A 64,076-nucleotide genomic window follows, 5' to 3' on the forward strand; every position below is an offset into this window, starting at 1 on the left:
ACCAGCCCCAAGCATCCTGTATCCTGCATCGAACCTAGACTGGCGATTCATTTCTTATATGATATTATGCATGTTTCAATGCCATTCTCCCAAATCATCCCACCCTCTCCCTCTCCCACGGAGTCCAAAAGACTGTTCTGTACATCTGTGTCTCTTTTGCTGTCTCGCATACAGTGTTATCATTACCATCTTTCTAAATTCCATATATATGCGTTAGTATACTGCATTGGTGTTTTTCTTTCTGGCTTACTTCCTCCGTATAATCGGCTCCAGTTTCATCCACCTCATTAGAACTGATTCAAATGTATCCTTTTTGATGGCTGAGTAATACTCTATTGTGTATATGTACCACTGCTTTCTTATCCATTCATCTGCTGATGGACATCTAGGTTGCTTCCATGTCCTGGGTATTATAAACAGTGCTGCAATGAACATTGGGGTACATGTGTCTCTTTCAATTCTAGTTTCCTTGGTGTGTATGCCCAGCAGTGGGATTGCTAGGTCATAAGGCAGTTCTATTTCCAGTTTTTTAAGGAATCTCCACACTGTTCTCTGTAGTGGCTGTACTAGTTTGCATTCCCACCAACAGTGTAAGAGGGTTCCCTTTTCTCCACACCCTCTCCAGCATTTATTGCTTGTAGACTTTTGGATTGCAGCCATTCTGACTGGTGTGAAATGGTACCTCATTGTGGTCTTGATTTGCATTTCTCTGATAATGAGGGATGTTGAGCATCTTTTCATGTGTTTGTTAGCTATCTGTATGTCTTCTTTGGAGAATTGTCTGTTTAGTTCTTTGGCCCATTTTTTGATTGGGTTGTTTATTTTTCTGGAATTGAGCGGCATAAGTTGCTGGTATATTTTTAAGATTAGTTGTTTGTCAGTTGCTTCATTTGCTATTATTTTCTCCCATTCTGAAGGCTGTCTTTTCACCTTGCTTATAGTTTCCTTTGTTGTGCAGAAGCTTCTAATTTTAATTAGATCCCATTTGTTTATTTTTGCTGTTATTTCCAGTATTCTGGGAGGTGGATCATAGAGGACCCTGCTGTGATTTATGTCGGAGAGTGTTTTGCCTGTGTTCTCCTCTAGGAGTTTTATAGTTTCTGGTCTTACATTTAGATCTTTAATCCATTTTGAGTTTATTTTTGTGTGCGGTGTTAGAAAGTGATCTAGTTTCATTCTTTTACAAGTGGTTGACCAGTTTTCCCAGCACCACTTGTTAAAGAGACTGTCTTTAATCCATTGTATATTCTTGCCTCCTTTGTCAAAGATAAGGTGTCCATAGGTGTGTGGATTTATCTCTGGGCTTTCTATTTTGTTCCATTGATCTATATGTCTGTCTTTGTGCCAGTACCATACTGTTTTGATGACTGTGGCTTTGTAGTAGAGCCTGAAGTCAGGCAGGTTGATTCCTCCAGTTCCATTCTTCTTTCTCAAGATTGCTTTGGCTATTCAAGGTTTTTCGTATTTCCATACAAATCTTGAAATTATTTGTTCTAGCTCTGTGAAAAATTCCGCTGGTAGCTTGATAGGGATTGCATTGAATCTGTAGATTGCTTTGGGTAGTATACTTATTTTCACTATATTGATTCTTCCAATCTATGAACATGGTATATTTCTCCATCTATTAGTGTCCTCTTTGATTTCTTTCACCAGTACAGGAAAGCCTTTTAATGTTGCAACACAGGGTGTCTTAGGCCATAAATCTGTCAAGAAGCCACTGGCAATTTTATAGAAGTCTTTGGAAAAGTAGGATATAAGTCTTAGAGTTTTGACAGCATTCTAGGACACAACTATTCCCATATCAAGGAGTACCTACACTCAAGTACCTCACCATTTCAACCGGGATTGTGCTCAGTCGTATACAACCAGGACAGCTCCCGACTTTGTTTACAGGGAAGTCCTGGGTCTGTGTTAAGTTCTTCAATTTCATCTCCTTCAGAAATGATCCTTCACCCTTCAGTCCTGTTTATTTACTCAGTCACATTTGCTGTGTGGGGTGTGAATGTGGGTAGGCACAGCTTTAAAGCAGTTGCAGACATCATGGGCTTCCCTCCCCATCTCTGTGTGTGCAGCATTCAGGTGTGTCCCCTGAAAACAAGGGCCCCACAAACACCAACGTGCTCACAATATCACAATCACATCCAAGACGATAGTAATTCCACAGTATCTGATATCTAGTTTGTAGTCAGATTTCTTCAATTACCTCCAGTGTCTTTTACAGCTGTTTTTCCCTCAAACCAGGATTCAAATCAATGTTCTTACCGTGCATTAGGTTCTGGGTTGTCCTCAATTTCTTTTGACCTAGGGCTTCCCTTGTGGCTCAGCTGGTAAAGAATCTGCCTGCAATGCAGGAGACCTGGGTTGATCCCTGGGTTGGGAATATCCCCTGGAGAAGGGAAAGGCTCCCCACTCCAGTATTCTGGCCTAGAGGACCCTTTTAACCTAGAAAATCCCCTCAACCTTCCATTTGGTAGGGACACTGACTGTTTGGAGGCCAGGCCAGCTGTCTAGCAGATGTCCTACAGGCTCTTTGGCCGGACTGGTTCCCCGTGATGTGCTTTATTTCACTCTCCCCTGAATTTCCTGTAACCAGCAGTCAGGTCTATGGTTTGGCTGGGTTCAGATTACACACTTCCGGTGGGAACAATTCCTGAGTGTGTTTGGTGTTGCGCCCATCGCTTGGAGAGAACCTGAGACTTGGAGAGAGGTATCCACTGTCCCAGACATGCTCCCAGCTCCAGCCACTGGCCCCAGCCATGCAAGAGGCTCCTGATCAGAGCTGCTCAGCCAAGCTCCCCCGGGCTCTTGACCCACCGAGAGAGAAAGTCGTGTTTCAAGCCATGAGGTTTTGGAATGCCTAATGCAGTAATAGAGAACTGAAGTCATTTGGGGGGGTTATTACCGTATCTGCTTATTGTATTATATCCTGATTTGTTGACCTTAGACATCATTGTTTCCTGTTTTGATAGATGTTTTAGCTCACTTACATTAACCTTTCTCTTCTCCCTCCCAATTTTTCATAGTAAATATCACCATTTAGAATTCTTGTTGGTTACATTTGAAACTCTCACCATTGTAAAAATCTCTATTTCTTGTTCCATCAATTTTTGAAACCTGGCATTACTACCCATTTTGTAAGATTAAGCTTATATAACACCTGTATCCCTTTAAGGATTTTTATTTTTTGAATAGTTTATTATTTTGTGGGGGCCACATCACGTTGTGGGATCTTGGCTCCCTGACCAAGGATTGAACCTGTGCCCTTGGCAGTGAAAGCACCAATCTTGACCACTGGACCACCAAGGAACATGCGTTTGTACTCTTTTTAACACACCTCTTTCAATTCTCAACCATCTCAGATACATCTTAATGATACATTAGGCAAGCAGAAGAGCATGTAAGCAGGTAGGCCCTGATGTTCTATAAAGCTTGCTCCTTTTCTGCACTGTCCACCCTGAGGAGTTAAATGGGCCCCGCTGGACACCACCACACCAGCTGGCTTCCTGTCCTGAACGGTGGCACGAATTTGTGGGATTTCTCCTAGGGCTGTAAATACTACTCTGCTGTTTTCTCAGGAGGGTGGAGCGCCAGGGGCCTTTCTTTTTCCAGTAACCTTCACTCCCTGGACCAGCGAACGGCCAAGATGACCCTGACCACGGCTGACTTGTTCAGAGTCCCCCTGGGCCTGCTATGGCGCAGCGTCCGGTCAAAACTCCACTGCACTTATCACTTTCTCCCCATAAGTTCTCTCTTGAACAGTGGACCACAAGGGCTTCCTGATTCTCCAGTAAAGAATATTAGCTTTGAAGAAGGAAATGGCAACCCACTCCAGTACTCTTGCCTTGAAAATCCCATGGACAGAGGAGCTTGGTGCAGGCTACTGTCCAGGGGGTCGTAAAGGGTCGGGAACGACTGAGCAACTTCACAAGACAAGGAAGGGAAAAACCCACGAAAATAGAACAAAGGAAGGCCCGAGGACTGGAGTGAGGACCTCGGGTAAAACAACACTCCCGCTGGCCCAATTTACATAGGACAGGCTCGGGGTGGGGGGTGGGGGAACATATAAAGAGAGGAGCCAAAGCTAGCTCGCTCTCTCCCTCTCCCACGTGTTGGGGCGCTCTCCTCTTCGCACCTTTGGATCGACCTGCCCTCATGCCTTGAAGATGGATTTTCCTGCTATCTTCTAAATAAAATAGAGCTGTAACACTAAAAAAAAAAAAAAAGAATATTAGCTCGGAGTCACGGTCCAATAACCCAAGTATTCCTTCTTTATTTCACAGCAGCCGGAAGCAGCCCCACACCCTTTGGGGAAGGCTGAAGGCAAAGCTCCCACTGAACCTGAGATGTTCTGGCAGAAGACTCAGAAGACACAGTCTCCACTTCTTTCAAGTGGCACATATTCTATGACCTGATTCAGGTCTGGAAATTACGACGGCCAGACCTCTGCTCAACCAGGCTAGGAGTTTTTTGTTTATACTATTGCTGCAGCACCTTAGTGATGGTCTTAAGGACCCTGCCATCACTGAATCACACTGGTCATGATCTCTGCAGGAAAGTCCAGTCTGATTATCACTCCAGCCCTTCTGCTTAATGTGGTGACCAAGTCCCCCCAGCTTGTGCTAACTGCTACTACTTGACTTCTGCAACCGAGAGACTGCTCCAGCCCCGATGAAAGTGAAGGCCCTGCCCACACTCTGGAATGCACGCCTCTCACCTGTCAGTGGCCCACGTGAGGGGCTGGGTTCTGGCTCTCTTCCAGGAACATGTGGTTTTGTGAGTGGCTCTCGCATGATGAATCTACTCCAGCACTCCTGTCTCCTAGATATGGGATTTTTTCTTTTACATTTTTTTTTTTGAAAGTTGCTCAGTTGTGATACTGGAGTGGGTAGCCTTTCCCTTCTTCAGGGGATCTTCCCAACTCAGGGATCACCTTACTGGAGTTCAGAGCAGCTGACGGTCAAGTTCAGTTTCTTCAACGAGGCTAGCAAACAACTGAAATCACTCTCAGCTGCTCAAACCAAAATCCTAAATCCTGAGTGTGTTAACTGAACCCATACTGATAAATTCAGTCATTAGCTACAAGCTCCCCATCCAGACTCTTGGCTCGTCACCAACATCATCCATTCCCACACAGCCCTCCACATGTTGCCTGATACTCAGGATCTTCCAAAGCCTCACAAATCTAAGTATTTCAATAGTATGGCTCCTACTCAACTAAATTTCCTTCAGTTCAGTTCAGTTCAGTCGCTCAGTTGTGTCCGACTCTGCGACCCCGTGAATCGCAGCATACCAGGCCTCCCTGTCCACCACCAACTCCCGGAGTTCACTCAGACTCACGTCCATCGAGTCAATTTCCTTACCGTCACATAAAAAATCTTGATGAAATTTGTGTATTCCAGCATATCATTTGGCAGCCTGCAGGATCAAATGCTGACTTTTGCTTTTGATAACTTCAGTACTGTGGCTACGGCTGTCTCTTTCAGCACAGCCATGGAGGGCCCCGGTCTCCAGTTAGCAGCCTTCAAAGCTCTTATGCCTTCACTTTGTTTAGTACTGTCGTTGTTTAGATGCTGTCGTGTCCGACTCTCTGTGACCCCATGGACTGTAGCCCCGCCGGGCTCCTGTCTGTGGGATTCTCCAGGCAAGAGGACTTGAGCAGGGAGCCACTGCCTCCTCTAGAGGGTCTTCTTGATCCAGGGATGGAACCCCCGTCTCCTGCAGTTTCTCAATGTCTTCCCCTCACTGGGCACTTCATTCCGTAAGGTCACAGACAATAATTAGCTACCAGAGTCCCATCCACTTACTTAGATGCTGTTGACGCCGCTGTGACCTTGTTTTTAAAGTCCTGTCATCTCTGCGGTGCTCAAGACTCGGACTGCGCAGCAGAGACTGAAAAGCCAAAGCCGGTCAGGGGCCCGGGCGGGGTCCACCACCTGAGGAGAGGAGGACCTCCTCACTGTGCCCCCTGGATTGGGGCCGGGCAGGGTCCGCCACCCAAGGAGGATCTCCTCACCGTGCTCCCTGGATCGGGGCCCGGGCGGGGTCCGCCACCCAAGGAGGATCTCCTCACCGTGCTCCCTGGATCAGGGGCCCAGGCGGGGTCCACCACCTGAGGAGAGGAGGACCTCTTCACGGTGCTCCCTGGATCGGGGGCCCAGGCAGGGTCCACCACCTGAGGAGAGGACCTCCTCACCGTGCTCCCTGGATCAGGGGCCCAGGTGGGGTCTGCCACCTGAGGAGAGGAGGACCTCCTCACAGTGCCCCCTGGATTGGGGCCGGGCAGGGTCCGCCACCCAAGGAGGATCTCCTCACCGTGCTCCCTGGATCGGGGCCCGGGCGGGGTCCGCCACCCAAGGAGGACCTCCTCACCGTGCTCCCTGGATCGGGGCCCGGGTGGGGTCCGCCATGCAAGGAGGACCTTACTGTGCTCCCTGGATCAGGGGCCCAGGTGGGGTCCGCCACCTGAGGAGAGGAGGACCTATTCACGGTGCTCCCTGGATCGGGGGCCCAGGCAGGGTCCGCCACCTGAGGAGGAGAGGAGGGCGTCCTCACTGTGGTCCCTGGATCCAGAGGCGGGGCGTCCCCACAACCTTGTAGGCGATGGGGATGAACACTCCCCCAAAGTACGTCTGTGTGGTGAATACCCTTCCTGTCCCCTTTTCCTTAAAATCTTTCCTTTTGTTATTTCATCAGGTTCCAGAGGAGACAAATTCCTGTCCAGCTGACAAGCTGACTGCAATTCTTTCTTAAAGACTTTTAATTTGGGGAAATTAACATCTGTAAAGACAAAAACAAAGAAAAGAATAAGTATCCATACTTCTATCACACAGATTTAGCCATTGTTCCTGATGTGGGCTTGCCCGGTGGCTCAGTGGTAAAGAATCTACCTGCAATGCAGGAGACCTGGGTTTGATCCCTGGGTCGGGAAGATCCCCTGGAGAAGGGAATGGCAACCCACTCCAGTATTCCTGCTTGGAGAATCCCATGGACGGAGGAGCCTGGTGGGCTACAGTCCATGAGGTCACAAGAGTTGGACACAACTTAGCAACTAAACCACCAAATTCTTGATGTGTTTTCATCCCTAATTTTCTTCTTTTACAAGTAAAAATTGTAGGGTTGCAGGGAGAGAAAGAGGGGCAAAAATTATACACATCCTTTGTAAAGTGTTCAGACTTACGAAATATACAAAGATTCATTCACTCAGTAAGTATTTATTGAGCACCCATCGGGCACTAGTACTGTTCCAGATACTGAAGGGACAGCAGAGGAGAAAAAGAGACAAGAAAACCCCAGCTTTCCTGGAACAAACGTGAGGAGGTGAAATCACAAATAAGAGAAACAGTATATTACACACTATGTGAGACGACGGTAAGTACATAGAAAAATAAAGCAGGGCGGGGCTTGTTTCCATTTCCGTTTCTAATCGTGGCTACAATATGGAAATACAGTTGTTACTTACTAACCTGTATCTTCTAATCGTGTTAAATTCAGATTCTGTTACTTTGGATTTTCTACACATATAGTCATGCCACCTGAGAATGACAATTGAGTTTCTTCCTTTTTAACCCTAAACTTTTATTTTCCTACAACTATGTAGAATCTCCTGCACAAAACTGAAAAGGAGAGGTGGCAGCAGGCACCTTGGTCTTCTTCCTGATGCCTGCGGAGCCAAGTTCTCAATAATTCACAATAAAGTACGGTCTTTGTTAGAGTTTTTCTTTCTTTGGTAGATGTTCTTTATTAAAATAAGATGTTCTCTTCAATCCCTAGTTTATAAAGTTAAAAAAAAATCACAAATGGTGCTGGAATTTTATTAAATGCTTTTTATGACTCTTCAGAGACATAACGTTTCTCCTTTATTTCTGTAAACACAGTAAATACAAACTTTTCTATTTAAAACTACGGTTCTTGCTTTGTGCCACGCCATGTAAATGGAAACTGGCTGGATTCTGCGGTGAAGATCACAGCCACCGTGACAGGTTTCAAGCTGCCCAGGCGGTCAGGAAGAAGAAAACCTGGATCTTGGGGCTAAGAGGAGCCAACCAGCTCTGGCACACCTCTGATTTCAGCTCCAAGAACAAAGACTGACATTCACCACCACGGCAGGAGACCAGCAGGAACAAAGCAAGTTCAAATTATCTTTTATGAAAACTCTCAAAGATAATCTAGGAAGTTGATAAATATGGATATAACTCCCTTAATTTTTCCAAGCCTTTATTAAGTAAAAGCTTGAAATAATAAACAGTGTCAAGCACCATGCTACTGCAAAGGAGAGTCAACTCTACTTGTTGGCTCAGAAGACTAGAGAGTCCCTTGGACTGCAAGGAGATCCAACCAGTCCACCCTAAGGAAATCAACCCTGAATGTTCAATGGAAGCTAAAGCACCAATACTTGGCCACCTGATGAGAAGAACTGACTCCCTGGAAAAGACCCTGATGCTGGGAAAGACTGAGGTGGGAGGAGAAGGGGACGAGAGGGATGAGGTGGTTGGATGGCATCACCAACTCAATGGACATGGGTTTGTGCAAACTCTGGAAGATAGTGAAGGACAAGGAAGCCTGGTGTGCTGCACTCCATAGGTTGCAAAGAGTTGGACAGGACTGAGCAACTCAACAACAGCAAAAATCGTAATGGTCAACATCCAGGCAGAGAGAGCCTGAACATCCAGCTTCCTCCTGAGTAGTTATCTGCCCATAAAGAGCACATGGAAATGGTCTATGCTCCACCATTCTAGCGTAAGTTTAAAATTAATAAGATTCTAGAAACAGTTTCAAAACCAGAAATGTGGAAAATGGCTAAAAGTGACACAGATGCTGAGCACACAGGAGGATTCAGTGGTGGGCCCTCCACTTGTCATTAGTGCTGCACCTGCACGCTGCTTGGGGGACTGAGGCGAAACCCTCCCTCAGACAGACTGGATTCACAGAGAATTCTAGGTTCAATTACTATACAGTTTATAATAACACAGTTATACTAATTCTCTTAATGACAAGACTTTAATAGCAATACTGTATGATTCTGAGGCGGCTAAAGTAGAATTTTCATGGAGACATCTTTAATTAATAATCTTTAATAATCTCTTGTGTCTAATCAATTTAGATATATTTTCTCCTACACAGAAGATCCCGAAATAAAGCAGCATACACAGAATATAGCCAACAGTAGGTTATATCATTTACTTCACGTAAGAACAGCGTATTTTGGGCCCGTGATTTCCATTTAATATCAACAAAAACAATCTGTACAGAAAACCCCAAGGCGACCACGGAGCATAACATGTATAATGTGCAACAGGCTTTAAGATGCAAGCCACCCTACGGCGTTTGCGGGGCAGAACTTCACAGCGAGGGCAGGGCCGCATTCTAGCTGGCTTGGGGAGACTGTGCGTGGAGAGGCCAACGCAAATGGACAAGGCACAACTTAGTGTTGGTGCTGAAGTGTGTAACACACCCCCTCAGATTATCTAGTGGAGGGCATTAAAATGACATAAAATCATGTCTGCATTTTATTATTTAAGGAGACTATCAGCTCATTTCTAAAGCATCATGAAACATTACATTGATAACATATGTGTGGTCAGGACAAGCTGTTCCCTGAACTTACAAGGTCAAAGACAAGACTCTAGCTATCCTATATTAAAAAAATTTATATATATATACACACACACACACCCCGATATCACATACAAGAAACTTTCCATAATCCAAAGGGAGGCCGTGTGTTCCTTTAGGTAAAGGTTCCCATACAGTATTTCACGACAGAATTATTTTAAAAGTACATTATTTATTCACCACCTGTTTTGGTCAATCTTACTACAAAAAGACACTGAGAGAGACAATTTTCTTCTTCAAAACAAAGACAACGCCTAACTTAAGAGAGTCTTTCTCTAAAGATTGCACAGTGAAAGGTATTACTTAGTTAAATATAAAAAAGCTTGCAGCTTTTATAGAAACTATTTAAATCAACATGGAGAAACAAGCCACCCTATCAAAAGTGAGCCAGCCCCTTGGCTACAACGCAGTCCAGGGCCTTCCAAGCCTGACCACAGTGCTCTCTGCTGTCTTACTGCCCATCCCTGAGAGTAAAGCATTTAAAATTTTTTTTAGTAAAGCAAATGAATTTTATTTTGATGAGAATGATGCTTAAGATTTTTTTTTTTCAAAATATGAAAAAGCCCCATTTCATTTTAGTTGGAAAAAAAAAAAGAATGCTCCTTGCAAAGACCACTATTCCCAACAATTTAAAATATTTGTATGTCAATCAATTTTAATTTTCTTCTCACTGGGTAATTTCTATTTTCCTGCCACTTATATATCACTCATTTTCTTTTTTTCCCTGTTTCTGTTTATCACTCATTTTCCTATGGCCCGTTATTTTATAATTTTTGTTAACAGGAGGATTTTATTGGTAATGGAGCAAAAGTACGTATGAACTTGAAGGAACGCTGAAGTGAGATCTGTTTCTCTGTGGTAAAAGAGTTTTACCGGAAACAATCTGACTGCCATCCAGGAAAAGCAAAACTGCCTGTCAAAGAGAGAACACGCGTGGTGAGCGCCGTCCCGCTGCCTCCGGTCTAGCCTTCTTGGCCAAAATCCTCTGTGAACTTCTTTAGTTTCAACAGGTCGTGCTCGTTGACTGTGGGCTTCGTGCTCGACAGTGACCGTAACATGTCCGACTGTCAGGAGAAAGAACGGGGAGGATTAGTCACCGATCTAACTGAATAAAACCATTTCATCCGTAGCATTATCATCACTAGCTTTCGCCTAAGGTTAAATCTGGACATCCGCACCGTGTCACGGACTACTGATAAACTCTCCTGTTTCCTTTCTTTGCAAAGAGCAACTTCGACTATGCCATTCCTCTGCTTACAAACTTTCAGTTGCTCACCCCGTCCTGATCATAACCTTCAAAGGCTCCTTGGCACCCAAGGAAGTATAGTCCTCTTTACCCAAGGACCAAGGCCTCCAGAATTAAACCCCGATCCTTCTTCTGGCTGTATGTTTACTTTTTAAGAAAGCAGCTGTCAAAATGCAACTCAGAAGGGATATATTCATTCACATATGTGAAACAGAGTAATACAATTTAATCAAAACCAACTTATCAAAAAGCTTAACTATCAGCTAAAATCATAATCAAAATGCTAAGAAAATATATCAACATAAAAAATTTATTAAAAAATTAACTTTTAGACCATGTCTCCCGTAAAATAGTATGGAAAAATGATCAAAAGAATAAAAGCTTTAAAAAATAAAGGATTTCTAAATAATTTCTCAGATAAGCAGTGGTTAATTAACACATATTTCTAGATGTTTACAGATATATTATTATATACACATACACACAAGCTTATATACATGTGTCTATAAACCTAGATCTGCATATCATGTGGAAGCTACTGTTAATTTTGACATATAGATCTGAAAAATCTTTAACGAAGAGAAGATTTTAAAACTCAATGTTCATACTGGCTACACCTCAATACAAAACAAAAAGTTTAAAGTTTTGGGGAAAAAACTGAACACTCATAATAAATACGTATCTTTTCTTTCTTTTTCGGCAGCATGCTGTGTGGGATTTTAGTTCCCTCACCAGGGATCAAACCTGTGCCCCCTGCAGTCTTACAGATTTTTTCATTTCCTCAATAGAAACTATAAAAATGCAATATTTTATGAATATTTTAACCCCTTCAATATAAACTACAGAAATGTAACTTCTTACAATAAACATGTTGTTTTCAGAGCCTTTAAAAAAGCACTGCGTTATTTAAACTTTCTGTGGCGCCTTGAGAAGACAGGAAAGCGCTGCTATGAATGCCGTGATTCACACAGCAGTGTTTCTGGACGTTTTACTCGATCAGAGGTTCAAGGAGAAACATTTTCACAATATTACTGTGAGACCTACGCCAGAAACCTGTATGTTTTAAAAAACAGCTTCTTCACTTATAATTAAACTTTCCTTGAAGCTCAAAAAAACACTTAAAGATAATTATTTGACACTTTAGATTCTATTAATCTCTATAACCTTTGAAGTATTACTATTTAACATGTCTGATCATACTAACATTTTTAAACTAAATTTTATAAAACTGAAAGTTTTATCTGACAAATTATAAAATATAATGTTACATAAATTCTTCTTAAAAGCAAACAAAACGTCAAACCATGCAAACAACTGGCTCCAAAAGCTTATCCCCGGGGACGTCCATCCACGTCATCTCAATGGCACCAGGGTCGCCAGGAGAGCAGGGCGTGAGCAGGTCATCTACTGTGTTGCTCGGATCAGCTCTCGAAGGTCCACGAACCTGCAATAAACAGTCATTTGAGATCTTTATTTGAACAAATTGAATAAATATTAAGATTTAAGCCATTATCAGGAAATCTGAACATGTACTATTATCATGTTTTATTAAAAATGCTTAGTTCTTGAAAATAAACAGAATATACAACAAAAAGTGCAATTATCTCCAGGTGATGGGGTAGATTGTGTTTGATTTTAATGTTTTTCTTGATGATAAATTTGAAATTTTATAAATTACTTACATGATCATAGGGAGAAAATAAGTATAAATCCCCTGTGCCTAAAAATACCTTTTTTCTTTTCTAAGGGCTATTCAGTGGTGATAATCCTGGACACCAAGGACAGAGCTGCACAGCACGCTGCTACATTTAAACCAGAAAATCAACAAGGCCCTGTCGTATAACACAGGGAAAGAGCTCAGTGTTCTGTAATAACCGAAATGGGAAGAGCATTTGAAAACGAACGGATCCATGTGTACGTATAACTGAATTACTTTGCTGTACGTCTGAAATTAACACAACATTGTTAAGCAACTATACCCCAATGTATCGATAAAAATTAATAAAAAATAGATCTACTTTAAAATTCCTTTAAGTTACTCTATTTTCCATAGTAAGAAATTTCTGTGATCTTTGGGAGGTTTATTATTGTGAAATTAACTGTCTCTCCAACAAAAACTCCTTCAAATATAAGTACAAAATTAAATGCTCAGTGTAATTTAAGTGCTAGCTGAACTTATAACTCATAACTGATTTAAAGTAAAGAATTTTCGTAATATCCAGAAAAAGAACCTCTGTGATAGTGACATAATTTTCAGCTTGTACCACACACATATCAAGTCAGAGGCTGCTTTGTCCTCGCACTTGTTTTAAACCATCGGTCTCAAACACTGCCTTAGGATTGGGGTAGGGGCAGAGAATTAAACATTTCACTTTACTTGTTACGTATTTTACTATGTGTCTTCTCTCACAAAAATTTCAGTGGCAGGGATTTTTGTGTTTTTCGACCACCGTACTTTCTGACTTACCTCTCGGCCCAGACTAGCGCTGATACATTTAACAAATAAAATCACAGGCAAACTCGTTCTTACTAATCGGAAAGCACAAGAGAAGACGGAGCCATAGAGGTCTGCTGGACTGGGATACGGAAGGCCTGACGGTGAGAGATCTGGCTGCTTCACCTTCATCCTCCTAACAAGGGCCTGGCTTTGGGGTTGTATAAGCTGCCCCCAACAGTAATACAGAGAACTGACCGGAAAGTTCTTAGCAGGGAAGGACTGAGCTCCTTCTAAATGGCAAAGAGAATGTTAAGGAGAAACGCGGCGGCTGTGGCATAAAACCTGGTCCCGAGCTAACTGTGCTTCTCTCAGTGATGAGACGATGGAAGGAGAGATGGCAGCATCTACTGGACTGTGCAGGTGCCGTGACTGCTGCGCTACGGATCCTCCTCTTTTCATTCTCATACGAGCATTTCAGAGCAGTGTTACCACCCTTACTTAAGAGATGACCAAAAAAAGAGAGACTTACAAGGTAACACAATTTGGTCAAGTAGATAAAATGATAAATTGTGGAGTCAGGCTTCAAATTCAGGGTTTAATTCAAGCTCCTCATTTTTTAAAATAAATTATTTACCATGGTAATCTGTATACAGGCCAGGAAGCAACACTTAGAACTGGACATGGAACAACAGACTGGTTCCAAACAGGAAAAGGAATATGTCAAGGCTGTATATTGTCACCCTGCTTATTTAACTTATATGGAGAGTGCATCATGAGAAACGCTGGACTGGAAGAAGCACAAGCTGGAATCAAGATTGCCGGGAGAAATATCAATAACCTCAGATATGCAGATGACACCACCCTTATGGCAGAAAGTGAAGAAGAACTAAAGAGCCTCTTGATGAAAGTGAAAGAGGAGAGTGAAAAAGTTGGCTTAAAGCTCAACATTCAGAAAACGAAGATCATGGCATCCGGTCCCATCACTTCATGGGAAATAGAGGGGAAACAGTGGAAATAAAGTCAGACTTTATTTTGGGGGGGCTCCAAAATCACTGCAGATGGTGACTGCAGCCAGGAAATTAAAAGACGCTTACTCCTTGGAAGAAAAGTTATGACCAACCTAGACAGCATATTCAAAAGCAGAGACATTACTTTGCCGACTAAGGTCTGTCTAGTCAAGGCTATGGTTTTTCCTGTGGTCATGTATGGATGTGAGAGTTGGACTGTGAAGAAGGCTGAGCACCAAAGAATTGATGCGTTTGAACTGTGGTGTTGGAGAAGACTCTTGAGAGTCCCTTGGACTGCAAGGAGATCCAACCAGTCTAATCTAGCCCTGGGTGTTCTTTGGAAGGAATGATGCTAATGCTGAATCTCCAGTACTTTGGCCACCTCATGCAAAGAGTTGACTCTTTGGAAAAGACCCTGATGCTGGGAGGGACTGGGGGCAGGAGGAGAAGGGGACGACAGAGGATGAGATGGCTGGATGGCATCACGGACTCGATGGACGTGAGTCTGAGTGAACTTCGGGAGATGGTGATGGACAGGGAGGCCTGGCGTGCTGTGATTCATGGGGTCGCAAAGAGTCGGACACGACTGAGCGACTGAACTGAACTGAACACATGGTATACAACAGACACACATATGTTTATCAGAGTTGTGACGTGTTAGTTTGTCATATACTGATGGATTAGGTTTGCTGACAGTGTTTTGGGATTTTCACATCTACCTTCATGAACATATTTGCGATTGCTATTCTCAGCAAGAGTGTAGGTCCAAATTACCTAGTCTACAGTTACTTAAATTGTCTCCCAAGACTGCACGGAGAAGGAAATGGCAACCCACTCCAGTACTCCTACCTAGAGAATTCTGTGGATGGCAGAGCCTGGTGGGCTTCTGTCCATGGGGTCGCAGAGAGTTGGACACGACTGAACAACTTCACTTTCCCTTTTCACTTTCATTCACTGGAGAAGGAAATGGCAACCCACTCCAGTGTTCTTGCCTGAAGAATCCCATGGACAGAGGAGCCTGGTGGGCTGCAGTCCCTGGGGTCGCTGAGGGTCGGACACGACTGAGCGACTTCACTTTCACTTTCACGCATTGGAGAAGGAAATGGCAGCCCACTCCAGTGTTCCTGCCTGGAGAATCCCAGGGACGGGGGAGCCTGGTGGGCTGCCGTCTCTGGGGTCGCACAGAGCCGGACACGACTGAAGCGACTCAGCAGCAGCAGCGGCAAGACCGCACACAATCCCCTCTCAAACCCTATATGGCCATGTCACTCAGGAGACCACGCATGCACGGGAGGAGTGTGAGGGGAGAGTGGCTGGGACCTCAGTGCCAAGCACGTGAATTCATTTGAACGACAGTTAGCTACCATTATTTTCACTTTGATAAGGAGGTATAAATGTACGGTTAACATGCTTCCAAAGTACTCGCACCAAGTAGTTTTAACACACATTGGGAGAATTTATCCCAGTGGAACGGCCACATGTCCATTATGTAAATCCACTTATTTATCACACAAAACTGAAATCTTCATAAAATTCTTCAAAGACAAGTCAACGGTGGTCTCGAAACTTGATTTTAAAAATATACGGAAAGACAGATGAGCGCTCCTCACCTTTTTAAAATGAGTGGCTGACTGCACTTTCCTGACTGGCTGCATGAGTGCGTCCCGCACAATGACACTTATGTCTGCCCCTGAATAACCCTCCGTTTTCTTTCCAAGGTCCCGGAAGTCCGCTTCTGTCAGACTGTTCTGAGTGGTCCCCAAGTGCAGTCTGAACATTGCTGCTCGGGCATGGGCCTCAGGCAAAGGGATGTAAATTCGTTTCTCAAACCTTAAAGTCAAAGAAAAACTACATCAAGAATATTACCATATGATAATATTTAATTTCTGTTAAAAATTACTTTTCCAAGAACTAAGCAAGATATTTAGATATTCTCTTTTATACAGAGCTAAGCTGAATACATTAAATGGGCCCATATCCACCATAATTAAACATAGATATTTAGGGTAATAAAGGGAAAATACCCAGAGCACATTGACAACAAATGCCTGCCTCTCCTGTCCAAGTCAGGGGTCAGCAGGGTTTAAGCACACTGGTGCTTAATGTTTAAGCAAACATTCTAAAGTTATCAGAATGCCTCCTTGCTAGACAGAATGGGAATTAATATCCACTTAGCACACTGTGATCAGAAACACGGTGTTCCCTGTATTGTCATACCTTCGCCTAATGGCAGAGTCCAGAACCCAGGGTATATTTGTAGCTCCCAGAACCAAAATTCCATCATTGTCCACGCCAACCCCTATAGCAAAATAGACAGTTTCAGGTAATCTGTCATTTCAGTGTTCTTTAAACCTCATCTGCATCTTCTCTTATGAATGTGGTATTCCTTTGTTAAAAATGCCTCTCCTTGAGAGTCTCTCTCTGAAAAACTGTATTTAACCATATTTCATACTACTAGAATATGATATAAATATTCCCAACAGGAGAATCTCCTAAACTGTGGGAAAATACTATTAATATTGTTTTCAAAATATTTCTCAAAAGATTTAAATTTGAAGTCTACTTTTTCCTTCTATTTATATTGTTTCCCGTATAAGTGAGCATATACATAAGTCTCTTCACTACTTATACCGAGCTGGTTGCAACTGGGCAAAGGTTGCATCAGCCGAGCACTACCTTGCATCTGGACTAGGAATTCTGTCTTGATTCTTCGTGCAGCTTCACTTTCATTTTCACTTCTTGAACCACACAGAGAATCAATTTCATCAATGAAGATAATCGAAGGTTTATTCTCTCTGGCAAGTTGGAATAAGTTCTTAACTAGCCTAAAAATAAATTAAAAGTTTCAATTTCTAAAAATTAGCCAATGACACATGACAATGAAAACATTAAAATAAAACAATGTATCAATAGGAACTCTAATAGTGTTCAGTTGTGCCCAACCCTTTGCGACCCCATGGACTGCAGCCCATCAGGCTCCCCTGTCCATGGGATTTCCCAGGCAAGAGTGCTGGAGGGGCTGCCGTTTCCTTCTCCATACGTGTGCCATATCTGCTCTCTCTTCCCTATGAAATAAATTTTGAGCTAGGGAACAGTGTGACAGAGAAATTAATACCACCTGTATTACAGCACTTTTTGGAAGGCCTATTAATGACTTAAGAAACCTGTTACTTTATAGACTGATATAATGACTACCAAGCAAAGAAAAACTTTAAAAAAAATCAGCTTACTACTTACTTTTCACTCTCACCTAGCCACTTGGAGACCAGGTCAGAGGAAGATATTGAGAAAAACGTTGAGTTATTTGCTTCTGTGGCTACAGCTTTGGCTAAATAGGATTTTCCTGTTCCAGGTGGCCCAAATAACAGGATTCCCCTCCAAGGTGTTCTCTTGCCTAAAATATGCATTAAAAAACAACATGAGAACTTCAAGACTGTTAACTTCGTCATCCACCGTGAAGCCCACCATGAAGACGTCTCCGCTCTAAAGCTGGCAAGAGGATGAAACACAACTTAAATGAATCAGTCTGCGGTAAGGACGTCTTAATGCGCTTTGTTTCCTTTTTAGAGACCACTTTGTCAAAACTGTGTTTATACAGCTATAACCCTAACAGGCGTCTCATCCGCATGCTCACCCATCCGACCTCTCTGTACTGAAGCCCCTGTGCAGACAGAGGGCTGCGGGGCAAGGATCTCCGCCTCCGAGGCCGTCCAGTCTCTTAAGGGAGAAGATTCAGGTAAAAGGCAGCTGCTGACCATCCGTATGGTCAATTCAGAATACGGTAGGAGGAACCGTACCCACAGGGGGAGGCAGCTGCGAGCGTTCCCTTTACCATCCACGACGTTTGCAGGGGTGAGACTAACACAGTCTGGATGGCTCGCGACGTTACACTCAATTCCTGACTCCACAGGAAGCACATATTATTATTTCAGGTGGTACATTTCCATTCTGATGACTGGAGAACAGGGGGACTCCACCTTAAATTCTAGTTTTGCCAAAATATAGTAACAAGCGAACAAAGTCAGTTCTTTGAACCTCAATTCTACTGAGAAATTATAACGTCGCCTTAAATAAACCAGGCTGGGTTACAAGCGGCAATAAAATACCAAACACACGTTAAAGCAGCCGGACAGCTGCTGGGTGTAGACTGTGGGTGTAGACTGTGGGCGACACAAGGCGTCCGCGAAGAGCGACATGCAGGCGCCGGGCGGCAGCACCGAGCGCTGCGTTTGCTGTTAGGGAAGCCTCAGCTTTCACTTGAATTCTGTTCGCCTAGTTCAAATGTCTGCAACTGTGAGTCAGCGTCCCCTTAAGTGTGGCCCATATACCAGTGCTGGCCGATGAAATGCTTTCAGGTGGTGTAAAAACACTTTCCGTTTGAATAATTTTTTACAATGCATTCTATGAAAACACTACTCATCTACAGAGACACAAAGACATCTTTTATTACTTAAAAAAAATGTTTGTGGCCACATCACACAGCCTATGGGATCTCAGTTCCCGAACCAGTGGCTAAACCTGCTGCCCCTGCGCTGGAAGCGGAATCTTAACCACTGGACCGCCAGGGCAGACCCCCAGATCATTACTCTATAGCAGAGGCATTAAGCAAACCATATTAGATGACTTAAAGGTTCAAATGTGGGCAGAACAAGCTGTGACGCCAGGGAAGACCCCCAGGTAATTACTCTATAGCAGAGGCATTAAGCAAAACAGATTAGATGACCTAGAGGTTCAAATGTGGGCAGAACAAGCTGTGACGTCAGGGAAGACCCCCAGGTAATTACTCTATAGCAGAGTCATTAAGCAAAACAGATGAGATGACCTAGAGGTTCAAATGTGGGCAGAACAAGCTGTGACGCCAGAAGCCAAGAGAGAGGTTCCCTCTCTTGAGGGAAGACACAGGGATGGACTTCTAAGTTCCTCACGTCAATTTCTTATCTGGGGGATTACTACTGTCTGCGATAATTTATGAAGCTGAACGCACATGGGTTCCTCCATGTCTCTGTATATTTATACTCCAGTTTAGTAAGTTTCTCTAAAAGTGATTTAAAGAAGAAGATTGAAAAAATAATAGTACACGTATATGGAAAAATCCATGAAGATGACATACAGGAGTCATGTTTGGGAAACACTGGTATAAGCAACGTAAGTTCTGTCACATTTTTGTATCTTTATAGGATTCTGATGACAGCTTTCAGACTGCTAGATTCATATTCCTGAAGTGCGGTTCCGAGTCGCAGCTCGGAGCTGGGCAGACAGTGGGCTCTCGCTCCTCATCACTGCTCTACAGGACACTGCTGGGCCCGCGCAGTTTGAGGCCAGTATCCCAGATTCGCTCTCTATATAAACCAGCTTGTTTTTAAAAGGAAAAACCTCTGTTTCACTGTTAAGACTGTGGGTATAGCCGTATCACGAACACAGGCTGTGGGTCACCAAAGGGACAAGACAAGGATGGTTCAGCACGGACAAACCACCTACTGCGGAGCTGTATCTCCAACTCGACCCAGAAGGTGGGCTGGCAGCATTCTCCCTGCAGTGATCATGAGCTACCAGAGGATACACGCTTCATCTGAAACTGTTAAATAATTGGACACAAACTGTGTAACTTGCTTTTTGAGCCTTACAATACAGGTGGACATTCTTCCACGTCGATTATAACGAGGACGGTACCCTGCGTTCTAGTGAGTGCACAGTACTCCTCTGTATCTCCCTGATTCACCTTATGCCCTGCTGCCTGACATTCAGGTTGTTCTGAAATACATATATTTTACAAATACGTATATGCCTATGAAGTAAGCATCTGTGTGAGGGCATACCACTGCCTTATAAGAGGATTTAAAGTAACAATTCACGATACAGTGACGAGAGTTCACACTACCTCAGCCATCAGTGTGCTTTTTAAAGAATCATTAAAAAAATTATTCAGAAGCCATCTCACCTGTAAAGAGATGAGGAAATTTGATGGGCAATATCACGGCCTCTTTCAGAGCTTCCTTAGCGCCTTCCAGGCCAGCGACGTCGCTCCACTTCACGTTGGGCCGCTCTATGACAATGGCACCTACAGAGAAGCGTCGTCTTTCAGTCAAAGAGGCTGTTCCAGCAAACGTGGGCAGCAACAAGTCACGATGGAACTAAAGAGATGCCTTATGGATTTGTCTGGAAAAGTTTTGTGTATTAAAGACAGTTCCAGAAGGGGGTGACAAGAAAGTGGTTGTTAGCGGGCAGCGAGGAGGAGCTGGGACCTGGGGTGGGTAGCTGGATAATCCACATAAAGCCATTCAGCTGTTCTATCTCCACTACCTCGCTGTGAAATAGAAATAGCATCATCTGGCCAGACTACTAAAGACAGGTGAGTGCAAAGACCAAACGATGTAGTAACACCAGAGTGCCTGGAAAAGCACCAAATGGTGCGTAAAGTATTTATGGTGTTTGGCCACACCGATTCTGGAATACCTCCCATTTCTCCTTTCAACCAAAAGAATCAGTGATCTAATGCTCCCTTAACCACAGAAATAAAACACATTTAACCACTTTACCTGAAGACAGACAGGCAGAGAGACGGACGGACAGAGGGAGGGGAAGAGGAGGGTGAGAAGGGGATGATGGAGAGAGGACGTGTGCTCCTACAGACCTGAAGTATTTCCCAAGATTTGCCACAGTTTCCACTCAACTTCTAAATAGATCTATTTACAGTTTCTGTGCATTAACAAAGTTATTTAAGTGATTTAGTTTTTGAACATCATATATTCAAAAGTCATAGCAAACTGTCACAGTAAGAACAAGTAAAAATCAGTAACAGTCCACAAGACATTTCTTTTACTGTAGCTTACTGCTGGATCTTTCAACAAATCTTTTATCAAAAGCTTTCCCAATCTTCTAGTCTGTAGAAATGGCTCAACCATGAAGGAGCCTGTCCTAAGATGATGTGTAAGTGTTGTTGAGTGTAGCATCACCACTCACACAGTCTACTCATTACCTATGATATTACTTTATGGGTATTTTTTCTTGCTTTGAAAGGTCATCTGTTAAAGAATGCTTATACTTGGCAACTTCCCTAAATTACAAAACTCTTTAGCTATACATTAACATGAAATAAAACTATGAACTCTTTTTGCATTCTGAAAGTTCAGACTAAGTATAAATTTAGGGGAAAATTTACCTGCCTCCTGAGAAATCTATATGCAGGTCAAGAAACAACATAATATGTCGTTAGAACCGGACATGGAACAACAGACTGGTTCCAAATCAGGAAAGGAGTACGTCAAGGCTGTATACTGTTACCCTGCTTATTTAACTTATATGTAGAGTACATCACGAGAAACACTGGGCTGGAGGAAGCACAAGCTGGAATCAAGACTGCTGGGAGAAATATCAATAACCTCAGACATGCAGATGCTGCTGCTGCTGCTAAGTCGCTTCAGTCGTGTCCCACTCTGTGCGACCCCATAGACAGCAGCCCACCAGGCTCCTCCGTCCATGGGATTCTCCAGGCAAGAACACTGGAGCGGGCTGCCATTTCCTTCTCCAATGCATGAAAGTCAAAGTGAAAGGGAAGTCGCTCAGTTGTGTCTGATTCTTCGCAACCCCCCGGACTGCAGCCCACCAGGCTCCTCCGTCCATGGGATTCTCCAGGCAAGAGTACTGGAGTGGGGTGCAGATGACACCACCCTTATGGCAGAAAGTGAAGAACTAAAGAGCCTCTTGATAAAGTGAAAGAGGAGAGTGAAAAAGTTGGCTTAAACCTCAACATTCAGAAAACTAAGATCGTGGCATCCAGTCACATCACTTCATGGCAAACAGATATGGAAACAGTGGAAACAGTGGGAGCCTATGTTTTTGAATCCAAAATCACTGCAGATGGTGACTGCAGCCATGGAATTAAAAGATGCTTGCTCCTTGGAAGAACAACTATGACCAGCCTAGACACCATATCAAAAAGCAGAGACATTACTTTGCCAAAAAAATGTCCGTCTGGGCAAAGCTATGGTTTTTCCAGTATTCGTGTATGGATGTGAGAGTTGGACTATAAAGAAAGCTGAGCGCCGAAGAACTGATGCTTTTGAACTGTGGTGTTGGAGAAGACTCTTGAGAGTCTCTTGGACTGCAAGGAGATCCAACCCGTCCATCCTAAAGGAAATCAGTCCTGAATATTCATTGGAAGGACTGATGCTGAGGCTGAAGCACCAATACTTTGGCCACCTGATGTGAAGAACGACTCATTGGAAAAGACCACGATGTGGGGAAAGATTGAAGGTGGGAGGAGAAAGGGGATGACAGAGGAGGAGATGGTTGGACGGCATCACCGACTCGATGGACATGAGTCTGAGCAAGCTCCGGGAACTGGTGATGGACAGGGAGGCCTGGAGTGCTGGAGTCCATGGAGTTCTAAGTAAGTGAGACGTGACTGAGCGACTCAACTGAACTGAAGGGAAAACCCAATTCACTTTTTCTTTTCTATGTTCCATTCTGATTAGTAACCCTATATGAGAAAAACATTATGTCATCTGACAGGATTTTGTGTCTATTAAACAAAAACAGATTTATACGTAAGGATTATCTCGTCAACTGAAACGTTTTGCTATGAATTCTCTAAGTATGTCATAATTTATCTTCTTTTCCCCTTAAAGTTTAAACTAGGTGACTTCGGAATGTTCAGTGATTAAAAAAAACATCTAGATAAAAGTAATATTAAGAACTAGACATGGACTAATGATTTTCAAAATTAAAAGGGAAGGATTATTAGAAAATAAAAGCCAGACAATTTGATTATCCCCAAATGAATGACTCTACCCGTCTCTGGTATTGTCTATCACACTAACATGCTCTGAATGTGCACGCTCAACTGTTCAGTCATGTCAGAAGCTTGTAAGCTCATGGACTGTAGCCCACCAGGCTCCTCTGTTCATGGAATTTCCCAGGTAAGAATACTGGAGTGGGCTGCCATTTCCTCCTCCAGAGATTAACATGTTATTTAACCTCAAAGTCACTGAGTATCAGAATTAACAGAAGACTCAAATCACTAATTTTAACAATTAAATATTACACTTAATATCATGACAGAAGTAAAACAGAAGTAGAAGATTTGGAAAACTATTTCAGGAAAAGTGAGAAAAGATTCCAAAAAAGGATTGTTTTACGATGAAATCCATTAGCAAACCAAGAAACTAAAAGATGGGGAAAACAGGACTCTCAGATAAGAAAAGCTAGGATTCTCTCTATGTTCTATTTCATCCTGAAATTCCAACTAAATTTCCTCATTTAAATGTTTTAAGCATCTGTATTTTTATACATCCCTGGGCCTTAGCATCACTGATAGGAAATGTAGAAAAAAATTTCTTATTAAAAACCGGGTTGTATCTTTTCCAAAATTAAAGATATTAAAAATTCCAATTTTTCCTCCAGTGGGGCAGAGCCAGCAAGATGGGGAACAAAACCAGAAGAATGGAGAGGAAAAGGCTTTCTGCCTTACCAGTAAAACAAAGCCACCTGGCATGGCCCACGGGGCAGCCCGAGAAAGCTAACTGAGGAGGAAGCAGGCCCACTGTGCTCGAGGCAGTGGGGACTCGTTACCGGCCTTGGACTACACCCACCACTGATGTTCTTGGCATATAAAAACATCCTCGATAACTGCAGGGTTTCTAAACTATTATCCTTACAGGGTTCCCCTATCCATCCCAGTGGGGTCGGTAAGACAGAAACACTAACAAAATGAATATTATCCTTACAGGGTTCCCTTATCCATCCCGATGGGGTCGGTAAGCCAGAAACACTAACAAAATGAATACTGTCCTTACAGGGTTCCTCTATCCATCCCGGTGGGGTCGGTAAGAGAGAATCACTAACAAAATGGAGAGACTAGAACAGCAAGGCTAACACTGTGTCCAAGCTAGGAATGCCCCCCAGTCCCTGAGGCTGGCCCTGTGGGATGGCTGTCCACTTCAGATACAATGCGTTCTGCCTGCTGCTGCTAAGTCACTTCAGTCGTGTCCAACTCTGTGCGACCCCACAGACGGCAGCCTACCAGGCTCCCCCGTCCATGGGATTTTCCAGGCAAGAGTACTGGAGTGGGGTGCCACTGCCTTCTCCCGCGTTCCGCCTGGCAAGATTCAAGTGAATAAAATCCAGGCTACCAGTGACTGAGCATAAAACTCAACTTGAAAAACCATTTCTAATATATCAAAGAACAATCAAATCTCAGGAATTAAAGAAGTCAGTAATTAATGAGATGCCTTTTTAGCTTCTTAAGAGCTACTATTTCCTCTGCGTGCCAAGTCGCCTCAGTCGTGCTCGACTCTTTGCGACCCTGTGAACCGTAGCCCACCAGGCTCCTCCGTCCACGGGATTCTCCAGACAAGAACACGGGAGCGGGCGGCCACTCCCTTCTACAGGGGCTGCTTACTGCATCCCTGGTGTTGGTCAGACGCAATGCTAGGTAGTTTTACACTGTCGTTAACCCTTTCAGAGCCCTGAGAGCATTTTTAACTTGCATTTTAGAACTGGGGGGGTCTCAGGCTCTAAGACTTCAGCCCAGCACAGCCTGGAGTGGAATCCAGATGTGAACGGAGCCACAGTCTAGACCCTCCCCACCATCCCATTCCCTACAGCAGAGAGAAAGGGCTTTTAAAGTGCGGAAGGCGTGGAAATTAAAGGGGAAAGAGCAGTGGAAACAGGGACACTGAAACAGGGTAGAAATGTATGAGGAGGAGCAGGCGGGACCATGAAACGGACTGTGCCCCTGGGCCAGCGGCAGCAGCAGCAATGAGAGCCACGTGAGTCTCAATTCATCCGCTCCTCTGACAGGACACTCCAATACCATCAGATTTCACAGTATGTTAGCACTATAACTGCTACACTCTCTAAAACAGGGCAAATAAGACAAAATGAAAGAGAGTAAACTTTTTAAGGCAGATATAACATGAAACAATAGCCTAGGAAAAAACCAACCAATCTGAGAACCTGGAGAGGAGATCTTACAAAAACGGTTTCAAACACAGCCAGCACGTGATCACTGGGACCAAAGCCAGTTCTTGGGCCTCATTTAAGTACAGGTGGGAAAGAAAAACCAACTCAAACAGACAATTCACTATGATTTTTAAAAAGTAAGTAAGTTTAAAAATGAAATCTGAAGCGACCTTGAAGTTGATTCTGCAGCTTCTTTTTTTCGGGATCATCAGATTCTCCTTCCCCATCACTGTCATTCCTAATAAAAAGAATTCAATACATTCAAACGGTCACTCATTGCTGTCAAAATACGGCAAAAAATGAAGGAAAAAAATATCTGTAATGAAAGTAGCAAAATAAGGCAGTCACTGAAAGTTTAGCTCATTTTATTACTTTTAAGAACATACTAAACAAAACAGGAAGCAGGCATTTGTTGTTGTTTAGCTGTGATGTCATGTCTGACTCTTTGCAACCCCAGGGACTGCAGCCCACCAGGCCCCTCTGTCCATGGGCTTCTCCAGGCAAGGACACTGCAGTGGGTTGCCATTCCCTTCTCCAGGGGATCTTCCCCACCCAGGGATGAACATGCATTGCCGGGAAGCCGGCCTATTACCTATCAAAATGGAATCGTGAACAGAAAATGGAGAAAAAGACCAGAATGAAGTCAGGAACCAGCTCCAAATTCCCGTGACATACCTATGCATGTATTAACTCATAAATGCATGACCCATACTTCCTTCCACAAAAGATTTAAGATGAGTTACAAGAGTGTTGTAAACAACAACAATTTAAAAAATCAGGACCAGGCCAACTACATATCAGACCAAGAAGCCCTAACTAGGAAGGAAAAAACCCAGAATACTATTTAAGGTACAAAGATCGATAACCTTAGTCTGGGGGTTCCAAAGGACGGATGACTTCTGATGAAAATGAACTGACCCCTAAGAACAAGATCAATCCAGACATTTCATATCTAGGGATTTATTCTGAGGACATAATTTAAGATGAGTTCAGGGATTTGACTGCAAGGATAATCACACCCAAGTTGTTGACAGTAGGGAAAAAATCAGTAATAATGTACTTTCAACTATAAGGATGAGCATATAGAACACGCTGCAATCTTTAAAGCAAAAAATATGCTTTTAAGACACATTTTTTACAGTATTAAAAAAAATGTCACTACATAAAAACTTGGCAGGTTTCACCTCAAAACAGGACTGTGTGGTTCTCACAGGATGGTGTGGTTATATACGGATGAGGGAGAGACTCCAAACTGACTCACCCTGACTTTAGAGTTGGGGGTCTACCAACTCTCTAACCTCTTTCTACCACGCTTTCTTGTACAACAGACAGTACTCGGTTAAAGAAAACCCGCCATTCCTAGGCCCCTAGCCATATGGATTCTGTAAGGGAACGCGCTACAGGTCTCCCAAAGGTGCTCCATGACACTGTGCTTCCACAAGAGACCTCCATCAGTAACTATCTTCACTGACTGCAAGACAGCCAAAGAGGACCGCTGCTTTTACGAGGAAAGGCAAACAACAGAAACAGCCTTCAGCGCCGGTTTTGCAGCGAGCTCTTCCAGAGGCAGCGAGACCCCGCGCAGTGAGCGCTCCCTCCGGGAAGCACGCCAGCCTCTCAGCCCCGAGACACCGCGGTGGGGACCGGGGACCGTGAGCCTCTGAGCTTCATCTCCGTGTATTCTGTACCTCTATTACAGGAAGTAATGGCTTCTCTGCTTTACCCCGTCTCAGTTTAAAGCGGGTCCTGCCGTCCACTACAGAACCAGGGTGTCACCTCAGCAGGGACACCACAGGCTCTCCAAGCGTGAGCAGGAGGGCCTCAGCCTGCAGGGGAGGGGGCGCTTCTGCTACCAAGGGGGCCTCGGTGAGATCTGAGGGCCCACCGACCTGAGGTCAACTGATCCTTCCCAGCAGTTTCATTTCAACTTACAAGAGATGCCCTGATTTTCACATAAGAAAATCAGGGACGTTCAACTGATTTTGAAATTCGGTAAGCTATGCAGTCAGCGAGGGTCTCATTTTTGTCCTGCCGATGCTAGAGCTGTGAGAAGATAAAATATTCTTAGGATGTCACAGGAGCTCCTGGTTCTCTGACCATGTCTTGAACAGAGAATATAAAAATCCTGAGCCTACTAAAAGTTTCTTCCAACTCTCCCACATAGTCCGAAGGAGCCTGTCAACTCTTAGATCTTACAGTTGCCTATGGGAGTAGCCACAGGCCCCCAAGCACTGCCTTCGAGGGACCCCTGGTGATCACAGGGATGATCTCAGGAGCCTGTGCTCCACTCCGACAATTTTAAGCCTCATTACACGAAGGCCAGAGGGAAAGAACTGGCAGCATCCCTGCTAAGCGCTTCTGCTACCAGCCAGTCAAGGAGGCGATTTGATGGCTATCACCTCCTGAGCTTGGCAAACTGGGGGCTCGAAAACTTTTTTCTGTGAAGAATCAGACCGTCGACACCTCAGGCTTTGTGGGCCACACGGTCCTTTGTCACAGCCGCTCAGCTTTGCAGTCCTGACAAAAGGAGGCACAGACAGCAGGGAAGTGAAGGGAGGAGGCTGTCTCCCCACACGGCATTAGAAAGCGGGCAGTGGGTCAGACCCGGCCCAGGAGCCATCGTTTCCTAAAGCCTACAGCTATTTCCTTCACAGGCTCCTGCACTCTTGGGATTCGCTCTGAGACGCATACCCCTTCTCGTCGGCGGGGGCCGGCTGCCCCTCCTTCACCGGCTTCTGGGGCTTCTTCTCTCTCTTCTTCAGGTACTCCTTCAGCTTCTCCGCTCTGTCAAGGTACTCCGTACACTTCGCCCTGATGCTCTGCTTGGCTTTATCACCTTGCGCTTCATCTAGTGAAGGGAAACGCAAGAGAGTCTTTCCTTTCGTATTCTTTACAGACAGGTTTAAACTCTTAGACACACTTTTCAAACAAGGAAAATCTATATTGGAGGAGAGAGAAAAGACCATCTCTGGTTCATCGTAATCAAATGATGATCGATCTCTCCTGATTCTTCCTCCGGCAGGGTTCAACAGTGAGTACGAGTCAGAAACAGTTCTGGGCAGGACACTAGTGTACTTTAGGTTCATGCTAAAGAACAAGCAGAAATCCTGCAATATCCTGTGGGACTCACACTCTTCCCTTACATTCTCTGCAGACAGTTGGAAGCTGCTCATCTCACACAAATCCAATTATAAGACAAACAAAAGTAAGGCAATATTAACCATTTCCACTAACGCCTACGTAAGCTTTATTTCAGAAGATAAAAAGTGACAGGAATCCAAGATATTATATGTACCACCAATACAGTAATTTTATTACAAAAAGGCCCCAGTGAGGGCTGTTTGAAAGGAGACTTCAGCAGTATATGCAGTTCATCCATCTTATCAGGTTATGACTCATTCTTAGTTTCACTTTAATTTGACAGAAAAACCTCAGAATTAAAGAGGGAAGCTCAGAAGAAAATCCTTAATTACCCAACTGCTAAAATTTTGATTTAAAACAGTAACAGACAGAAAGACACTTTTTTAATGTCTTATTTCACATACGTTCAGTATTAGGTTTAAAAGGTTTTTCTTTTATCTGTTTCTTCCTTACTGCTGTATCCCACCGTCTAGAACAGTGCTGGGGATTGGCGGGGGCGGGGGTGGGGGGCGGGGGGCATGGGGTGTTGGCGGCGGTGTGAACACTGAACACAAATTTGGACCTACACAAATAAAACGGCTCCCAACCTCTTTTTAAAACATTATTTTCAAAGAGACGTTTAGAAAATGAGGAAGTCCAGATTACAGACCTGGGTGCATTAGCAGCAAGATAAGCCCTTCCTCATCGGCTGACGGCACTTCAGTGTGTTCAGGTGCTCACAGTGTTGAGCGAGGCAGCTAAACACACTTGCTGGCTGGGGACTCAGGAACTACCAAGAGGCTGGAGGGACTTCTCTGCAGATTGATGTTTTATAATCTTCTACGATTGTATTTCAATGTTTATAAATGAAATAGGATAATCTTTTCTATTTCTTGGAACAGAAATGAATAATCTTTTCTATTTTATTGTTTTTAAAATAACAAAACAAACGATGACCTTACATTTAACCACGTGGAGAAAATACTGCACGGCATGCTGGTAGAGCTGAAGGGCTTCCTCATAGTTCCCGGCTTTATCTTCCTGGGCTGCTTTGCTAGCAAGATCTATGGCTTTCTGTGTAAAGGGAGACAAAAACAACACCATCAAAATCAAAGCACAGGATAACTCAGAAGTCAATCACCATACTGAAAGCTTTCTTTAAAAATAAAAGCAAATTTAAGGCACATCTTTTTTTCCCTAAATTACAAGTGCATCACGTTCTAAATGGTAACTATTTATAAAATGCAAGTTACGTTTGTTACACAGGTAAACGGTGTCTGAACACTACTTTCAGTTCAGTTCAGTTCAGTTCAGTCGCTCAGGCGTGTCCGACTCTTTGCGACCCCACGAATCACAGCACTCGGGGCCTCCCTGTCCATCACCACCTCCCAGAGTTCACTCAGACTCAGGTCCATCGAGTCTGTGATGCCATCCAGCCATCTCATCCTCGGTCGTCCCCTTCTCCTCCTGCCCCCAAGCCTCCCAGCATTAGAGTCTTTTCCAATGAGTCAACTCTTCACATGAGGTGGCCACAGTACTGGAGTTTCAGCTTTAGCATCATTCCTTCCAAAGAAATCCCAGGGCTGATCTCCTAATTTTTCACTCAGCAAAAGTCAAGCTCAGGGCCCGTAAGGAATAACAGAGTAAGATGAAAACGCAACTTAAAAGCATTGACGGAAATTCTCAAAAATCAAACGCTCTTATGTCTAAAGCATATGACAGTAGTAAAATTTAAACGAGGGAAAAGCCCTTCAGAAGCAACAGAGCAATGAAACACCAAGACTCTGAAAAGCGCCCGGATCTTTTAACTCTGTAACTAACTAAAAGGTTCAGTGAGCAAAGAGTAACCAGGGAAATCTTAATAAAACAAGACCTGGAAACTTTAAAAATTCAATAATGAAACAGGCAACTTTGTGTAGCATTAAAAAAAACAACAAACAACTACCGGAATTAGATCCATACCAACACCTCTAACTGAACTCTGACAAAGACACAGAAAGGCAGGCTAAGGGCAGAGAGACAGGCCTCAGAACCGACTACAGAGCAACTGAACATCCATGAGCCGAAATAAAAGAGAGAGAGGAGAAATCACAAACCAAACCCTGCACTTTGTACAAAAACTAACCCAAAATGGATCATGGACTTAAACCATAAAATCTTCAGACAAAACAAAGGTATCTTCACCCTCAAGGGCTAGGCAAAGGGTTCTCAGACTTGACACCGAAACACAATGTATGAAAAGAAAAAATAAAAACAGACGCACAGATCAATGGACCAGAAGAGAGAGACCAGGCATCAACCAACACATACACTGCCAGTTAATTTACTGTAAGGAAGCAAAACACACACGGGAGGGAAAGGATAGTCTCTCCAATAAATGATGCTGGGAAAACTGGACAGTCATATGCAAAAGAATGAAAATAAGCATTATCTTACACCATATACAGGTATTAGCTCAAAATGCATTAAAGATCCGAACATAAGACCTAAAACCACAAATCTCCCAGAAGAAAACACAAGTGAGAAGCTCCCTGGCACTGGTCTTGAAACCACAAATCTCCCAGAAGAAAACACAAGTGAGAAGCTCCCTGGCACTGGTCTTGGTGACGATATTTTGGATTTGACACCATAAAGGCAACAAAAGCAAAACTAAGCAAGTGCGACTACATCAACCAAAAAGCTCTGAACAGCAAAGGAACTAACCAACAGAAAGAACAGGAACAGGTCTCCAACTGAAAGGGAGAAAATACTTCCAAATCTCGTATGTCTGACCAGGGGTTAGTGTCAGGGAGGCAAATCAATAGCGAAAATCAAAACAATTTGACCGAAAAAAATGGGCAGAGGATCTGAACAGACATTCTTCCAGAGAAGACATACAGATGGCCAGCAGGCACATGCAGAGGCGCACAAGAGTGCCAATCGTCAGGGAAATGCGGATCAAAACGGCGGGATGTCACCTCACAGCCGTCCGAATGGCTATTATCAGAGAGCTCCTACCCCGGGGAAAACATTCTGGAACTGAGCGTGGTGGCAGATGCTAACTAGACTCGCCGTGGGGACCCTCTCACAGCGCACACAAACAGCGAACCATGCCGCACACCTGACGCTAATACCACGTCATACACCAATTACACCTAATACCATGCCATCCACCAATCACACCTCAAGGGGCAGGACGCTAACACAATGCCATCCACCAATCACATCTCAAGGGGCGGGACGCTAATACCACGTCATACACCAATCACACCTAATACCATGCCATCCACCAATCACACCTCAAGGGGCGGGACGCTAATATCACGTCATACACCAATCACACCTAATACCATGCCATCCACCAATCACACCTCAAGGGGCGGGACGCTAATACCACGCCATCCATCAATCACACCTCAAAGGGCGGGGGGCGGGCCGGGTGGGGGGAGAAATCATAAACTGGGCCTCATCAAAAACCTTTGGTTTACAAAATATCCTATTAAAAGGATGAAATGACAAGTTAGACTGGGAGATGTTTGCAAACCACATATTAGGGAAAGGACCAGTACTCAGAATACAGAAAGAACTCTCAGAAACCAACAGTTTAAAACCAGCCGAAGTAGCCACAAGCTGGAGACATATACAGACGTCTCACCACAGAGGACACACAGGCGGCGACTGAGCGCATGGGAGGCGCTCAACACCGCCAGCCGCGAGGGACATGCTGACTGAACGCCACGGGGCGGCAGCATGGGGCGCGCGCCAGAACGGCTCTAAGAAACAGCGGCGACACCACCACACGGCAATGAGCACGCAAAGGGAGTCGCTTCGACACTGCTGGGACGTAAAACGGTGCAGTCGCTCTGAGAAATAGAGGTTTTTATTCTTTATAAATTTAAACAGGCAACTACCATATGAACCAGCAACTGCACTCCTGGACGGTAATCCCGGAGACAGGAAGACTATGTTCACACAAAAAATTGTACTTGAACGTTCTGGATGTCCTTCAAAGGCTGCAGGGCTAAGCGCTGGTACGTCCACAGCAGGGAGTAAGTACTGCTCAGTAACAAAAAGGAATGGACTACTGATACACACAGCGTGGATGAATCTTGGAACAAGGATGCTAAGTGAAAGGAACCAATCCCGAAAGGTTACCTACTGCACGATTCCATTCATATAACCTCAAATGACAAAGCCAGGTAAGCATCGTCAGGAGACAGGGATGCAGGGAGAAGAGAAGGAGAAGGGGCTGTGGTTATAAAAGGGCAGCAGGAGAGACCCCTGTGGGTATTACACTGTATCACGACTGTGGGATGGGGATTCAAGAATTAACTCGTGTGTCAGAACTCTGACCGGCACACAAAGTAGAACTGGGGTGTGCCGAGGCCAACACCCAGGCTACTGGGGGCACGGGAGACGGCTACACAGGCTCTCCTCTTCCTCGCAGCTGCACGTGGGTCTGTGATCATCTGAGAGTGAGGCTTCCACCAAGAAGCTACCTTTAATATTCTAAACTATGCACACACATGCAGATAAAGAAAAGCATGCTCACCGAGACATTCCACCTGGATTAACTTAGATAGGAAAACTGCATTCAACAGAAATAAGAGCCAGCAGAAAAAGTGATCATGGTCATGCTACACCAAAAATGAGGATACAACTAAGAAATCATTCATATAATGCAGAAACGAACCATATGGTATAAATAGTATGTTTGGAAGCAGTTGCTCATGGATTGCATATAGACGGGATAAATGGGAGGAACAGGCCTTCCAGCTGCTGTAGCAGGAGGGAAGAAAAATAAACGGTGTGTTTTAGAGTTGATCAAACATAGCAGTACACGTAGCGGAGAAGGCAGTGGCACCCGACTCCAGTACTCTTGCCTGGAGAATCCCATGGATGGAGGAGCCTGGTGGGCTGCAGTCCATGGGGCCGCTAACAGTCAGACACGACTGAGCGGCTTCACTTTCACTTTTCACTTTCATGCATTGGAGGAAATGGCACCCCACTCCAGTGTTCTTGCCTGGAGAATCCCAGGGATGGAAGAGCCTGATGGGCTGCCGTCTGTGGGGTCGCACAGAGTCGGACATGACTGAAGTGACTTAGCAGCAGCAGTACATGCTTCAAAGTTCAGATTGTTGAACTCGAAGCTTAATTTGCAAGTCTGGTCAGCCCAGCAGGATATAAAGGGTGGACGCATCAGTCAGCCCTCTTTTAGGGCCAGAATGACACCAGCTGAAACCTGCATAGTCAGGACTTAATAATCTAGTTCCATATATGGTAACTTTTTCTGATGAGGTACACCTCTGTATTTGCATCGTCCAGTACAGGAAAATATAGCTCTTGAAACTTTTGGCTAATGTGACTGAAAAGTGAGTTTTAAATTTGAGTGACATGTGAATTGCCACAGGCAGCAGCCACATTGGACAGCAAGGGTCTCACTTTCACTCAGAGATGAGGATCTGAGGACGCGCCTCTGTTGCTCCTGCTGAGCGCCTCACTGCATCCTCATTCCTGTTAGCACTCTGCATTTGAGACAAGGTTAAAACGCTGCCCTAGGACCGCTAGCTCGGTCCTCTACCGCTTCTGTCAGACTTACTGCCTAGCCTCCTCTTAGCGGTCAGCCTGCTCTACGCGTGATGCTGAAGCCCGTACAGCACCAGGGAGGGGCACCCTTTGGCCGTTTCCCCTGGAGACAATCAGTCCCCAGTGCTGGGTCGTGCTCTGCGCCGGCCTGGCTCTGTCTAGGTCTCAGCTGAAACCCTGTGGTCCCTGTGCACCCGGGTCCGTCTGCTGAGGACGCTCTTCCCTCAGTTCAAATACCAGTTCCCAGAGAAAGTGAAAGTCACTCAGTCGTGTCCAACTCTTTGAGACCCCATGGACTGTAGTCCATGGAATTCTCCAGGCCAGAATACTGGAGTGGGGAGCCTGTCCCTTCTCCAGGGCATCTTCCTAACCCAGGGATCAAACCCAGGTCTCACGCACTGCAGGCGGATTCTTTACCAGCTGAGCCACCAGGGAAGCCCGTCCTCAGGGAGGCTCCATTCAAAGGCTGCGCCCCATCCTCACGCTCACCTCTCCGCCTGTCCTGCGCTTATTCTTCCACACCCTGGCACACTCACTCCCTGACCATCTCCTTCCATCCGGAGAACCTCCACCAGGACGGGGGCTCCCACCTGTCATCTCTGACATCTTCTCTCCACCAGGTATTTCCGTGTGCCTGCAAACAAGCCTCCTTTAGAGAGCCCTGACACTAATACCCCCTTCAGCTTGGTTGTTTCTCTGCTACTGTTTAGAACCCAAACTTCACCAAAGCAGCCTCTACTCTCTCCAGTTCCTTCTTGCTGCATACCCTTCGGCTATCTGGGCTCCTGTCCCTTATCTCATCAATAAAACTGCTCATATCAAGGTTCTCTGTGAAGCCAGATCCAAAGGCCAGCTCCGTCTTCATCGTGATCCCTCGACAATGTTCTACAAGAGAGTATTACGCTGTCCTCCTACCTCTCTGACAGATGCTGCTCCGTTTCCTTTGCTGATTCTTCTTGTAACACTGTCTTCTTCTTGACACTGAAAGATATTAAGGTTCCTCTGGGCTTGGGTGGGGCTTCTGCTTATTACCTCCCTGAGTGAGCTGTTCTCAATGATTAAAACTGATTATCTTTACGCTAATGATTCCCAAATTAATTCAATTTGCAAACACAGCACTCTTCTGTTTAAAATGCTCCCAGCAGCTTCTTTCTGTGCAGGTTGGTTTGGTTTTGGCCTGTCCTCTCCTCCCAGAACACAAGCTTCACGAGGACACGAGTCACGATGGTGGCAACGGCTCTTTTATATTCCGGAGTCTAGCAGGAGACTGACTGGACGCTGGGGTCAGCCCGGATCCAGTCATCAACGTGGAGCTACAGAGGCCGGGGACTCCGGGGACCGTCCTTTTCAAGGTAGGAGACCACAACACGCGCATGCGAGAAAACTCTGGGAAAATTCCAGAACCACCTTCTCAAGAGGAAAGTTGGCCCAGCCCCCGCCTTTCAAAACTAATTTTTCCCCAGTGCTCTGGAACCTACCATCCTCTGACAGTTATTCCCCTCAATTATATCAGCGCAACTGTCCTCCCCAACCTAACTTTCCCCCTTTTTAAGGGAGCAATCCTTAGCATAAAAATGTACGTAAGTCCTATCTTAGACTCACAGCTACAAAACACCAACAAAACACACCACCTCTCCCTAATTCTAAGGTTCCATGTAACTAACAACTTACCTGTCTCTTCACCTCCACAGCCAAGTCCCAAGGAGGACCCTGCGTGCATCTCGGTTTCCCGGTTCCTCCCACTCGTCTTCCTGCTCCCTGACGGGCCGAGCTCCCACTCGCCGGGTTCCGGGTGACCAGGTGAGCCCTCGTCAGACAGACCCCCGAGGCGGCCTCCTCTGTCCTCCCAGGTGTCACTCTCGGCTACGTCACCACTCCTTCTCGGGCTGCCTTCTCTCTCCTAACGCTGCCATTCCACTCGGTTTGTGCCTTGGTTCCTGTTCCCCTCATTCCATACACTCCAAGCTGCCCCAACCTCTGTGACCATCTGTGTGCTAGGAACCCCCAAATCCGTATCCCCAACCCGTCTAAGTCCTACACACACGAACCCAGCTGCTCAGTGGGTATTTCCACCCGACTGTCCCCACAGGCACTTCAAGCCCCAAAAGTTCAGGACCCGTCCGGCCCCAAAGATGCCCCGTCTTCGAGTAATCCCAGAACCAACCCACTCAGACCCCCAACAAGGAATCTGGGAGAAGCTCGCTCGTTAAGTGGAGAGCCACGCCCAGCTCCCCTTCCCCTTCAGTCCGTCTCTCGCCAGGCCTGCCCCGATTCTCACAGCTACTGCACCACTCTGGCCCTCGCCACCTCCCATCGCAGAGACAGAGCCTGCCTCCTAACTGGTTTCAGTGCTTCCAGGCCTGCCACCTGTCAAGCTGTCCCTGTACACACACAATGGTTTTGTTCTAGAACAAAAACTGGAGCTTCCTGCTTCTCTTGACCCCGTGTGGAGCAGGACGGGGCCGATCACCTGCGTGCACACTGCTGCTCGGGACGTGGCCGACCTGGGCGCGACCTCTCCCTGCACACTCCGATCCCGTCACGCCAAACTACTGGGCCAACCCAGGTGGCTCAGACTCCGCGCCTGTGTGTGCAGCCTGTGGCCCACCCGGAACACTGTGCCCAGCGTCTCCCTGTAAAACTCCAGCTTCTCCAGGACTCAGCACAGTCACTGTGGTCCTGCTGGAAGCCCTCCCCAGCAAGCCTAGGAGACCTAACCATGTGTGCTCTAAATTTCCACTGCCCCCTGCACATGCTTCTAAAGGTCACAAAATACCCCAAGTCACTTTATGTCTGTTTTCACATCAGCATATAAGCCCTTGGAAATCAAGGATGATATATTTCTTTTATGATGCCCCAACATGCAAACACTTAAAAACAAACAAACATTCCGGACTGAGGAAACGTGAGTTCTATGCACAATGAACTTGCAGTTTCTACCGACTCTCTCCGAGGTCTATTACACTTCCAGACTAAGGCATAAGTTCATTTTCTCTACCTGGAATGCCTCCTACTCTCCTGTCCAAGAAAGCATGATTTTATCGTGAAAAAGCACCAACATATAAGCAGACAGGCCTGGATTCAAAACTACCTTCAACAAACTAACTGTATGTCTCTGGGTAAATCATAACCTTAATAGGCCCTGGATTCTTATACTGAGAAACTGAAGTAATACTCTCCTTGCAGAGCTGTTCTGAGGACGAGGTGAGATCCCACCAAACACCAGGCAGACAGTGTCAGTATCTCACTCTATCTAAGCTCACCGTCACCTCCTCTGCGGGACCGTTCTCATTTATCCTCAGAGAGCTACACAAGCCCTTCCTTTCTGCCCTCCCTCACTAGAGGATCATTACATTATTTTATTTTGATCTTTAGTTATCTGCATTTCTCCATTTGATTATAAGCATCTGGCTATGGGGACTTTTGGAGAAGGCGATGGCACCCCACTCCAGTACTCTTGCCTGGAAAATCCCATGGATGAAGGAGCCTGGAAGGCTGCAGTCCATGGGGTCACTGAGGGTCGGACACGACTGAGTGACTGCACTTTCACTTTCATGCACTGGAGAAGGAAGTGGCAAGCCACTCCAGTGTTCTTGCCTGGAGAATCCCAGGGACCGGGGAGCCTGGTGGGCTGCCGTCTATGGGGTCGCACAGAGTCGGACGCGACTGAAGCAACTTAGCAGCAGCAGCAGCATGGGGACTTTTGCCTTGTTTGATCGGAAAATTATTTGTCAGTTAAATTTCTTCACCCAAATTTCCTACATTAGAAGATTGAAAAGGTTGACTGAGAATGTGCACCTGCCCCAACCACTGATAAAAATACAGCTCATTCTCTCTTCCTGTTTAGCACTAGCACCTATGCCTTTAAGACAGGTCAATCTCAAACTGATTTACTGAAGAACATTCATAGTCCGATTCCAACATAATGCAAACAATTATACAATGAAATTGCAATCTTGCAAAAGAAAAAACACGGATAAGTAGATGCAGATTATAGTGTAGGAAGCCCAAATCACATGCAGATTCTTGACAAATGAAACACTGGTGGACTATGCCTAAGGTGGATGAGCAACAGGGAAACAGCTGGGCACAGGAAGTCATGGCTATTATCTTGTAAACACTCTTAGTGGTGCATAATCTGTAGAAAAAGGAATCACTATGCTGTACAACTGAAACCAGTATAAAACTGTACAGCAACGAACTTCAATAAAAACATGTTTTACAGATGGTGGAATAAAACTATGCAGGTGACTGACAAACCAAGAAGGATGAAGACAAGATGGGCACTTCAAAAGAAACCACCTTTGACACTCAAGGGAACAATACTTTTATCAAATGACCAATACTTTTGCCAAGTACATTTATCAAAAAGACCCCTTCTGAATGGGGTTACATTATTGTTGCATCTTAGTTTAAGGAAATCTTGACAAAAATGCACATATAAAAATCAACACATGACATCCTCTAAGAAATAAGTCACAGTTGCAATTATATTTTGTGAAACAAAACATTTATTTTCATAATCTTTTTGGTCGATTTTCAACTTAAGAGTCCCAAGCAAGCACTCCACCCCCTTTCCGGTGAAAATTTGATTTCGATTTAAATTGGTCTACTTTCAGTGATCTTTCTTCAGGATCAACCATTCTGGGCTAAGCAGATCCTCTGCTAATTATCCTAGGTGCCTGTACTCAACAGATGCCTTTCCAACTGTTAAACCAAGAGGAGGATTCAATACAGGTATTCATACCCCTCTTTTGTCCCAAACTTACCTACTGGCCCTTGAGGTAAAGTCACATTCTAAACCCCACTTAGAACTGGACAGGGAAAAACGGACTGGTTCCAAATTGGGAAAGGAGTATGTCAAAGCTGTATATTGTCGCCCTGCTTATTTAACTTACATTCAGAGTACATCATGCAAAATTCCAAGCTGGAATTAAGATTGCTGGGAGAAATATCAATAACCTCAGATACGCAGATGACACCACCCTTATGGCAGAAAGTGAAGAGGAACTAAAGAGCCTCTTGATGAAAGTGAAAGAGGAGAGTGAAAAAGTTGGCTTAAAACTCAATATTCAGAAAACGAAGATCATGACATCCAGTCCCATCTCTTCATGGCAACTAGATGGGGAAACAATGGAAACAGTGAGAGACTTCATTTTGGGGGGCTCCAAATCACTGCAGATGGTGACTGCATCCATAAAATTAAAAGATGCTTGATCCTTGGAAGAAAAGCTATGACCAACCTAGACAGCATATTAAAAAGCAGAGACATTACTTTGCCAACAAAGGTCCGTCTAGTCAAAGCTATGGTTTTTCCAGTTGTCATGTATGGATGTGAGAGGTGGACTATAAAGAAAGAAGAGCGCGGAAATATTGGTGCTTCTCAACTGTGGTGTTGGAGAAGACTCTAGAGAGTCCCTTGGACTGCAAGGAGATCCAACCAGTCCATCCTAAGGAAATCAGTCCTGAATATTCTTTGGAAGGACTGATGTTGAAGCTGAAACTCCAATACTTTGGCCACCTCATGCGAAGAGCCAACTTACTGCAAAAGACCCTAATGCTGGGAAAGACTGAAGGAGAGAGAAGGGGACAACAGGGGATGAGATGGTTGGATGGCATCACCAACTCAATGGACATGAGTCTGAGTAAACTCCGATAGTTGGTGATGGACAGGGAGGCCTGGCGTGCTGCAGTCCATGGGGTCACACAGAGTCGGACACGACTGAGCGACTGAACTGAAACCCCAGGATTGGAGGCACTGTTTAAAAAATGTCTCATCTCAAAGAATTGCATTCCACAGAGGTTGAACAACTGTCTAAAATATTAGGATCACGTGCTTTACGAATAAAACACGGAACTCACTGCAGTAGGGGTGGAAAGGTGAAGTAACAAAGGAGCTAAAACCTTCTCCACGATCTTATTTACATGCCACACTTGGGGAGCCATCACGGCGCAGCTGAACGCAGAGTCCAGGAACTCGCGGACCCCTCAGATTCTGAGCTCACGACTCTACCCATCTGACAGCTCGAAAGAAAGGATGTGCTACAGCGGCCTGAGGAACCAGGAGAGGACCCCAACCTTCCTATTTCCATCTGATCCAGAGCAGTGCATTGCGTGCGTCCCGTCCTTTCCTCTCTCCCTTACACCGATGGGGTCTATGCCTCTCCTTCAAGCTTCAACCAGTTCGGTTCAAACTCGGCTGGTTTGAAAAGGGAAAAAGACCACACATACACACGGCAGAAAAGCCTCAACAAAAGTCAGGAGTCCTACAGCGCGGGGAGCTCCGGCGAGCCCGAGAGCAGGCGGAAAGCCGGCCTCCTCCCCCGGGCTCGGGGCGCGGCCGCGGCCGCCCTCCCTGCGGCCGCCCTCCCTGCCCACCACCCTCTCGCGCCGGGGATACCTGCAGGTTGGTCGAGGTGGACGCCATGGTGGAGACCCGAGGCGGCTCCCCGGGGAAGGCCTGGGGCGGAGGCAGGCAACAGGGCGACGTCGACTCACACCTGGAGCGGCCCGAACGCACGCAGGCCAGCGGCTTGGAACCTCGCGGCTGCCTCCCTCGGGAACTTGTTCGGAAACCACCCGGCACTCAGACAGCGCCCGACCCTCCCCACCGGGCTTCCGCGATCCCAGCCCCCGCGCCGGGCTCGCGTCCCGCCTCTGCCGCAGAACTTCCGCTTTCGTCATCAGCACGCGCCCCACCCCGTCCCCGACTGTCGCGGTCTCGCCCTCGCCCTGGGCCTCGCGAGGCCGGGACGCGGGTCTCTGAACCCGGCGGAGGCCTGGCGGAAGTCATCCTGCGCGCAGGCGCACTACGGCTCCGCTGAGCCAGTGGGGCAGCTGGCGTTGCAGGGCTGTTCCTGCTGCTTTTGCGGCTGTGGTATAGTTTGAGACGAGTTACTGGCTCTGGCGCCTCTCACGTGACTGTACGTGGGGCGTGCTCTGTCGCTCTGTCACCCGAGGTCCAAGAGCCACTGGTGGGGGCTTTGGGCCGGGTACCAGTTCAGTCGCTTAGTTGTGTCAGACTCTGTGCGACCCCATGGACTGCAGCACGCCAGGCCTCCCTGTCCATCGCCAACTCCCGGAGTTCACCCAAACTCATGTCCATCGAGTCGGTGATGCCATCCAGCCATCTCATCCCCTGTCGTCCCCTTCTCTCACCTTCAGTCTTTCCCAGCATCTGGGTCTTTTCCAGTGAGTCAGCTCTTCGCATCAGGTGGCCAAAGTATTGGAATTTCAGCTTCAGCATCAGTCCTTCCGTTGAACATTCAGGACTGATTTCCTTTACGATGGGCTGGTTGGATCTCCTTGCAGTCCAAGGGACTCTCAAGAGTCTCTCCAACACCACAGTTGAGAAGCATCAATTCTTTGGTGCTCAGCTTTCTTTATAGTCCAATTCTCACCCATACATCTGGAAAAACCATAGCTTTGACTAGACGGACCTTTGTTGGCAAAGTAATGTCTCTGCTTTTTAGTATGCTATCTAGGTTGGTCATAGCTTTTCTTCCAAAGAGCAAGCGTCTTTTGATTTCATGGCTGTAGTCACTATCTGCAGTGATTTTGGAGCCCCCCAAAAATTAAGTCCGTCATTGTTTTCACTGTTTGTTTCCCCATTTAGTTGCCATGAAGTGAAGGGACCAGATCCCATGATCTTAGTTTTGTGAATAGTGAGTTTAAAGCCAGATTTTTCACTCTAATTTCACTTTCATCAAGAGGCTCTTTAGTTCCTTTTTGCTTTCTGATATAAGGTGGTGTCATGGTTACCATTTGCTCCTCTGCAAAATGGGATAGTTATGGCACCTGTCTCAGGATTGTGGGCAATGCTAGTGCTGCGTGCCTAGGCGCATTTCGCAGTGATGAGTGAACAGGAAGGTCTCAGGGTGTGTTAGCGCTGAATATTGCTCACACTTTACATTTCATCCAACAAACATTTTCCCAAATGGTTATTGTCATGGCTCGACGAAGCCCTGAGAATTTTAATGAAAATTGTGTCAGGCCCTCCTTTCAAGGAGTTTCCAGTAGATTGGTGGGGATGTGGCACCTGAACAAATCCTGTGAAACTGTTTGCTGCTGCTGAGTCGCTTCCGTCGTGTCCGGCTCTTTGTGACCTTATGAACTGTAGCCCACCAGGCTCCTCTGTCCATGGGATTCTGCAGGCAAGAACACTGGAGTGGGTTGTTGTGTCCTCCTCCAGGGGCTCTTCCTGACCCAGGGATGGAACCCACGTCCCCTATGTCTCCCGCACTGGGAGTCATGCTCTTTACCTGCCCCCTGGAAGCCGTGAGACTGTCAGAGCGGATGGTATTTATTCCGGTTATTGTGACAGGGAAGGTTAACGGCTTGAGCAGCCAAGTGCTGTACGTGGGACGATGGAAATCAGGGATGAGTGGCGGGACTAAAATAAGACCTTTCCCGAGCATTCTGTGGTTTGCAGTCACGATTCTTTCTTTTCTCCCCCTTCCTTTTCTAGCTTCTCAAAGGAAAGTGAAATAGATGTTTAATCACTCCAGCGTTTCCTTTCCCACTCATTCCCTAATTCTTTCTGAACATCTGGCGTCTCCTAAATAAAGATCTTCCCTCCTGCCTCATGTTTAGTACTGGCAACTACCCAGTTCTTGAAATCTCTTCTGGGTAGCGCGCCAATGTCCTTTATCCTCTCCGCTTCCTCCCCCCTCACTCTTAAGGGCAGAGTTTCCGCAGAGTCTGACACCCTCTTCTCTTTCACTACTCAAGCTTTGCACATCTTACCTCCTTGCTGGGTTCTAGATGAAATAGAATAGAAATGGCTTCAAATTTAAATCTCTAGGCCTCCCTGTCCTCTGTCCATCACTGACAGCTACCTCCCAGAGAGCTCCAAAAGCCGTGGGATTTTCCCACAGGAAAAATCCAGTGCAGTAAAAGTCAAATTGAATGTATACTCCAAACTCCCACCTCTGTTTGCTCCTCAAAATAAATACCACCAGCTCTCCATCATCCAGGCTCAAAGCTGAAGACTCCTCTCTGCCTGTGACTACCAGTTCTTCCCACCCTTCTGTCCCCTTCCAGTTACTGATTAAATACTATAGCGAATCCAGTCCTTAGAATGGCAGCACATACTAGACATTTAGTAAATATTAAACCATTTAGCTGAGCTGCGCAGAACAACCTCTGGTTCCTTAATGACTTTCAAGCTTGATTTTGCCTAGAGATACAACCAGACTCCAATTTACCTTTCAGTTCAATCCCTAAATGTCTACCAAATTCCCACTAAAGACAAGTCTACTGCACGTTAGGAACCTGTGACTATGAATAAGATGTGGTGTTTGCCATTTAGGATCTTACAATTTAGTGGAAGGGACAGACATGTGATAATGAAAAGAGAATTTATTTGAGTACCACAATTGAGTATCACTATGTGCCAGGCTGTTTTATGTGCTGAATATGAACCAAAGAGCCAGTAATTTCTCTTGGATACCATGTACTCCCTAATGTGTAATGAGAAAAGTGTCACCTATGATATTTAAAAACTTCAGTCTCATCATGAGAAAGTACCATAAAAACACAAAGTTTTGGGTTTTTTTTCTTTTTAAAAAAACACTTTTACAAAATACCTGTGTGCTTCAAAAATGTGAAAGTCTTAAAAACTAAGGAAAGAGTGAGAAACTCATCACAGATTTTAGGATTGTATCTGTGCGTGTGTGCTCAGCCGTTCAGTCATGTCTGAATCTTTGCAACCTCAAGGACAGTAGTCTGCCAGGCTCCTCTATCCACGGGATTTTCCAAGCAAGAATGCTGGAGAGGGCTCCCATCTCCTCCTCCAGGGACCTCCCCAGCCCAAGGGTCAAGTCCAAGTCCCCAAGGGTCAACTGCAAGTCTCCTGCGGCTCTTGCATCGGTGGGCGGGTTCTTTACTTCTGAGCCACCTGGGAAGTGAGACTCAGGAGACTGGCCACTAAATGCAGTATGGGGTTCTGGATTAAATTATAAAACAGAAAAAGACAGTGGAAAAATTGATGAAAATACGTCTTTTAGATAATAGTGTTACAGTGGTGCTAATTTCTTAGTTTTGATACGAATACCAGGTTGTTTAAGATGTTAACAGTAGGGGATATAGAGTGAAGCATGCATGGGAATTCTCTTTAGTTTTGAAACTCTCTTGTAAATATCATTTTAAGATAAAATGTTTCCTTAAAAAGTCCTGCTCTTTGGAGCTTACCTTCTAGTAAAATAGAAACTCTTTTCCTTTTACATGTGTGAGATAAATAGAAAACACATATTGAACTGTGCCCTTGCTCCTGACACAGAGCTCCTGAGCCCTTGGACTTTTCTGGGTGATGGAAATGTCTTTTGTTCCAATGAGGTGACCCTGGTAGGCTCCTGGATGAGGACTGGTCACCAGGAAGTACAAGCCATGATTCGAAGCTTGGGAATTTCAGCCCCACCCGCCATTCTCTTAAGAAGGCAGAAGGGCTGAAGGCGGAGTTAATGATTGCTCATGTCCCTGTGATGTGGGGAGGCATCCGTAAAAATCCCCAAAGTACGGGCTTCAGAGAGCTTCTGGGTTGGTGAGCGCGTGGAGGTGCTGGGAAGGTGGTGGGCTACGATGGGCTCGGGACCTCCACGCCCGTTCCCGCACTCCCTGCCCTTTGATCCCGCACTCCCTGCCCTTTGTTCCCGCTCCCTGCCCTGTGCACCTCGTCTGTCCGGATGTTCAGCTGTATCCTTTATCCAAACCTTTTATAGTAAACTGATGAAAATGAGTTAAATGTTTTTCTGAGTCCTGTGAGCTGCTTTGCAAATTAATCGAACCTGAGGAGGGAGGTCATTGTAAACTCTGATCTACAGCCAGAAGCACAGGTAACAGCCCAGGCTTGTGACTGGCATCTGAGGAGGGTGTGTGTCGGAGGGCGGTGCACGAAGGCAGTCTTGCGGGGCTGAGCCCTCCATGTGTGGGATCTGACGCCGTCTCCAGTGTCAGAATTGAATTAAATTTTAAGACACTCAGCTCATGTTGAAAGTTGCTGGGTATGAGGAAAAGTCTTCGCAGATTCGATGACCAGAAGTACATACGAAATGTCCTTAAGAAACGTCTTAAACTCTACATTCAGAAAACAAAGATCATGGCATCTGGTCCCATCACTTCATGGCAAATAGATGGGAAAACAGTGGAAACAGTGATAGGCTTTATTCTGGGGGGCTCTAAAATCCCTGCAGATGGTGACTGCAGCCATGAAATTAAAAGACACCTGCTCTTTGCAAGAAGAGTCATGACCAATCTAGACAGCGTATTAAAAAGCAGAGACATTACTTTCCCAACAAAGGTCCGTCTAGTCAAGGCTATGGTTTTTCCAGTGGTCATGTATGGATGTGAGAGCTGGACTAGAAAGAAAGCTGAGTGCCGAAGAGTTGATGCTTTTCAACTGTGGTGTTGGAGAAGACTCTTGAGAGTCCCTTGGCTGCAAGGAGATCCAACCAGTCCATCCTAAAGGAGATCAGTCTTGAATATTCATTGGCAGGTCTGATGCTGAAACTGAAACTCCAGTACTTTGGCCACCTGATGCAAATAACGGACTCATTTGAAAAGACCCCGATGCTGGGAAAGATTGAGGGCAGGAGAAGGGGACGACAGAGGATGAGATGGTTGGATGGCATCACCTACTCAAGGACATGAGTTTGAGTAAGCTCTGGGAGTTGGCTGGAGACAGGGAGGCCTGGCGTGCTGCAGTCCATGGGGTCGCAAAGAGTCGGACACACCTGAGAGACTGAACTGAACTGAACTGAGTACGTAAGAGAATTACGGTATGTGCTGTGCTGCTGTGCTAAGTCTCTTCAGTTGTGTCCAGCTCTTTACGACCCCATGGGCTGTAGCCCGCCAGGCTTCTTTGTCCACGGAATTCTCCAGGCAAGAATACTGGAGTGGATTGCCATGCCCTTCTCCATGGGGATCTTCCCGACACAAGGATTGAACACTGGGTCTCCTGTATGGAGGCAGATTCTTTATCATTTGAGCCACAAGGGAAGCCTGCTTACCTCTACAATACACTGCAAAACAAACTGTAAACGGTATTTTTTTCCCCTGATTTTTTTCATAAAAGTAAAACTCCTCTTCAGATTTCTTTCAGTTAGCAAAAACAGGTACCGATGCAGATCTTTTATGAAAGCAAAGTGGTGCAGAACAACTTTTCAAAAAGCAAGGGAGACCTATATTGGTTTTATGAAAATGTATTTCTAGGAGGGACCAGGGAGAGAGAGGAGACAGGAAGGCCAAGCACGAGGTTGCTTCGACAGCCTGACGTTCCAGGAAACGATCTGCAGAGCCAAATGGCGACTCCACATTCCTGAAGCACAGCTCTCATTTGGACTTTGATTAGCACACCCTCTGCCCCTCGATAGCTTTCACCCATTCAGCCTGTTGAAATCGTACCTATTCAAAGGACTGTTTCAATGTCTCTTGCTCAGGACACCTTCAACAACTCTTTAAACTTTCATAACTTTGGGACCTTGAATTGTCCTCGGGTAATGAGGCTAAGTGCTGGATACAGTGTCTGGAGCATAACAGATTCTCAAAAATTGTTGCCCACGAGACGGCTTCACAGTGTTCCTCCTTCCTAGACTGTAAGGGCAGTAAAAGCGCTAAGACATCACCTCATTCATTCTATAACCTCCTCCTCTGACAAAGAGTCGGACACGACTGAGCAACTGAACTGAGCTGGCCCTGTGCCCTTGATCCCCCCCCACACACACAACATTTGCTCAAATTGCTGTGCATGCGTGCTAGGTCACTTTAGTCGTGTCCGACTCTGCGACGCTATGGGCTGTGGCTCTCCAGGCTCCTCTGTCCATGGGATTCTCCAGGCAAGGATCCTGGAGTGGGTTGCCGTGCCCTCCTCCAGGGGATCTTCCTGACCCAGGGATGGAAGGCCTGTCTTCATGTCTCCTTCACTGGCCGGCGGGTTCTTTATCACTAGCGCCCCCCGGGGAAGTCCATAGCCACGGTGTGTTGAATGAAGTGAAGTCTCCTTGTGAATGATCTTTGGCGATCTGGGAGGTTGGTTGGTTGGCAGTTGGCATCTGCAGACTCTCCCTTCTGCAGGTTCTCACCATCAACCTGTCCAGGAACAACCCGTCTCCCTCGGGCTCCCTAAAGGAAGCACAGCCTGAAGCTGTTACAGCATGAGGGGGGCCGCTCTTCACGTCCACCCCGATCGGGTTTCTGCCTGCTGAGTCACCTGCTCCCTCCCTGACCCGGACACAGGTGCCACCAGCTGACCACGTGAAGGGAGTGACTCATCGGGGTTCCTGGGCTGGGTCAGGCAGCATACCTTTCTGAACGTGCTGGTCACCTGGAGGCCCAGCCCCTGCCCACTGACTGTTGTTCGTTTTATTCACATGAAGCTACAGAGGGTTCTGCACTGTTAGTGGGGTTAGGAACCAGCCCATCAACGTCAGTCAGCCCTCTGAGGATGGGTGTATGGATGGAGGCGTCCGTTCTTCACTGTGGCTGGTCTACAGTGGACGCGCTGTAAGGCATCTGCTCAGGAGGAAAGGTGAGGGGCCAAGCTGGATGATCCTTCTCCAGACGGTGGGCACTCAGATGGGCTTCCCAGGTGGCATCTGCGGTAAAGAACCCAGCTGCTAAGGTAGGAGGTGTAAGAGATGTGGGCTCAGTCCCTGGGCAGGAAGACCCCCTGGAGGGGAAGACGGCAGCTCACTCCAGCGCTCTTGCCTGGAGTATCTCATGGACAGACGGGCCTGGTGGGCTGCAGCCCATGGGGTCGCAAAGAGTTGGACACCACTGAGCAAGGAAGCACGCATGCACGCTGCTTTTAAGCTCCCAGAAGTTGCGCCAAATTCATGGTAGCTTTCTTTACCAAAGCCAAGAAAACACACACACACACACACACACGCACACACACACGCACGCGCACGCATAGGCACACACGCACACACACACATGCACGCACACACAGACGCACACACACGCACACACACGCACACACACACGCACACACACGCACACACAGACGCACACACAGAGGCACACACACACAGACGCGCACGCACACGCATGCACACACGCACACACACACACACGCACACACAGATGCACACACACATGCACACACACACACGATCTCGGCTGCTTCAAGTCTCTGGCTTCAGGGGAGACTTGCACGCTCTCTTAAAGGGTTTCCCTGATTAGGTCAGACCCACCCAGGATAACCTTGATTAACTCCAGGTCAAATTATTAGGGACCTTCATTACATCCGCAAAATCCCTTCACCTTTGCCATATTCTGTTGGGTTGAACCAAGTCACAGGTGCTTTCTGTACTTAAGGGAAGGTATTACACACGGTTATGATTCATTGCAGGGAGCCGGGGGGGGCGGTCACTTAGAGTATGACCACCACAGTAATATTTTACAAGACATCTCTATAAGGGAGATGAAAAAATTAATATTTTGTTTTAACATAAGAGATATGTGTAAGATTTCATATTATGAATGCTATAAAAATTTTTGTTGGTTCTCTAATTTATGTTTTACAGGGCTCTGATCAGTATTACGTTCATTAAGATAATTAGAAAAATGAAGTAACTGGCAGAGAAAGAGGAATGCAGAAATTTATTACTTATATATGGAATCTAAAAAATAGACCCAACAGGTGAGTATAACAAAACAGAAGCAGAATAACAGATACAGAGAACAAATTAGCGGTCCCCAAAGTGCAAACTGCTCTGCATGAAAAAACTGCAGGGATCTATTGCACAGCACAGTGGGTCTGGCCACGACTTTATAATGACTTTAAATGGAGTATAACCTGCAAACACTCTGAATCACTATGTTGTCCATCTGAAACTAACATAATATTGTAAATCGACTATGCCTCACCAAACAGGAAAAAGACGGAATGAATGACGGCAGGTGCTTAGAAAGACAGACTTCATGAAATACCACTGCCTTGGAAAGCTGTGTGGAGCGGAAGCATCTGGTTTAGAAAAAGGAACAACTCCTCTGCATCTTAGAAATATGCGGACCAATACATATTCTAGCAGCAAAATTGATTTACACATAGAAGCTTCTGCTGTCCACTGAGAGCTCCTTCTCCAGAATGACTCATCCCTGTTGTCTTTCGAGCAGGTAAAATCTCTCAAGTTTGCTATTGCCAAACTAACACACAGATCTGGGGTGAGATTGTTGGGGTGGAATCATTTTTAGTTCAAAAATAAACTTCCACTTATTTCTCATGGACTAGTTTTAGGAGAAGAATTTAGGTACTATCTTGTCTAACACCCAGCACCGGCTGGCACCAACTTCCAGACAGCAAGAATGCCGGCGTCAGGGAATGACTGTCTAGATGAGCAAAGGGATTCTGCATTTTGTTCTCTACGCCAATATTTTCCAAGAATTACAGTCTGATTTAGTTGCTCATTGTCCTACATGACTGCTAAATTAACCAACTCTACCACAAGACAAAGCGAAAGAAAGTGAGTGCGCTGTCAGAGTAGCAATTGTATGTTTCATAGGCGAGGGCTCCAATGTGACACCCGCTTAGTGGTGCTTCTTTTCCTTCTGCTGCTGGAAACGGTGTCTTTCTCTCTTCACTCTTTCAGAAGCCCATTATGTTCAGTTTTAGCAAACCTGTGGAGGCCTTGAGCGCCGTCTCCATTTCCCTTTTCAAGGTGCCCATGCTGCACCTGTGTGCGTGTTTGAAGGGAGATCATCCTGTCAGAAAAGAAGGATCGGCCGTGGTTCCGTGTCTGTGTCGTGACTCAATCACCAGCTGAACGACACGCGGCCCTGTGGTAGACGTCTGGACGCTGAGTGAGGGGGATATTCTGGGCGGAGAGTGGGGAGCCCTGAGTAAAGGTCAACTTGATTGAAAATTAGCTTCTTTGTGACTTTCTTCTTTGTGATTTATCCATTTTAAAGAAGGGGTTCAAGAACGATACATTTCAATGGTGAGATGAGAAACTAAGAATCGTCAAACCTAAAAATCTCTTTATTGGGAGCTGTATCAATGCCTCTTGAGGTCCGTACTGTAACTAGATAAGACATTTCACACTCGTGTTCAATTCCACTTGCAATTGTGCAGGTGTTTGGAGCCAGAGCATGTGGGGTGGAATGCTTATTTACATGCGTGGGACATAGATACAGCGCACGTGTCCAACACACGGTATGCCCAGGCGTGTCCGACTTTTTGCGGCCCCATGGACTGTAGTCCACCAGGCTCTTCTGCCCACGGGATTTCCCAGGCAAGAATACGGGAGTAGGGTGCCATTTCCTCCTCCAGGGGATCTTCCCGACCCAGGGATGGAACCCGAGTCTCCTGCACTAGCAGGCGGGTTCTCTACCACTAACGCCATCCGGGAAGACCCAACAGAGGTGACCCTGGGACTTTACAGCCTTCCCTGGTGGCTCAGACAGTAAAGGGTAAGCCTGCAGTGCAGGAGACCCAGGTTCTCTCTCTGGGTCTGGAAGATCCCCTGGACAAGGGAATGGCTGCTCAGCTCAGTATTCTTGCCTGGAGAATTCCATGGTGGGTCCGTGGGGCCACAAAGAGTTGGATACAGCTGAGTGACTAGCACTTCCACTCCACTTTTCACTAAGACTCAACGAGGAGGCAATAGAGTTGGTGGCATACCTAACCCTGACCCTAATGCTTTCCAGCCTCCGACCAACTGCTACTGACTGCGCTCCCGCTATGCAGGCAGGCCTGGGTTTGATGCTGAAATAAACCCAAAGGAAAAGTCAAACCTGGCCCTTTCTCCCCAAAACTTCTGGTATAGTTTGAAAAACAGAGTCGTTAACAAACAGAGAGCAATCTTCACAGGGAAAAATGAATACTAAATACGACGTAGGTGTCATGCGTTAAAAACAAGTGGTGAGAAATGTTGACTGTCTGCCATGATCATTCCTGGTCTGAACTGTGCCAGGAGAGGGGACTTTAGAAGTGACGAAGGAATTTGCATTTGTTCATAAAATACGCTTTGTGCTACTGAGGGGAGTTGTCCTTTAACATTATTCAAAGTATCATTACAAAATGGGAGTCTTGAAAGCTCAAGCATTTATTCATAATGTTGGCCAAATTCCACCTTGGAAGAATAAGGACAGGTTAAAATCCACAGCCAATTCGATTATTTAATTTCGCTGTATTAAAGCTCAAGGCTGCCAGATGATCTCATTACCGAATCACATCCTAAGGTCATGCTGGGAAAATGAGGGATTCTGTGCCAGACAATCTACTCCCAAGGGCAACTGCTGGCCAGTGATGCTTTTGAAGTTGCAAAATGGCTGTTTTTCACTGGAAAATTCCATCCTTCACCCCTGGTATCCTTGAAGGGTTCCTGGGCTTACCCAACCTCGTGCAACAGAGCCTTGCCTTTATCAGTGTAAAACACGCTCAGTAACATACAAATGACGGCTAATAGCAGTCTCTCCCACCGGCTCACCCGGCAAAGAACCTGCCTGCAGTGCAGGAGACATAAAGAGATGTGGGTTCAGTCCCTGGGTCAGGAAGATGCCCTGGAGAAGAAAATGGCGGCCTACTCCAGTACGCTTGCCTGAAAAAGCCCATGGGCAGAGGAGGCTGCTGGCCTACCGCCCATGGGGCCACAAGAGCTGGACTCGACCGAGCAACTGAGTGGCAGCAGCAACCTGAGAAGCGATTTTGTGACTGATTCTGCAACGAGACCACTTAGGCCGATGTCACGGGAGAGAGCCGCAGGTTGGGTGCTGATGACAAGGGCCGTCGGCACAGTGGGATGGTCGGCATTTGCTGGTTGTTACCGACACTACGGTAGAGACGTCAAGCTAGTGTGCGTGCTAAAACAAGTGACGATGCGGAAAGACTGACCAGTCCAGCTTTCACTCCTCCCCTTTTAGGACCTGTTTTACGGTGGGACTTTGTAGAAGTGAAAAGCTCAGGTTCCCTCCTAAAAGAGAAAGTATATACTCCTACCGAGGCAAGGAATACACCCCAAAGAAAGTGGCTTCATGGTGCCAGTGAGAAATTCCAGAAGAGGGGCATTGTAACAGCCCCTAAGGAGCAGATTCAGGTCAGGGAAAATACATGCCTTGGAGAGAGATGGAGGCATGAACTTGTTTGGAAACTGGCTTTCTCCAAAGACCCCAGAGTGCAAAGTATCATGGAATCTATCTAAGTGGACAATATGTCAATCAACAAATCTAAATTGAGCTGACTATTACCTGAAAGGCATCTCACCCTCCAAGCTCCTTCTAAATTTTCCGAACGAAAAAAGTGGGCATTGTGCATTGATGTCTAAGTAATGGGTATTACAACACAAATATGTTTGAGAAATGCCAAACAGATGCTGTAATTTTTACTGTGGTCTCAGCACACCGTTGTGTGGTAGAAAGAGCTCCCTCTGGGCATTAAGCTTTGACTCCTGAGGTTCTAACCCCAACTCTCCCACTCAACAGCTTCCTAGCGTTTCTTAGCATTAAGAGAGGAGCTGAAATGAGACTCGGTGTGATCTCGTCAGGAGACCCCGGCTGTACGCTCAGCTGTGCCCCTCCATTGCTTTCTGACTCCAGGAGAGCCGTTATTTGTTTCTGTTTTTTCAGTTTGTTTGATTGCAATGACGATGAGCTAGGCCATCTCTGAAATCTCTTGTCGCCTTAAACCAATCCCTCAAAACGTCGCATAAACATACTGTACTTGAAATGACTGTGGTTCGCAGATGGACCTTTGTTTCTTGCCAGATTGTTGAGGCACTGTGGCGTAACATTAAGTACTAGAGGTTTTGAGGTGAGACCCAAGGACAGGCCCTTAACTGCTCTGAAACGTAGTTTTCTTACCTTTAAGTGAAAGTGAAAGTGAAGTAGCTTCGTCGTGTCCGACTCTTTGCGATCCCATGATGCAGCCTACCAGGCTCCTCCGTCCATGGGATTTTCCAGGCAAGAGTCCTGGAGGGGATCTTCCCCACCCAGGGATGGAACTCGGGTCTCCTGCTCTGCAGGCAGACACTTTACCGTCTGAGCCACCAGGGAGGCCCAAGCTGGCCTTTTCTTACCTGTAAGACTGGACTAATATTCCTGCTTCTCGAGGTTTCCACCAAGGAGCGAGATAAGGGACTCTAATGTCTAAGGCCCACTGTGAACATTCGACAGACGGCAGTGTTTCACCTTTGCCTCCGTGAGCCACTTGATGCCGAAGTGTAGCGTGACTCCTTGGGGAAAATAAAATAGACTTCGTAACAGTCTACAGTTTCTGTGGTAGACAGCATAACGCTCTCTTTTGTAATAGAGACGGTGATCAGGTATGGAATTTTAGGAGAATGATTCAGGAGGAGCCCACTACTTTACAAAGTATTGGATGTCACCTCTGTAACATCTGTACTCAGATCTTACGGTTACTTCTGACACTTGGTGCTTGTTAGGTTGGCTCCAGCAGGCCCCGGAACTACCTGCAGGGCTACAGTACGGACTGGATGACTCTTCTCTCCGTGGCACTGTTCTCCACCTTTCCTCCCAGGCTCCTCTTTTCGCTGCCGCCCTGGCAGGGCGCCTGCCCTCTGCACTGCGCTTCTGCATTTTCGCCACCCCTGGGTGCTGCTGGACGCAGCTTCCTCTTTCTCGGGCAAACACAGAACAGCAGGCAGCTTTCCGGCAGCCTCACCTCTTCGCTTCATCTTGTTTGGAGCAATAGTGATCTCGTGAGGTGCAAAATTAGAAGCCCTTTACATTTTACACAGTGATGTTGGATTCGGGAGTCACCTCCGAGTAAGCTCACTCATCCCACTTTTGGGCATCTGCCATTCTCTGTCCTTGAGCCTGGGACTTCCTGTTGATTCTCACAAGTGAGCACTGATTTGTATTTGCTGCGATGGCTTTCCCGGCCTCTCCTTGCATAAAGCATGCTTCCTGTTCTCAGAGTCTATAGTCCATTCCTCTCATGAGGGATCGGGGTGGACAGTCCCTGGAGACAAGTGTGAGCTGAGTGTTACCGTCAGCAGATGCTGCAGGAGGGAGGAGAGGTTGCTCCCGGCTGGGCCAGGTGGCCTCCTGATGGGCACGGGCTCTCGAGCTGGCCCTCGGCAGCGAAGGAGGGGAAGCTCAGGCCAGGCATGGGACCGGATGGTGCTAACCACGTGGTTTGTGCACAGAAATTACACAGAGGATTCCTACTGCAGAATCAATCCATCAGCTCCTTTCTGCCATGGACGTTTCTCAGCCTAACACAGGGAAGAAAAGTGGGCGTCATATGCTGGATGTGTGAGCTTGGCTGCATAATGTGTCCACGTAAAGTTCAGTTTTCTCGACAGTCACAGCCAGCTGGGTTGGTGCTAGGTGGAACATGTTCGTGGCAGAAGGCAGCCCCTGGGGACCCGTGAGGTGTCCCTCTCCCTCTGCCCCACATCCACACATGTTTGGTATGTATACGGCGCCGTCACATCATGTTTATCTCCAGAGTTTACTCATTGTACGTAAGAGTTTATTCACAAATTAATTCACATATTTCCGTGAATAAATCCAAACGTAGTCAGTCTGTAGACTTCCTGGTTCTCTGTTATGTCTGGGATATTTCTGTGATGGATGGAAAGACATTAATCAATAATTCAAAAGACACCTTATCAAAAGTCTAAGCGCACAAAGCAGAAGACTGTGGCTGGGGCTTTTGGTGGACCAGCTCCAAAGTCACCCTTTATTTCTAAGTGTTTTCGTGTGCTGCTGTGATAAAACAGGACAGACTTTGTGGCTTCAAGCAACAGATTTTATCCTTGCACCAGGAAGGCTGGCGGGGGGGAGGGGTGCTTCCCTGGTGCCTCAGATGGTAAAGAATCTGCCTGCAATGCAGGAGACCTGGGTTAAATCCGTGGATCGGGAAGATCTCCTGGAGAAGGGAGTGGCTACCCACTCCAGTACTCTTGCCTGGAGAAGCCCATGGACAGAGGAACCCGGTGGGCTACCGTCCTAGGGATGGAAAAGAGTTGGACATGACTGGAAGGCTAACACAGTGCTGGAAGGCTGGAGGTCCCCAGTCAAGGTACTGGCAGATGGGACTCCCTGGTGGCCCAGCGGTTGAGACTTTGCCTTCCAGTGCTGGGAGCGCAGGTTAGATCCCTGGGCAGAGAGCTAAGACCCCACATGCCTTGCAGGCAAAACCGCAAAACGTAAAATAGCAGCGATATTGCAACAAATTCAATAAAGACTTTTTAAATGGTCCACATCAAAAAGAAAAAGAATCTTAAGTGCTGGCAGAGCACGCTGCCTCTGAAGGCTCCTGGGGCGGGTCCTTCCTCGCCTCTCCCGGTGTCTGGGTGTCCATGCCCCTGGGCACTCCTCGGTCGGTGGACAAACCAACCGCTCCAGTCTCTGCCTCTGCCTCACATCGTGGTCTCTTCACGTCTGAACCTCTGTCCTCAAATTTTCCTTTCCTTCTAAAGACACCACCCACCTTGGATTTAGGGGCCCGCTAATCCAGTAAGACTTCTTATGAATTTTTAAAAAACTGAGATATATTGACATGTAACATTATATTAGTATCTGGCACACAAGATGTGTGTGTGCGCGCGCGTGCTAAGTTGCTTCAGTGATGTTCCACTCTTTGTGACCCCAGGGACTGCAGCCCACCAGGCTCCTCCATCCATGGGATTCTCCGGGCGAGAAAACTGGAGTGCGTAGTGCGTACCCCTGGATCTTCCGGATCCAGGGATCGAACCCCGGTCTCCTGCACTGCAGGCAGGCTCTTTACCGTCTGAGCCGCCAGGGACGCCCTGGCCTCCATTGGTCCCTGCTTAATTCCTGAGCTGGATTCTCTGGGCTTCCCTTCAGTTCCCTCCGGGTCCAAGTGCCCTTTCACCTAATTCCCTCTCCGTCTCAAATACAAAAAGTCTGATTTTTGTTGTTGTTGCTGCTGCTGTTGTTTTCAAGCAAGAACTCTGAGTAATGGCAATACCATATTAAAGTAATTTATTATCCAAACATTTCCAGAAGGTTCTAAGGGGCAGCAGAACCCGAGGACAATTAGCTTCAGGAGAGTAACTTCCATTAAGAACATTATGGCAGACATTAAATATTGACTACCAAGTTATCCTTTTGTTGTAAATATTTTATACAAATGACAAAGGATAAAGCTACTTTATAAATAAAGTAGTTACATCAGAAAATTTCAGATTTTACTCTTCAGTACCTAGAGGTCTGAAAGGGAAATTCAAATTATTTTTAAAATTGAAATTCAAAGCTTTATGAAAAAAAAAAAAAGGAGTTCAACTAGTGTTATTCCTTTTAACAGTTTTTCTGGCTGTTGAAGCAGTCCCCCCGTGCAGGACCATCTGCAAATTTAAGGCAATTCTCCCGTTCAGTATGAATTAACTTTCTTGCTTCAACCAACGTATCTGTAAAGCAATTAACCAGCCGTTGGAGAAGGAAAAGGCAACCCACTCCAGTACTCTTGCCTAGAAAATCCCATGGACGGAGGAGCCTGGTGTCCATGGGGTCGCAAAGAGTCGGACACGACTGAGCGACTTCACTTTCACTTTCAAAGTAGCTGCGGCTCCCGGCTGTGCGCGGTCCCGGTCTCAGTGTGGCAAGCGCGCCCTCTACTGGCGACTCACAGAAACTGCCCGCTCTCTACTCACGAGGCGGCAAAGAAAGTGAAAGAGGCGTCACGTGGTCTTCCCCGGGGGCTCGGATGGTGAAGATCCGCCCGCAGTGCGGGAGACGCAGGTTCGATCCCTGGAGACGGAAGTGGCAACCCACTCCGGCACTCTTGCCTGGGAATTCCCACGGATGAGCCTGGTGGGCTACAGTCCAGGGGTCCCAAAGAGTCGGACACGACAGACACGGCTCTGAGCGACTTTCTTTCTTTCTTTCTGCAGTCAGCGGCACTTGACCCTTTGGGAGCCCCTGGGCTGTAGCCCCCCAGGCTCGTCCGCGGGACTCTCCAGGCAGGCCTACTGGAGTGCGTCGCCATTTCCTTCTCCGCGAGCTGTGAAACAGGGCTTCAAAAGCAAGAAGCAGTTCTACTGTAACCCCCTGGAAAATTGTCTGGGGTAGTAGCCTCAGGGTAGGAACAAGAAAAGAAATCAGCTGTGAAGGAATCTTGGCCTACCGCTCTCTGAATTCAAATGAAAAATGCATCCCAATAGAACGTTTGTTCAGTAGAAAAATTGCAAAATCCACAAATGTGAGCCAAGTATTAATTTTAAATTTCCTAGTGGCCATATTTTTTAAAAAAGTAAAGCCAAACAAGTAAAATTTATTTTAATTATGCATTTCCTGTTCAACCCAATATATCCAAAACACTATCACTTCAGCATGCAATCCATATCAGAAGTTAATTAGCTACCCTTCACTGAGCCTAAGCCTCTGAAATCTGGACTGTATTTTCCACTAGTGGTACGGCCCAGTTTGGCCTAGCCACACTTCAGGGGCTCGGTAGCCCCGTGGGGCTAAGGGTTGTTAATTAGACATCGTGGGAACAGAGAAACTCCAACAGCAAGGACAGGAACACAACAGATATGACATTAGCTGTCTCATAATTTATAATTCATAGCTCAGGGTGGCATCTCACAATTCTTCCAAAAGCTGTTTAGAAAAGGACCGTCAAAGATGAATAAATTGGCCGTCAAGAACATTGTTGATGATGCTCTGTACAAGGCTCTGGAGAGTGATTTGACATCACGCATCCAGAGCTTTCAAACGTTCCGAACTTACACTGTGGGAGCCGGAGCAGCAGGGTCTGAGCACAGGCTGGCTCTGGGTACTGAGAAATGGAATATTTCCCGCCACATCAGTGAACAAGGACGTCACCACATCGGTGTTGCAGCCCTCCAATGTGAGCCAGGGAGCCCTAAGGGCACTCAGGAAGGACGCTCCTCAGGCTGCAGCCAGCCCTCCATAGAGCCCCACGGGAGCTCGAGATGTGGAAACACAGGCAACTGGCCTGCACGGCGGAGGTGCACACGGAAGGAATGAATTCAGGGAGCCCAGACGGCTGCATCCTCCCACACACGCACTAAATTCCTCAACTTGGGGTACCTGGCTCTCTTTAATTAATAATGCTCTCTTGACGTTCAGACTACCTGCCTTTTGTTGCAAAACCTCCATATAACCTGCTCCGCCCCTCACCTCCTGGAGCCGTTCTCTCAGCCTTACTTGAGGTGCTGCCTCCCGGGTTTGTTGCTGGTCAGTCGCTCAGTCGTGTCCGACTCTGGCAACCCCATGACCTGTCCATCACCAACCCCCAGAGTGCACCCAAACTCGTGTCCATTGAGTCGGTGATGCCATCCAACCATTTCATCCTCTGTCGTCCCGTTTTCCTCCTGCCCCCAATCCTTTCCAGCATCCGGGTTCTTTCCAATGAGTCAGCTCTTCGTATCAGGTGGCCAAAGTATTGGAGTTTCAGCTTCGGCATCAATCCTTCCAATGAATATTCAGGACTGATTTCCTTCAGGATGGACTGGTTGGATCTCCTTGCAGTCCAAGGGACTCTCAAGAGTCTTCTCCAACACCACAGTCTCTGTGCTCAGCTTTCTTTATAGTCCAACACTCACATCTATACATGACCACTGGAAAAATCATAGCCTTGACTAGATGGACCAGTCTTAAAAATTTCCACTGAGTAGAGTATAACGCTCAGCTTCTAGGCCATGGCTAGAAGTGTTTTAAAGCTTAAACATGGCCGTGTCTCAGGTGGGCAGCATCGAGCTCCCATTTGACAGCAGCATGGCTCTCTGTCCTTCCACCTGGTGCACCTCTGTGGGCTCTCAGGGTGATGCAGCTGTCAGTGGCAGAGGTCTAGCCCGGACTCACGGGAAGAGGCTAGAGACTGCTCATCAGCACTTTCTTGGCGGGCTTTCCTTACTCTTCTTGTGGGATATGAGCCTGGATGGCTAGTTAAATGTAAGATGCATGTATAAAATTAATGAATTAATGCATATAATTTAACTAATTAAAATAAGCATATAATTAAGCTCATGAAATGTACTGTTGATTATAAAAGTCTTTGTCCTCTGGGGCATTTTTGGTGGGTCTAATTAGAAGCAGCCACAGCTTGCGGTGGAAGAGCACGACTTTCCCAACAGGGCCCACTTCCTCGGCCCCAGAACAGGGTTTTGCCCTAGGAAAGGGTCGGAGTTGCAGACCAGGAGCTTGGATGAAACTGTTCAACCGCCTGATGCTATTAGGAAAAAAGGGAGGGAATTTATTCAACAATATGCAATTACTTAATTATATTTCCATATAATGGATATTGTGCAGCTTTCAAAGTAAGGTTTCAATGAATGTTTTTCCACTTTATGTTTGGTTTTGGTTTTCTCAGTGATATCCAAGTTTTGAATGGTTATGAAAAGCTTCAGCTGCCCCCCCACCCATTTCCTTCCATCTTCCTTCTTCCCAAAAGGCAGACTAGGTGAAATTCACCTTCCACTAGAGAAGATTGTAAGGGATGAGGTATCGGGGGGGGAAAAGTAAAATTCCAAGAAATTTAATGTGTGGAGCTGGAACAGGCATACCAGGAAATTGTTGAAGATATGGGGTTAAGTAGTCACGTAACTTGATGAATTTTCAAAAATCAGGCATTAAAACTGTAACAGTTTTGACAACTGAATTTAGTTCTAATACAGAGAAAAGAAAATAGTCTGGCATCTTATTAATCAATTCAGTTATTAATACACTCAATAGTCTGGAGGAAGCATTACTGTTAAAACTTTGTCATAGTCAGAACAAACTCAGTTGCGTGAAGGAGAATCTTTGCAAGCACACTGTCTTCCCCCAGGATGGATATTAGGGTGTGATGGTTTTGTATGGTTCAGATGGTAAAGAATCTGCCTGCAATGCAGGAGACCCGGGTTCGATCCCTGGGTCAGGAAGATCTCCTTGAGAAGAAGATCTCTACTAGAGAGGGTCTACTGGAGACGCAGCCCGCTCCAGGACTCTGCCTGGAGAACCCCACGGACAGAGGAGCCTGGCGGGCCACAGTCCATGGGGTCTCACAGAGTCGGACACGACTGAGCGACTAACACTTCCACTTTCCTTCCCCTGGGATGGATGTTAGGATGCGGTGGCTTTGTATCCCAGCTGCATGGGGCCCCGGGAGAGGGTGACCACTTCAGAGGCCCGCCTGTGCCCACACACACTCTCAGCCTGCCCCTTCCTCTCTTGGGCCTGGAGAGGAGCTCCTCTCTGCGGAGCATGCTGTCCCCGGGCCTCCTCCGGGTTTGAGGCCCAGGCCCCGCCTGACCCTGGATTCAAATTTCACAGAAGATGTCAGCTCCCTCCACCTCCAAAGGACCTGCCAAGGGAGAGTCGGCTTGTGGGCTCCCACACAGCACTTCCTGCTCGCTTCCTTTCCAGGCCCCCTTCCTCCTCCATCCCAAATGAGAGGGACTTTCATTTTATTGGAGTCACTCAGTCATGTCCGACTCTTTGCGACCCCATGGGCTGTAGCCCGCCAGGCCCCTCTGTCCATGGGATTCTCCAGCAAGAATCCTGGAGTGTGTTGCCATTCCTCTTCCAGGCGGTCTTCCCGACCCAGGGATCCGACCGAGTCTCCTGCGTTGGCAGGGGGATTCTTTACCACTGAGCCGCCTGAAGCCCTTATTGGGGGTGGGGTGGGGCCTCAGGGAGCTGGGTCTGCTCTGTGAGTCCTCTTTTCACATCTTTTCTGTCTTACTCCTTTCAGCGCCTTTGTGCGCTAATTCTGGCCAGGCTGGGGCTGGTGGGAGGGCCTGAGAGTGTACGTGAAAGATGCATATGAGGGTGGGTGGCTGTTGTCCTTATTTAATCGCTAAGTCGTGTCCAGCTCTTTTGAGACCCCATGGACCATAGCCTGCCAGGCTCCTCTGTCCATGGGATTTCCCAGGCAAGAAAACTGGAGTGGGTTGCCATGCCCTCCTCCAGGGGATCTTCTCATCCAGGGACATCCTGCTTTGGCAGGCGGGTTCTTTACCCTTGAGCCACCTGGGAATCATGAAGGTGGGAGCCCCAAGCAGTAACATCTCACAAAGCTCCCTCTCTGCTCACAAACAGCAGAGATTCTGAAGGGGGCTGTGTAGCAGGGGCTGGGTAGGGTGACGCGGGTCTCAGGGGAGCACTACAGTAGGCCGGACAGAGAGGCGAGTCCGGGAAGAAGTGGGCAGAGGTTTGCACCATCAGCGGTGGCAGATACTGGAATTGGGGGGAATTTAAAGGGATGTGTCTGGTATGGAGGTGGAGGAACTCACAGTGGACAGAACTTATCCTATGTTTATGAGGCATTTGTATCACGGCTCTAAAAGTTTCTTTCTTCTTCATTTTACCCCCATTGATTTATTTTAAACGTGTTGTGGTTGGAAACAGATTGCTTAGTATTTCTTGGGCATTAAGGCGTATTTTCCTTTAAGCCTGAGTAACTGCCTAGATATTTGAAAAGGCAATAAACTAAATGCATTAGTAGCTTATAAAATTATTCTCGCTCTCTCACACACACACACCACACGTTTGCACACAACCCCTGGAAGTCTGAGCAGGTCACGCTGAGGGAAGGTCTCTTCTAAACGTGCTGTGGAGCGCCGCGGCGATGACGTCACTCATTGGCAGTGAGCTCGCGGGCGCCATCATTGAGTCTGACAGGAAGTTAGGAAAACGCGTCCCCAGGGAAACACGCTGTCCGCTTCTAGTTCCTGATGGAAATGTGTCTCTGGAAATGAATACCGACGTGCGTTATTCCTTATCGGCACGTAGAGACGCACCCCTGAGGCCGAGCGGGTGTGCTGACGGCGCTGCGCTCGCTCGCCTTCCTCGAAGGCGCAGTGTCGGGCCTTCAGCCCTCGGGGCCGGGGACCTGAAATGTGATATTTTCAAGAATCTATCCCCGGCTCCTTCCCTGCCCTTATTCAAAGTGTGAGTGCCTTGTGTTGAGCCAAGGTTCAGTACGGGCAGGGCTTGCCCCACGCCCTGATGAAACGTGCTTCTTGAATGTGGAACAGAAATGCATTCATCCCTGGAAACTGGACTTCTCTTGCAGGGGCTTGTTGGGGCAGCCCTTTCCTGGAGCAAGCCTCCCCGGGAGCTGTGCCCGGTCCCGGGGAAAAGAACCTGCTCGGCCACATTTGCATTCCAAAGCTGAACGTCCTGTCTTAGCGGGAAATGAATGAGTCGTCCTGGACTCTTTATGGGAGCCTAAGACGGGGTGGTCTGACCGGGGTAAGAGGGCTGAAGGAGACTTGGAGAAAGAGAGAAGCAGATCCTCACAGGTTCAGAATTATTAAGAAAAAATTGACTTCGGATAGGGAAAATTCTGAATTATAGAAGGCTTGAAACATAATTTAATGTTTTGAAATATATATATATATATATATATATATATATATATAAACTAAAATGCCTATGGTTATCAGGCAACCAAATGAAGAGATGAACTTTTTTAGTCCTATATGATATATTTAATATTAGTAATAAGACAATAGCTCATTGTCTTATTACTAATATTAAAGTAACTATTGCTTAATAATTAAAATGACAACTTCTCAAAGTTCTTGGAAAAGACATTTGAAGGGGTGTTCCCCTTTCCAGTGAAACAATTTGAATGCAAAGATCTGTAAGAACATACATTATTGGGAACAGATTCAGATAGCAAGAGTGCCAACTCATATGGTAAGTGTAACTTCAGTGTTTAAGGAAACTACCGAACTATCCTCCAGAGCGGCTGTGCCATCTCACTTTCCTGTTAGCAGTGTCTGAGATCTGCTTTTCCCCATCCTCATCAGCATTTGGAGTTGTCACTATTTTTCTTACAGTTGTTCTAATGTGTGCAGTTCCACTAAATTTTTAATGATGAAACAAAAGCATTATCCTGCTGAAAAAGCAGTAGTCCTCAAGACTGAATATGAAGTATGGGGAAACTTGGCAACTCAGGAAAAACTATCCATGAGAGTGAAATGGGCTTCCCTGATGACTCAGTGGTAAAGAATCCACGCAGGAGACACAAAAGTAATATGTACACACACACACACACACGTACATGCATGTGCATTCATATGGATAAACTGGTGAATGCATTCTTTTTGAATAAACATATTGCTTTTGTGTCTTTTCTCTTCTTGACCTGGAGAGGCAGACGTTCAAAGGAGGAGAGGGAAGGTGGGGATCTCAACAGGTGAGGAGCCGAGTTCCCTCCCTGAGTCAGCACCGTCTCCTGCCTGTTCTCTCACGTGGAAATGTGACGGGTAAATTGGGCTAGGAAGGTCTTCCTCCTGAATAGAGATTTTGGATCAACTCTCACTCAGTTGGTCTTTTCTGTCTGAATGATAGAGGTGGTGAACGCCTAGATGAGTGACCCCCAAACCTCAGAACACTTGAGAAAATACAATAAAATTCATCTGTTTAGGGATGAGGCTCAGACAGCTGTTTTTTATTCAACCAGATTTGGGAAACCCTGGTTCCATCCCAATCTTTCTGATCTTGAATTTCAGACATTCTAATTAACTAGGGAAGTTGTTAAAGATGGAGATTTGGGGACTCCTCCCAAAATTCTGACTCAGTAGGCATAGGGTGGGGCCCCACCCTGGAAACCTCATTTTACAGTCAAACCTGGTGATTCTGTTAACACTGACTCCTAGTTCACAAAGAGATGTAATTCTGGGAACTTTTAAAAAGTAGACATCAGGGCCCCACCCCCAGACCAATTACATCAGATTTTCAGGGAGTATAACTAGGAAACTGACTTTGTTAAATGCTCCCAGGTAATTCTAACATGTAGCTTGAATGAGGAGGACCCTAGTTAAACAAGGGATGTCGATGGTGAGGTTGGCATTTGATTGTGTACTTGGAGAGATTCTCCAGCACCACAGTTCAAAAGCATCAATTCTTTGGCATTCAGTTTTTTATAATCCAACTCTCACATCCATTCATGACTACTGGAAAAACCACAGCTTTGACTAGATGGACCTTTGTCGGCAAAGTAAGGTCTGCTTTTTAATGTGTTGTCTAGGTTGGTCATAGCTTTTCTTCCAAGGAGCAAGTAGGTGTCTTTTAATTTCATGGCTGCAGTGATTTTGGAGCCAAGCAAATAAAGTTTCTCACTGTTTCCATTGTTCCTTCATCTACTTGGTATGAAGTGATGGGACCGGATGCCATGATCTTCGTTTTTTGAATGTTGAGTTTTAAGCCAGCTTTTTCACTTTCCTCTTTCACTTTCAACAAGAGG

The 64,076-nt window shown here is 46.2% G+C and overlaps 1 protein-coding gene and 1 long non-coding RNA gene across 2 annotated transcripts; one reads left to right on the top strand and one right to left on the bottom strand.

The window, feature by feature from the left end:
• Positions 7,196 to 40,637, bottom strand: VPS4B (vacuolar protein sorting 4 homolog B). Its single transcript, XM_018039376.1, has 11 exons — positions 40,350 to 40,637; positions 29,347 to 29,458; positions 27,956 to 28,112; positions 25,435 to 25,502; positions 20,241 to 20,360; positions 17,540 to 17,696; positions 16,979 to 17,127; positions 16,520 to 16,601; positions 15,913 to 16,132; positions 12,162 to 12,302; positions 7,196 to 10,676 (listed from the first exon to the last, which is right to left on the bottom strand). Exons 1-11 carry the CDS (start codon positions 40,374 to 40,376, stop codon positions 10,575 to 10,577), a joined length of 1,335 nt encoding a protein of 444 aa, XP_017894865.1. The 5' UTR covers positions 40,377 to 40,637; the 3' UTR covers positions 7,196 to 10,574.
• Positions 47,305 to 49,786, top strand: LOC108633769. The gene is made up of 4 exons (XR_001917143.1): positions 47,305 to 47,471; positions 48,472 to 48,587; positions 48,822 to 49,063; positions 49,537 to 49,786. It is a non-coding gene; the product is annotated as an uncharacterized LOC108633769 (long non-coding RNA).

The sequence above is a fragment of the Capra hircus genome, chromosome 24, assembly GCF_001704415.2.
Source record: "Capra hircus breed San Clemente chromosome 24, ASM170441v1, whole genome shotgun sequence".
NCBI classification, from domain to species: Eukaryota; Metazoa; Chordata; class Mammalia; order Artiodactyla; family Bovidae; genus Capra; species Capra hircus.

Bases quoted from the DNA above. Each gene is read 5' to 3' on its own strand.
- VPS4B (XM_018039376.1), bottom strand. From the start codon at position 40,376: ATGGCGTCCACCTCGACCAACCTGCAG. The intron at 29,459-40,349 runs GTATCCCCGGCG...CCCTTTACACAG, and splicing joins CCACCTCGACCAACCTGCAG to AAAGCCATAGATCTTGCTAG. The intron at 20,361-25,434 runs GTCGCTTCAGAT...GCTTCTCTGTAG, and splicing joins GCTGCAGAATCAACTTCAAG to GTGCCATTGTCATAGAGCGG.